Below are 63,370 nucleotides of genomic sequence, written 5' to 3' on the forward strand. Positions count from 1 at the left end.
TTTCATCACTTTACACGAATAAACACACTTATTCCTTACAACAGTCTCATGAAATGGAAAGCCAAGAGGCCAGCATCCCAGGAGCTCTAACGGAGAATTAGTCTCAAGAGTGAATTTACATAATATTTATAAGGCTCTCCCTCCATTCAAAAGACTAAGAGATTACACGATTCAATTAAACCTTCCCTGTTTAGATTAAAACTGTAGTCTAGACCTGCATTATACCATGTATTAGATGGGGCTTCTGAGAGATTTAAGGTAATGTCTAACTTCAAAAGCTTATGGGAAAAAAGGCACCTGAGCGAATCAGAAAACAGAACAGGAGAGTTTGTAATGCAGGAAAATCAAGGCAAACCACCACTGCACAGGACTTCTAAGGTGGGAGATCCCAGGTGTCAGAGGAGGCAGGACCTGAGCAAGGCCTTTCATAACGTGCGGATGAGATTTCTGGAGACACAGGGGGAAAGCCAGACATGTAAAAGGGGGCCACACACAGTGTGGAAAGAAGCCAAGTGTGAGAAGAGGGTATAACAGACACCAAGGACAGGCCTGGCTGCAGGTACTGGAGAGTAATGGAAAATAAGTAAATAGACCTAAGTGTGGAAGGCCCTGGAGTGAGAGAGTTTGATCTTTGTCCTAGGAACCGTGAACTCTTCGGACAAGATGGTTGTTTAGTCAGGCTGCTAAAGGCAGGGGACAAGGGCAGCCCTGCTGACTCTCGTAATCTGAGCCCCAACTCCTGAGCACCTAGCAGCAGCATTAGGAATAGGGCAAGAAATCAACTCGTAAACCATTTCAGATGAAACCTAGCAGGCCAGTTACCTGGGATAAAGTAGGCAGTAATTACAGGGCATTTAGTGACCATTCTGCACTTTGCATGTTTCACAGGGATCTAAAAGACCTTTGTCTTCAGGAAGTTTGCAATCTAATTGAGCGACCTCAAGTATTACAGCCCAATAAAAGGAGATCACTCTAGTTTAACTCTTGCCCAAAGTTATACAGCTGATCACTGTTAATCAGAGAGTGCCATGAGGTAGGAAAAGTGTGGATCAGCACAGAATTGGGGATGCCAGAAGAAGCTCAAGTTTTAAGGCATGAGAGTGGCCAAAAGTGTCAATTCTGCAAATGTCAAGTGGGAAAAAAGACTAAGAAACAGTCACGGAATTTGTCCTTGAGAGATGAGCTTTATAGGAATGGTGAGAGTTAGGACCAGAGGGTGTAAGTTTCATAAAGCCTACAAACAGAAGAAAATTAAAAACTAGGGAAGCAATTTTTTTTTTAATCATAGAAGAACTCAATGTAAGTTTTAGGTCATTCTTGATGAGGATAATATAAAAAAATACTAGGATTAGTTAGGCACATGGTTTATACTTTGAGGAAAACACGCTACAACAAAAAAGGTTTAACAGAAAAATCTGTTCGTATAAAATCAGAAACTAGATTTGCCTCAACACCATTATCAGCAAACTGGTGGGAAGATTTTTTTCCTGTTCTGAAGCCAGCTCCTTCTCTTCTGGTACTGGAGCTGACGTCACACTCACACAACACTCACGACTTCCTCTCGAAGTAAAGGGGCTTCTGTGGTCGGGAAACACGGTCCACTGACTGCACAGGGACCGGAGCCCCAGGGAACAGACAGGTGAGCAGATACAAGGTGTCAGGTCTACACTCTAAGGGGAGTCCTCCAGGGGAGGAGAGGGAGTATGTTTGGTTCCTAGACTCACCCCCTTGTACTGATCACTCACTGCAGCATCTAGTTTACAAAACGGAAGGAAGGCTACCTTGGCACTGGCTTACAGCTAGCTAGTAGAGAAGAAAACTCCACAGACGAATCTGTTTCTCCTTGCAGGAACAGGATGCGAGTGCGGTGTGCTCTTACACGCACATTAAGGAAAAAGCTCGACTGTTACTCTTTAGCGTGAAGTCGCTGGTGTCTGATGAGGGTTGAACTCTGGCTGAAGGCTTTCCCACAGTCATTACACTTGTACGGCTTCTCCCCGGTGTGAGTTCTCTGGTGAATGATAAGCGATGAGCTCCGACCGAAGCCCTTCCCACATTCTCCGCATTCGTGGGGCTTCTCCCCGGTGTGGGTCCTCTGATGCTCGGCGAGGGAAGAGCTGCGACTGAAGACTTTCCCACAGTCACCGCATTCGTAGGGCTTCTCGCCCGTGTGTGTCCTCTGGTGCTCGCTGAGAGAGGAGACCCAGCTGAAAGCCTTCCCGCACTCACGGCACTCATAGGGATTCTCTCCAGTGTGTATTCGTTGATGCTGAATTATGGTTGAGCGGTCGCTGAAGGCTTTCCCACACTCGGTACATTTGTAAGGTTTCTCCTGAGTGTGAGTTCGCTGGTGCTGGCTGAGGTTTGTGCTCCGGCTGAAGGCTTTCCCACACTCACCACACTCAAAGGGCTTCTCTCCCGTGTGGACCCTCTGGTGCAGACTCAGGTGCGTGCTCCGGCTAAAAGCTTTTCCACACTCGCTGCATTCGTACGGCTTCTCTCCAGTGTGAGTTCTCTGATGCTCGATAAGGTGTGTACTTCGGCTAAAAGTCTTTCCACATTCATTGCATTCAAAAGGCTTTTCTCCACCATGAATTCTCCTGTGGACAATAAGTTCTGATTGGTAACTGAAGGCTTCCCCACATTCATTGCATTTACAAGGTTTCTTTTGTGGGAAGAGTTTTTGGTGTTTAATGAAGTCCAAATTATCTTCAGAGTTTTTGCTAGATATGGGGGATCTAGCTCCCTTTGGAATGTTCTGCTGTGTATTAACTTTTGAGCTTAGACTAAATTCACTAGATTCAGGAACTCTCTCCCTAGTAAAAATTTCCTTAAGGGTCATTGACATGTTCCTGATTGCTGTTTTCTCAAAAGATGTCTTCCGGACAGGACATTCTGTCTGCCTCGATAACCGGCCCTCACATTTATAGGCCTCTTCATTCGTAGGACCTTGGGCAGTACTCCTTCTGAGACTTTGCATGGCTGACCCTGAAAACTCTGGTTCTTCAGAAATAGCCTGATTGGTGCTGCTGCTTTGGCTCCGTTCACAGCTCCCTATCTGAAAGAGATTTAAAGTGCAAATGTCACCTACATCTAGTATAGAGAGAAAGAAAAATAAACCAGTAGGGGGAAAAAAAAAGACAGCAAATTTGCTATTCACGCACACTAGCAACATTATATGGGAAGAAAACAAAAAGGGAAGTTGAAGGCAAGGGAACGGGAGCAGAAGAGATAACGGCATAGTTTTTATAACAGGCATGGGGAGCACAGAGACATCAAGAACTATGGGAAGGATGATGGGACTCAGCCAAAAAAATGGAATGAGCAGATATACCAGCCGATGAACAAAGAGTAGGGGAGTAGAAAGTAAAGTGAGCTATTAGTTATTAGAGCCAATGAGCAGTGGTAAGAGGCAGGAGGGAAAGGGATGAAAAGAGTAGACTCTTTTTTTTTTTTAAGATTTTTTATTTATTTATTTGACAGAGAGAGAGAGATCACAAGCAGGCAGAGAGGCAGGCAGAGAGAGAGGGGGGAAGCAGGCTCCCCACTGAGCAGGGAGCCCAATGTGGGGCTCGATCCCAGGACCCTGAGACCATGACCTGAGCCGAAGGCAGAGGCTTAACCCACTGAGCCACCCAGGTGACCCAAGACTAGACTCTTAAGTGTAAAAAAGACACCCTCCAAAAAAAGCAAACAGTAAGGGTGATTCTGTCAAGCTTGGATGCAATCATTTTCTTGGGATTGAGAGAGAACAGAATTTCAGAAACGTTGTCTACAACACTACAACCGGACATGCCCCCCGACCCTCCTTCCAGCTAATCTAGGTATTCTTCTAAACAAGTCTACTCTCGGAGTCACCGAGGCCCCCTCACTTACTTGACAAATAGCAAGCAGACTAACTTAAGTCACCCGGTGAATTCCAAGAGCTTAGACTGGAACTCGTGTCTCCTAAATATCGAATTGCTGGTCTTTTCATGCTATCACTCACCCAGACAGGTATTTTCGCTCACTTCCCTCTTCAGGGCCTGAAGATCCAGCGTCCTCGGCTGTCCTCCCTCTGACTGAATGACAATGTCCAAGTCACATGCTGGGATTCCAGCTGAAGGGAAAGGATTTAACACAAGGCTTGGGTGGTGGAGACACAGGGCTATTCAGAGCTCAATCTTAATGCCTTGATCTATAGAAAAGGTGGTGTGAACTTTCAGAAGCTGTGGGAGGATGGCCTGGCGAAAATGGCTTTCTAAAAGGGGACAAAATTGGGTTCCAGAAGGTTATACACATTCACATCAGAATCCCCCATGGGACTTATTAGTTGAGATACCTGGGCCTTGCTTCAGACCCAGAAGGTATGATACGGGCCCAGGCATTTGTATCTAATAACTTCATATAACCTGACAAGTAGAATTGTCCACAAAGAACCCTAGAAACATACTCTAGATTGCCTGAAAAACCTTCCTCGGAGCAGGAGGGTCTCAAATACACACTCAGCTTCCCCTAGCCTGGTGGATTCTCCCTTCTGCCAGCAGGGCCAACACTTCCCAAGGCTCCGAAGATTCCCAGGAAGTAGGCAGCCAGCTTCCTCAGACACCCCCACTACACAGCCAGCACCCCACACTCAGGCTGCCTGGCCCCAAGTGGTCCATTTAGCTCCCCATTGATGGGCTTGTTCTTACACTTGCCCCTGAGGAAGAGTAGCAGGCCATCTCCTGGAAAACTGACCAGCAGAGCATCCCTCTACAGCGGCCTTTCTGCTGGGAGAATGGGAGGATATGGGAATCTGTGCCTTTGCTCCCCCATCTCTGGACTCTAACTTTCCCCATGAAAGCTTTTTTCTTTAAGCCATTCTCTTATGGCTTCATCTGAGCCCCTGTGCTTGACATTCGGCTACAAACTATATACCATTTTCCCTAATGCTTCTGCTCACAGCCCAATTTGAGATCCACTGGGTTAGGACATGATCTGGTTTCAGAGGTATTTCCTTTCTTGTAGACCAGTAACCCTCCCACATGTGCAGGTGAGCCGTGGAGGACATCCACCAAGAAGTCATGCATGGAGAAGACCCTCAAAGGCAATGGGATAATGTTGTCTGTATCCAGCTTGGCCAAAAATATGCCTTCCGACTGGAAACAGGGAACACAGAAGACCTACCACTAGACTAAGAGTCTGATTTTTTAGAACCTCTCTACAATCTGGTTGTATACTTCATGGTGCCCTCATTCCTTAGCGGGAATTTGCCATATTGCTGGCTGGCTGGCCTGCATTCTTGCAGCACAGACCCTGCAACTACACCATCATGATTTTGTTGACAGCTCGCTGTTATTTCTTTTATGACAGTAATTCTCAAGGCAGCAGTACTACCTCCCAGGGAGAGTTCTGGGAATTGGTAAGGGGTTTTTCTGGACTGTAATGTTGATTGGATGGTGCTACTGGAATTTAGTGTGGATCAGGGATAATGGGCATTCCTGCAAAACAAAAAAATGTTCCTAATCCTGTGTGAATTTCTCTTTTTTTTTTTTTTTAAGATTTTATTTATTTATTTGACAGGCAGAGATTACAAGTAGGCAGAGAGGAAGGCAGAGAGAGAAAGAGGAGGAAGCAGGCTCCCCGCCGAGCAGAGAGCCCGATGTGGGGCTCGATCCCAGGACCCTGGGATCATGACCTGAGCCGAAGGCAGAGGCTTTAACCCACTGAGCCACCCAGGCGCCCCCCTGTGTGACTTTCAAAACGTTGTTAATAAATGTAGTTAACTGAAGGGGCACTCCGAATGTAACAATAGCCAAACTATGGAAAAAGCCTGGATGTCCATCAACAGATGAATGGATAAAGAAGATGTGGTGTATATACAATGGAATACTATGCAGCCATCAAGAGAAATGAAATCTTGCCATCTGCAACGACGTGGATAGAACTAGAGGGTATTACACTGAGCAAAGTAAGCCAACAGAGAAAGACAATTATCACATGATCTCCCTGACATGAGGAATTTGAGAGGCAGGGCGGGGAGTCGTAGGGGGTGGGAGGGAAAAAAATGAAACAAGATGGGACCGGGGAGGGAGAAAAACCATAAGAGACTCTTAATCTCACAAAACAAACTGAGGGTTGCTGGGGGGTTGTGGGCGAGGGAAAGGGTAGCTGGATCATGGACATTGGGGAGGGTATGCGCTATGGTGAATCCTGTGAATTGTGTAAGCCTGATGATTCACAGACCTGTACCCCTGGGGCAAATATATAATATGTTAACTTTTTAAAAAAGGTTGTTAAGGTTTTTAAAAAAAGGTTGTTAATGTGGCAATAGTGGCACCTGGGTGGCTTAGTCGGTTAAAGCGTCCAACTCTTGATTTCGGCTCAGGTCGTGATCTCAGAGTCCTGGGATCGAGCCCTGCATTGGGCTCCATGCTAGGCATGGAACCTGCTTGAGATTCTCTCTCTCCCTCCTCTCTCTCTGCCCCTCCCCCCACTCTAAAAAAAAGTTAATAGTTACCTAAGGCTAGAACCTAACACTACTTTACGTAGAGATACAAAATACTTTGCACAGCTTTGATATATACTGGAAAATTAGGGAAATAAACTTCTCTTTCTTTGGATGCTATTAGGACTTGCTCACCATTTCAGGAAAATCAAACCACTTATAGTACTAGATTCACAAACACAACATTCATCTATCAGGCCATATTTGTAACTGTTGTATTCACAGTGATTCTGTGAACAGGTGCAGATATCCATTTCATCCAAACTGTACACACTGAACTACACACTATTCTAATATAAATTACTTTCCTTCATATCAGAGTTAGGTAAGACATTGATATTTTGGAAATTATATCTACAAGCAATTAATACTATCTGTCAGTTTTACTACAGGATGGTAAGTTGGACTTTGGTTCCCAGTGGAATGTTACTACATTATTACACATTATATCCCATCCTGGGGAAGAGATATTGTTACAAGGATGTTTAAGTTTTGGTGGTTTAGGCTTTCCCCTTGACCAGGAAGATCCGAAATTTGATGATCTTTGTAAATTGTCTTCTTAGATCCATGAAAACTTAGGCTCCCTAAAAGTATGCAGAATATCCTGAACAGAGAAAGAACGAGGACAGAATTCAAAGACAGACGGACAGTTTGAGGTGGAGGGTCCTCCTTATGCTCATTAATATCCTGAGGATTGGTAAGCTAAGCCAATATGATATCAGTTGATCTACAGAATTCAATTTGTATATATACTGTATAGTACAAGTGTCCTAAAATGTAGTTATTTTGTCATTACAGAGAAGTTCATTACATGCATAACTGTATCATGCATCTTCTGTTTGTATATGTGACACATGATAGAGGCATAGAAACCCCACTGGGGAGAGCTTCTACATTAAAACAAAGCAACCTAACTTGGGAGATTCTTTAAGTCTTTTGCATCTGTCTTTTATAAGCGTTTTATGAGTATTGAGTCCTTTATGCCTCACAACAGTGAGAGGGGTACTACTGTTATCCCCTCGATACAAATGAAGAACCTGAGGTACAGAAAGGTGAAGTAATTTGGCCCCAAGCCAAGCATTAAATCCTGGACTCAAACTCACTAGGGAACAAAACCTGAGTTGCACTTTCCACTCCTGTGGCCCTAAATGGCCAAGAAGATAACCCCACTGATCCCAGGATACCAGCATGACCTTAACTGCAGAGTGCCATGGAGGTTTAGAGAGTTCCTGCCTCTGAAAGATGACTGCCCTGAGAGGCTGTGCTAAGTCCCGCTCATGCGACAGCCTGATCTATGTCAGCTGAATGTGGAATGTTCCAGACACCCCAGCGCAGCTGGTGTCCTCACCATGAATCAGTAGACCTCACATAGAGGCCCTGTGATGTAAGCATTTACCAGATAATCTAGATTTTTTAAAGATTTATTTATTGGGCACCTGGGTGGCTCAGTCGTTAAGCATCTGCCTTCAGCTCAGGTCATGATCCCAGTGTCCTGGGATCGAGCTCCGCATCAGGCTCCCTGCTGGATGGGAAGCCTGCTTCTCTCTCTTCTACTCCCCCTGCTTGTGTTCCCTCTCTTGCTGTGTCTCTGTCAAATAAATAAAATATTTTTTAAAAAGATTTATTATTTGTTTGACAGGGGAGGGGCAGGGGAAGAGGTAGAGATTCTCAAGCAGACTCTACTCTGAGTGAGGAGCCCCACATGGGGCTCTATCTCAAGACCTGAGATCATGACCTGAGCCGAAACCAAGAGTCAGATACTCCACTGACTGTACCACCCATGCACCCCAGTAATCTGGATTTTGATTATAGCGATATAATGATATAATGATAACTATATAAAACCCAGGGGAAAATAACCAATTTGGTTTTTATGTCTCCTCATCTGTCAAATGAAGATATTGGACTTGATTGGTACAAAGCTCTCTGATTCAGGGAGTTTAATTTTAAGTCCCAAACACTAAGGCACGTACCTGTCTGCCTACATTAAGGGCATTAGACTAATATGATCCTAGTCTTTTTCAAATCGTCAGAGACATGTGAGAGCCTAAGGTCCATGTTTCGGATGAAACCATTCAGGCCAGTAAGATATTCTTCAATCACCGAATGATGAAATAGAGAAAGGATTGTTGAGGAAGACATTATGAGCAATTGGTAGCCAACCAACGAATAGTCCCATCCTGGGCAAAATTTGGCAGACTTGCCTAAGGGAAGTTTTGTGAAAAGAAAAATAAATGTATCCCCTGTTTGGTGCGATGACCCATTCAGAAAAAGAGGAAGAATCCTTAACTCTCATGGGACATACTCTTCTAGTGAGACAGCTAGTTACCCTTCCCTCGTCTACCTTCTCTTGGCTTTCTTTTTAGTCAAAGGCAAAGCTGGCAAAGATCTTATTCTAGGCAGCCAGGATCACTGGTCTGGTAATGTCACATCTGAATGCACATCTGAATGCATCTGAATGTCACATTGAATGCACCCTTAAAGAAATGCCTAAAAACAAATGCCTAAAAGCAATCCTACCTCCTCCCAGATGCAGAGAAAAGGACAACAGACACTGATGTCTGACCTGAAGTCCCTAGTTCCTTAGTGATAAAAGGTACAAGGGATGGATCTGGGCCAAGTCTAAACCATCCCTAAACTCTCTAGGTGATCTGAGGCATAAAATCCAAGCTCTTGGTCAATTTTCCCACACGGGACAGGAGTTCAAATGGAGTTTGACAGCAGTCTCTTCATTCCTCCTGAAGAGCCAAAAGGAAGGTTGCCGAAGCCGCTCTGGCACCATAGGGCTGTGCAACCCTGGGCCAGTCACTCACCTCTCTGAGAGTTTGGTCCCACACGGTAAAATGGCACAGCTAGGACTTGCGTGTCTTTTCTCACAAAGCTTCTGTCAGTGCTACAAGTGAAAAAAACAGCAAAGCGTTTACAATAAAGAATATCACATACAACGTAAATAGATACAATTGCTGGGCATACCTCAAATGAATGCAATTTAACAGTGTGAGGGTGTACCTGTAAAGCAGATGATCAGAGAATCTGTGAGGCTGCCTTCAGCAGCTGCTGCTACAGAGCGGGGACAGAGGAGCTCTCTCATTCCTGGTCTTGGAGGACGCACAGGAAGGTGAACCTTCTGACAGATTTCAGAGAGGTTGGGAGCCATTCCCTTGCTCAGGCTCCGTTGGAGGACTCCTGCACCATGGTGTGGCAAATCCTTTCCTCTCTTCCTCCTTCCTACCTCATGCTTCAGCTACTTGGAGCACTTTACTGCTACAACCATACTGCATTCTACCCAATCATTGTTCTCCCAAGTCCAGTGGTCATAAGGGCTGCAGCCCCCCCAAACCAATCTGCTTTTAGGAACAACTTCCCAGCGACACGCACCTCCTGTGACCCTAACCATCTGAAATTCTTTGGACCATGTCACCGCCTCTTCCAGCTAGAATTCAGCAAGAATTCTCCCTTCTTTCTACCGCCTTCCGCATTAAGAATTTATCTCGGTCAGAAGGAAGCAGGTTCGGAAGGTTCTGGAACAGCTCTTCTCCGGTGCTTGCTTTCGGGCCCAGGTTAGCCTGCTGGAGCCTCTGCTGAAGGACAAAGGAATCAGCACGAGGGCCCGGCAGCCCCAGTTCCATCCCAGAGCAGAGACGACCAAGTCCGGAGACCTCCTGAAAGGTGGTCTTCAGGCAACAGTGTGGGCAGAAACTGGCTCAAAATAACACAGAAATCTGATCCGCAGAACTGGCGGGCGGCTCCACCAATAGATAAACACGTACTCTCCATGCAAGTCCCCAGTGCCCTCGTCGGAGGCAGAAACGAGCGGCTGCTACTCACGAGCTGTGTAACTCCCGGGAAGGCGCTTCATCTCCGCGTGCCTCAGTGTCCTCGCCGGCAACATGGGGACGGTAATGGCGCATGTCACGGGGTGCCTGCGAGGGTAAGAGGGGTCAGTCCGGGTACAGAGTCATGGAGCGGCGACGGGCACAGCCGGCTCCAGAAGCCCTCCCGCGCCCGGCTGCAGGTCGCGGCCACGCAACCCCGGGGACCACCGCCCGCCCCCCACGCAGCTCCGGGACCCGGCGGAGCCGCCCACAGGCGCAGCCGGTGACCCCGCCGCCCCGCCCGGGGTCGCGGCGCCACGCCGCATGACCTGTCCCGGAGCCCGCAGGCCCACCCGCCCAGGCCCGGCCCTGCGGGCAGCGCGCTCCACTCACCGGCCGCCTCGGCCGCGCACCCGGGCACACCTGGGGCCGGGCCCGCGCTGCGACGGAACGCGAGTGCACGGCGCTCGAGGCAGCCGGAAGGATTAGCTGGGAGCCCCGACGACCCCCGCGGCTCGCAGACGCGCGGTAGGAGCACCGAGCTGCGCGGAGGGGAGGGGGGGGAGGCAAAATGCGGGGGGGGGGGGGGGGGAGAGGCAAAATGCGGGGGGGGCGGCGCGGCTCTGCGCCTGCGCCCGAGAGCTGCGGCCCCGCGGCGCTCGCTGGGAGGAGCCCCTGCCGCGGTGAGTGCAGGGTAGTCGGTGATGGAGAGCCGCGGTCCACGGAGGACCGCGCCGGCCCGTGTGGTTGTAGATAGCGTCCCAGGAAAACTGGGTAAAACAGAGTCACGGGGTCGCCGCCCTGGTCTGAGGAGGGTCGCGGGAACACGGCGCTGCTGACCGGATCCCGGGGCAGGCTGTCCCCGACCTCACTGCGGACACCGGCCTCTTTGCCTCGATGCTTCACGCAGTCAACCGCGGGAGCTGGGGGCTCAGTCGGGAAGCACCTGTCTTTGGCGGGCTCGGGGTCCTGCGATCGCGCCCCGTATCGGGCTCCTGCTCCGCGGGAAGACTGCTTCTCGCTCTGCCCCTCCCCGCCGCCTGTGTGTTCTCTCTCTCTCTCTCTCAAATAAATTAATTAATAGCAAAAGAAAACATCCATCAAGAGCTGTAGGGATGTATAAAATCAGTATCGATTTGGGGGGGGGGGGCGCTTTTCTACACAATTTTAACAGGATTGTGTCATCGCACCAAAATCGGTAAGTTTGTTCTGGAGCTCGGAAGGGAGAGCCTACGGGATGAGGGGCATCGGCCCGGTTTGGCTCTTAGGAGATACCATGGAGAGTAGAGCAGAGGGCAACGCTGCAAAGAAGCGACGAGCTCGACGACTGGACAGCGTGTGCAAAGCGGCGGACTGGGCGTGTGACGGCTGCGCACGGACCTGGCGTAATCCAGGAGAAGCAGGAGCCAAACCATGAAGCTGCAAGGGACCGGGAGACTATCTAGCTTCATCCCTTTCATTATATATATATATATTTTTTTTTAATTTATTTTCAGCGTAACAGTATTCATTGTTTTTTGCACCACACCCAGTGCTCCATGCAATCCGTGCCCTCTCTAATACCCACCACCTGGTTCCCCCAACCTCCCACCGCCCCCACCCCGCCCCTTCAAACCCCTCAGATTGTTTTTCAGAGTCCATAGTCTCTCATGGTTCACCTCCCCTTCCAATTTCCCTCAACTCCCTTCTCCTAACTCCCCTTGTCCTCCATGCTATTTGTTATGCTCCACAAATAAGTGAAACCATATGATACTTGACTCTCTCTGCTTGACTTATTTCACTCAGCATAATCTCTTCCAGTCCCGTCCATGTTGCTACAAAAGTTGGGTATTCATCCTTTCTGATGGAGGCATCATACTCCATAGTGTATATGGACCACATCTTCCTTATCCATTCGTCCATTGAAGGGCATCTTGGTTCTTTCCACAGTTTGGCCACCGTGGCCATCGCTGCTATAAACATTGGGGTGCAGATGGCCCTTCTTTTCACTACATCTGTATCTTTGGGGTAAATACCCAGTAGTGCAATGGCAGGGTCATAGGGAAGCTCTATTTTTAATTTCTTGAGGAATCTCCACACTGTTCTCCAAAGTGGCTGCACCAACTTGCATTCCCCCAACAGTGTAAGAGGGTTCCCCTTTCTCCACATCCCCTCCAACACATGTTGTTTCCTGTCTTGCTAATTTTGGCCATTCTAAGTGGTGTAAGGTGGTATCTCAATATGGTTTTAATTTGAATCTCCCTGATGGCTAGTGATGATGAACATTTTTTCATGTGTCTGATAGCCATTTGTATGTCTTCATTGGAGAAGTGTTTGTTCATATCTTCTGCCCATTTTTTGATATGATTGTCTGTTTTGTGTGTGTTGAGTTTGAGGAGTTCTTTATAGATCCTGGATATCAACCTTTTGTCTGTACTGTCATTTTCAAATATCTTCTCCCATTCCGTGGGTTGCCTCTTTGTTTTCTTGACTGTTTCCTTTGCTGTGCAGAAGCTTTTGATTTTGATGAAGTCCCAAAAGTTCATTTTTGCTTTTGTTTCCTTTGCCTTTGGAGACATATCTTGAAAGAAGTTGCTGCAGCTGATATCAAAGAGGTTACTGCCTATATTCTCCTCTAGGATTCTGATGGATTCCTGTCTCACGTTGAGGTCTTTTATCCACATTGAGTTTATCTTTGTGTACGGTGTAAGAGAATGGTCGAGTTTCATTCTTCTACATATAGCTGTCCAGTTTTCCCAGCACCATTTGTTGAAGAGACTGTCTTTTTTCCACTGTATATTTTTTCCTGTTTTGTCAAAGATTATTTGACCATAGAGTTGAGGGCCCGTTGAAATTTCAAATCGTCCTAAAATATGCAGACCACAGAGTTCCCATTTTAACTACTTTAAAGTGCACGAGAAAGTTTTTATGTATTCATAATGTTGTGCAAACACCACCACTGTCTGATTTCAGAGCATTTCCTCACCCCAAAAGAAACCTTGAACACACTGAGCAGCCACTCACTCCTCATCACCCCCCTCCCCAGTCCCTAGGAACTTCCATTCCACTTCCTGTCTCTATGAATTTATGCAATCTAGACAACAAATATAAGTCAAATCCTACATTTATCTTTTAGCGTATTTTTTTTTTAATTAGCGTGATGTTTTCAAGGCTAATCCATGGTATAGCATGTATCAGGTTCACCCTGTCCCAGGTTCACCCATATTATAGCACCATCCATTCATCTCTTCTTCAACACTTGGGGTGTTTGCAAATAGTGTGAATGTTGTGACTTTTGACTGTTGTGAATAGTGCTGCTATAAACATAGATTATAAGCACCTGAATCCCTAACTTCAGCTCCTGTTTTAATTCCTGTTGGGATTTTGATTGGGGTTGTATTAAATAAATGTATCCCTCTGGGAAGAGTTTGTGTCTAAACAATATTCTGTCTTCACTTTATGAACATGATATATTTCTCAATTTATTTACATTTTCTTTACTTTTTGGAGCAATCTATTTACTTCTCAGTTTAAAGATCATATATGTGTTTTGTTAAATTAACCCTAAATACTTTATGGTTTTTATACCATTAGAAATGGAATTATTTGGGGGCACCTGGGTGGTTTAGTCCATTAAGCGTCTGTCTTTGGCTCAGGTCATGATCCCAGGGTCCTGGGAGCAAGTCTGTATGGGGCTCCCTGCTCCATGAGGATCTTGCTTCTCCCTCTCCCTCTCCCCCTGCTCATGCTCTCTCTCAAATAAATAAGTTTATTTTTTTAAAAAAGAAATTGACTTATTTGCCTTTTATTTTCTGGTTGTTTGTTACTAACATATAGAAAGATGATGATTTCTTTTTTAAGGATTTTATTTATTATTTTAGAAAGAGAGAGAGAGAGCACATGCTCAAGTAGGGGAGGGGCAGAGGGAGGGAGAAGGAATCTCGACTCTGCACTGAGCATGGAGCCTGATGCAAAGGCTCCATCTCACGACCCTGAGGTCATGACCTCAGCTGAACTCGAGTTGGACACTTAACTGACTGAGCTACCTGGGTGCCCCAGAAACTGATTTTTTTATACTGATGTTAAACTCTGTCACCCTGTTATGTTTACTTGTTTCAGTGATTGTTTTGTAGGTTTCTTGGGATTTTTCCATGTAAATAATAATGCTGACTGTGAATAGCATTAATCTTTAGGCCTTCTATTTTTTTTAATTACTTTCATTACATCTTCTGTTATTTATTTTCTGTTTATTCCTCATATGTGTTTATTACTTTTATTTCACCAGCTAGGACCTCCAGTACAATGCTGAAGAGACCTGATGACAGCAGATGTCTTTGTTCTGTTTCCAATCTTGTAAGTAGAAACTAATATTTCACCATTAAATATATTAGTTGTATCAGATTGTAGAATTTTGTTTCTATTCATAGTTTGCTAGAAGTTCTTCTTTTAAATGGGTATTGAATTTTGCCACATTTTTTGCATCTATTTAAAAGATCATGTAAGATCATTTATTTTGTTAATATGGTGAATTACATTGATTATTCAAATGTTTTGTATACCTTATATTTCAGGCATAAACCCCAGTTGATCCTGACATATTATTTTGTTTAAATATGGATGGATTCTTGATCTTAGAGTTGTGAGATCAAGCCCCATGTCAGGCTCTGCACTCAGCATGGAATCTGCTTGAGGGTCTCTCTTTCTCTGCCCTTCTCCCCCCACTCTTTCTCTTTAAAATAAAAATAAGTAAAACTTTAAAAAAATAAAAAACAGTTTTAAATATTGTGGATTCTATCTGATAATTCACTTTTTAAAAAAAGATTTTTATTTATTTATTTGACAGAGAGATCACAAGTAGGCAGAGAGGCAGACAGAAGGGGGGGGAAGCAGGCTCCCTGCTGAGCAGAGAGCCTGATGTGGGGCTCAATCCCAGGACCCTAAGATCATGACCTGAGCTGAAGGCAGAGGCTTAACCCACTGAGTCACCCAGGCGCCCCTGAAAATATACATTTAAGGATTGTTGCATCTATGTTCATGAAGGATATTGATCTATAATTTTATCATAATAACTTTGTCAATCTGGGAACCGTTCCCTTCCTTTACATCATCTGAAAGATTTAGGGGAAGTATAGTATTATTTCTTCATTATGTGTTTAATGGAATTTACCATATAGGCCTAGAAGGGTTTTTGTTGTTGTTGTTGTTGTTGTTTTGTTTTGTAGAATTCCGTTTAATAATGCATTAAATTTCTTTAACAAGCACAGAGCTATTCATTCATATTTTCTATTTCTCCTTGTGCTAGTTTTACTGCATTTTTCATAGAATTTGTCCATTTCTAAGTTGGGTTTAGTGGCAGGAATTTGCTCATACTATACCCTAATTATTTTTGATGTCTGTGGAATCTGTGATATCTCCTGTCCATTCCTCATATTAATAAGTTGTGTACTCCCTTTTTTTCTTGATCAGTTTTTCTAGGAAGTACCAATTTTACCAATATTTTTAAAGAAACTTTTTCTGTTGATTTTCTCAAACCTTGTTTTCTACTTCATTTTCTTCTAGTCTTTAACAGTCATTTACTTATGTGGCGTTTAATATGTTCTTTTTCTAGGTTCTCAAGCCAAACACTTAGATAACATTTTAAAGCTTCTTTTCTAGTATAAACATTTAAAGGAACAAACTTCCCTCTAACAGACTGTTCAGCTAGATCTCACACATTTTGCTACATTACACTTTTGAGATTGTTTAATTTGAAATATTTTCTGATTTCCCTAGTGATTTTTCCTGTGACTCACAAGTCACCTAGAAACGTGTGTTTTTAATTTCTAAATGTCTCGGGCTTTTCTGGATACTATACTGTTACTAATTACCAATTTAGTTCTGCTGGTCAGAGTATTTTCTGTGTAAGATTTCAATTCTTTAATATATATTGCAACTTAGGCATATAGTGGGTCTTCTTTGAAAGGTAAAATCAGGGGCATCTGGGTGGCACAGTCAGTTAAGTGTCTGACTCTTGCTTTCAGCTCAGGACGTGATCTCAAGATCCTGAGTTCAAGCCCTATGTTGGGCTCCATGGTTTGCGTGGAGTCTGTTTGAGATTTTTTCTCTATCTCTTCCCTCTCTCTCTGTTCCTCCTGATTATCCTCTCTCTCTAAAATAACTAAGTAAATCTTTTTTTAAAAAAAGGTAAAGTCAGCTAAGTAACTGGCTGATATATAATCAACCATCAGATAGACAAAGCTGTCAGAAAAAATATGAGTTAAGGAAAGGCAAGGAAGACATCCAGATGGCCAAGAGACACATTGAAAAATGTTGAACATCACTCGGCATCAGGGAAATACAAATCAAAACCACAATGAGATACCACCTCACAGCATTCAGAATGGCTAACATTAAGTCAGGAAATGACAGATGCTGGCGAGAATGCGGAGAAAGGGAACCCTCCTACACTCTTGGTAGGAATGCAAGCTGGTGCAGCCACTCTGGAAAACAGCATGGAGGTTCCTCACAAAGTTGAAACTAGAGCTACCCTATGACCCAGCAATCACACTCCTGGGTATGTACCCCAAAGATACTACATTTGTATCTTTGAATGAAGGGGCACATGCACCCCAATGTTTATTGCAGCAATGTCCACAATAGCCACACTATGGAAGGAGCTGAGATGTCCATCAACAGATGAACGGATAAAGAAGATGTGGTATGTATATACAATGGAATACTATGCAGCCATCAAAAATTGAAATCTTGCCATCTGCAACGCTGTGGATGGAACTATAGGGTATTATGCTAAGTGAAATAGGTCAGTCAGAGAAAGACAAATACCATATGATTTCACTGATATGTGGAATTTAAGGAACAAACAGAGGATCAAAGGGGAAGAGAGGAAAAAATAAAATAAGGCAAAATCAGAGAAGGACAAGCTATAAGAGACTCTTAATCATAGGAAACAAACAGAGGGTTGTTGGAGGGGAGGTGGGTGGAGGGATGGGGTGATGGGGGGATGGACATTAAGGAGGGCATGTGATGTGATGAGCACTGGGTTTTATATAAGATGGATGAATCACTGACCTTGACCTATGAAACCAATCGTACATTATATGTTAATTAACTGAATTTAAATAAATAATAAATAAGCTTAAGAAAATAAAGGAAAGGCAATCATCCATTCATTTATGTGTTTAGTATGTGCTCCTGTTTACTAGGTCCTATTCAGTGTACACAGTTGAACAGAAATGTGTGCTCCCGTGGACTATGCAACAGAAGGGAAAAGAGAAGAGTCAGCAAAATAAGTAGACAACATATTAAGAGCCAGTTCTGCCACCAGACTGGTGGGATTCTCAGTCCTTCTTGAAGCTACTGTTTGTTTGTTTTTCCTCCCAAACAGAGCCCTCAAGGTCACCCCTCTGACCCCGAGATGCCTTGCACTGTCCAGTTCTCACCTCCTGGATAAATTAGAAGTTTTATCTCACTTTACTCTCACTTTAAAGGCCTCTTACTTTTTTTTTTTTTAAAAAAGATTTTATTTACTTATTTGAGAGAAAGAGAACACATCAGGGGGAGGGACAGAAGGAGAAGCAGACTCGCCACTGAGCAAGGTGCCTGATTTGGGGATGTGGGACTTGATTTCAGGATCCTGGGATCATGACCTGCAGCGAAGGCAGATGCTTAACCAACTGAGCCACCCAGGCACCCCAGCCAGAGTTCCAATATTGCTAAACATGAGAAAAAATACTGGATAGAGACCCTATGAATGTAGCCAGTGTGGGAAAGCCTTTAGCCAGAGTTGACACCCTATCACACATCAGACAACCTATACCAGAGAAAAACCATATCAAAGTGGTGAATGTGGCAAAATCTTTACCTAGAGCACAAGTCTCACCAAAAATCAGAAGACTGCCCACTGCAGAAAGACCTTACGGATATAATCAGTCTGCAAAAGCTAGCGTACAATCCTTTTTTAAATAAAGATTTGTTTATTTATTTGAGAGAGAGAGAGAGAGATAGAGAAGGAAGGACAGAGAGAGAGAGAGAGGCGGGGGGAGAGAGGGACTCTCAAGCAGACTCCGTGCTGGGCACAGAGCCTGATGTGGCCTGATCCTTGGACCCTAACATCATGACCTGAGCTGAAACCATGAGTGACCACACGACCCTGGTGCCCCCAGAGTAGAATCCTTTTCAGCATCGGATAACTCACACTCCCTAGAAATTCTGTGAATGTGACGAATGTATTGACTTCAGGTAAACATCAGTCATCCCCTGAGATCAAAGACTTCACTGGAATACAAGGAAACTTTAAGACTTGACATGACACTTGACATGAAAAGCCAGCAAGCTAATGTTGTGCGCAAGACACTACCAAGTAAGTTTTGTAAGATACTTGAGGACAAGTATTGTGTGGTTCTGATATTTCAACTTTTTGTCAGTGTTTCTTACAGATACTCCATGCAATGCTTCTATCATTCATGAACACATTTTTGGTCAGTCTTTTTATGTCCTCATTTTCAGAAGCTTCCTGAAACCTTAAAAAACAGGAATTCCCCTATAAAACAAATAAGTCATGGGAGATGAAAAGTCCAACACAGGGAATATAGTAAAAAATACTGCGCTAATGTCATATGGTGACAGCTGGCAACCTCTCTTAAGGTAGTGATCACTGGGTGATATATAGAATTATTGAATTACTATGTTGTGTCCCTGAGGCTAATATAACCTTGAATGTCAGTTATACTTTAATAATGAAAATTTAAAAAAAAATAGTGCCCCAAATAGAAATAGAACCTCCCAAATAAGGATGGAGAAAATGTTTTCATTGGAAGACTACCCCAAATTCTATATCCACAAGTTCTATACAGAGAAGCTAAGAATCCAAGTATCTATCACATAAGCCCTCTTGGCGGTGACAGAGACGATTCCAGAGGACCTATAGAAGCAAAGGGACACCTTTTAAATAACTGAGCCCTTTAACAGAGCTGTTCATTCCCTCACTAGGTTTCTCTTCACTTCCTCATCCCCAACAGCACAAAATTTTTTCCAAGGGTGAAAGACACATGGGAAGAGAATGATTTTCAAGGTGTGTTTCATAAGAATACATTTCTACAGGATATAGACATGTACTTTTTGAAGTTTATTTTCTCTCCTCTGAACACACCAATGAAGAAGTAGAGGATCTGGAAAGACATGCAGATATTATACCTCTGAGCCTATTTCTTATTACTTGGCACTTGGTTTAAAAAGCACCATGCTGGAGCACCTGAGTGGCTCAGTCGGTTGGGCATCTGCCTTCGAAGTGGATGGTGATCTCGGGGTCCTGGGATCGAGCCCCACATCAGGCTCTCTGCTCACTGGGAAGTCTGTTTCTCCCTCTCCAGCTGACCCTCACCCCCACAACTTGTGTGCGTGCGTCCTCTCTATTAAATAAATACAATCTTTTTAAAAGAGCACTATGTTATCATGCTTCATGAGTGAACCTAATTATCCATATTAAATGAGGTCACATCACTTTAGTAGATTGGGCCTTAGGTCAGAAAATAAGATGATAGTAAATCCGATAGTAAATCCAGGAACTCGGATTTGTGGGAACTGTGGGAGAAACCCCACAGCAGAGGAGGAAGAAACCAGAAATGACCTAAACATGATGAAACTGTGAAACTTGATTCCTCTCCCCACAAATTCACTTCTATCTAGTTTGAGTTGGCTGTTAATCAGTGTAAGTTCAAGTACAACTTAAAATATACTCTAAATTGTATGGCAACAGTTACAATACAACCGAACATCGAGATCAGAAATAGTGGCAGTGTACGGAAGTTACTTGTCTAAATCTTTAGGCCAGTATTCAGTAAGATTACATGGAAAGCACAGGTTTAAACTTCCATTAACTTCCATTTAATCCGTCCACTGATGGGTTAATGACATGGGTTAATGACATGGTACAACTCTAACAACTGGCCCCTGGGGCAGGTTGAGTACCTAAAAGTCAATAAGGCTATTTTTTGTTTGCAAAATCAATCAAAGTTAGTTAACAAATGCCAAGAGACATAACTTCAAACAAAGTAGTATGTAAATTTTTATTATAGAATCAATGATTCAAATATGTTTTTAATAAAAAAAATTCTGATTTCATCTATTTAATGGGAAATCATTAAAATGTTGTACACAGGGATACTGCCTGCAAGGGAGCACAGGGGAACTTTCTGGGGGACAGACATATTCTGTATCATGACTGGGGCTGTGGTTACTCAAGTGTCTACATTTGTCATTCACCTGTATACTTAAAATACTTCCAAAAAATATTTGAAAAAAGTATTATGCAAATAGACCATTAATTTCTATTATTTCTCTTTAAGGTCATACATTTTTTTCTTTACAGTATGTATACATTCCTGAGAAGTTCGTAAACCTAGCTCTCTATTTAGATTTGCCAATCTACAGGATCCACATTCAAGCTCAGACTCATCTATTTCTCTCCGCACACTCGTCATACACCCATATATGTATATATTTCCCTGTCTTGCTGCATCATTGAAGATCATGGACTTTAATCTTTCCCAGCTTATTTTGACAATGATTTTCTAGTTTTTAATTTTTCCAGATAGAATTGCCTGTCTTTTTCCAATTTTGCTTTATTTGAATCTTTGTGGCAGTTTTTCATTGAGGAGCATTAATGTTCTACATATTTAATTCTGAGTTCTGTTTGACTTGCTCGTAACTGTTCCCAATTTCTTTGAGAGGCTCCCTGTGTCATTTGCCGGGCTGGGTTCTTAGCAGCATCACATCAATAGCACATTTCATCTCCGTAACAACCTATGGAAGGAACCACAGAGGAACCGTCTCGGAAATGCACCAAAGGAGAATGCTGAGTTCTGCCCATTTGTAACCAAAGGGTTGTGAGAGGCTTGCTTAGATATAAGGATAGAAGTCTCAGGAAGTGTGGAGAGACAATCAGACAAATCCACTGATGTTGCTTCTCAGGTTGTCTATTTAGGAAGGAACAAGAACCTAGGACATTGTCGGAAATGTAGACCATAAGCACTTAATTCAGCACCAGGCACTGCAATTTTCTGCTCAGTACTGACTTCTTCCAACTACCAATGTGCTTCTCAGAGCTAGGCCCCTTCCCTCACATTTGTCACTGTCAGAATGAACAACTAGCATCAAGGCCATACCTTACCAAGGGATGCAATCTGACAGTTTCTATCTGAAATATGACTGTATTTGGAACTCAGAGATATTGTCATTGGTAAATATACTGAAGCTATAAAAGATCAGGTAGATGAGCTAGAATCTACATCTATCTCTCTCTCTCTCACACACACACACATACATACACACAAACATACATACACAAATACCACAGTAGGTAGGGTAGGAAAATAACTGGACTGGGATTAGGCACGGACTCTAATCCTAGTTTTGCCATTTGCTAGTTGTGAAACTTGAAGCGCACCCTATCTTGGGCAAGTAGTAGGGCCCATAACACAACAATGGAGCCACCCAGGAGCCCCAGCAGGTCTGAATTAAAAAGTAGACTCAGGGTCCTGATCTGCCTTTGAAATCTCAAGGTTACTATAAATGGGATACGTTGTGTGTGAAAATGCTGTACATGAAGCTCTACAACTAGCTGGGAAGAGAGATTGTTTCCGTTGAAGATGGCTCTGATCCTCCCAAGAGTGGGACATTTACTTATCCTCACAATGATATCAGACAGTTTCTGACAGTCTCTGATTTTAGCCAAGATTTCTCGTTAATTTTTTTTTTGTAAGTGGGAGTAGCAAGGCAAAGATATCATTGATAAGAAAGCAGTAATTATTCAAAGAGAATGTTGGTTAAATTTTACAGCTGCAGTATGATTTTGGCAGAAAGATTTGCTGTTAACTTTGCAGCAGGCTCTATCTGTGTCATCTGAGTCTGGTCTATGTCCCAGCCGAGTTTTGCTTTTGCAAATGGAATAATACATGGAAGGTGCTTAGCAGAGGTGCCTAACACCCTCTACGTGTTTAACAGTCACTGTCTTTCGCTCTCCGGAAATAAAGGAGTCTGATTTTCCTGTGGCTCTCTGATCTTTCATTAGTGTTTGAACGTATGACGAGAAAAGATGGCAGGAACCCGCCTTTCTCCTTTGCTGGCTAGAGAAGTCAGTGCTGCAGTCTGCATCATTGAAGATCATGGACTTTAATCTTTCCCAGCTTATTTTGACAATGATTTTCTAGTTTTTAATTTTTCCAGATAGAATTGCCTGTCTTTTTCCAATTTTGCTTTATTGCAAGGCCCTTCGGCGGACGCAGATCGTTCAGGTATACCCCAGTTACTGCGGGCGGCGTCCTAGAGACCAAGACCACCAAGCCCCGAAGCCCCGCCCAGCCAGAGTCAGTGGACTGCCCTAGCCCGGCCCCCTCCCCTAGTCCGCGCTGCCGCAGACGTAGCTGGAAATGTCCCCGCGGAAGCCGGTCCCACCCGGCCAAGAGCCTCAGAACCCTAGATCCTCCGGGATTGGGATCGGGACCGGGTAGTTAGTGCCCCAGCGCGGGGCCGGTCGGTCAGGCCTCGCAGGTACCGAAGTTTCGCAGGGCTTTCCTTTGTCGGAAGGGGCGGAGGGGCACCTTCTCCCGGCGGCTGCTGTCATCCGCGAGCAGCGCGGGGGTCGGGGTGCGGACGCCCCTCCAGGCCGCGGGTCTGCGGGGCGTCTCGGAGGATGCTCGGCCTCGGAGCCAGGCGCTCGGCGTTCCCCGGAGCGTGACGGGGTCCGGCCTGGGTCCAGAGGCCTCACGGAGGCGGGTGTCCGCAGGGAAGGCCACTAGGGGAGCGGACAGCGGTGGCCCCGCTGCGGAGCCCGCGGGATGGCCCGGCGGCCGCAGCACCCCGCGGTGGCGGCGACGACTTTGCAGGGAGAGAGAAGTGAGACAGTGACCCGGTGGGACGTGGGGGTGTTCTGCACACAGATGGGAGCACTAATAAGCAGTGAAGGAGGGTAAGACAGTTACATCGGATCGGGTCCTCGCACGTGCTGCCGCATTGGCCGGGGAAGCCCGGTGGACACGGCCGGGCTGCGGTCCTGACTGAGGCCTGAGCGGAGCGTTCCCCCCTCGGCCGAGACTTCGACTCACCGGCCCCATAGGGGCCACATTCACAGGGTGAGTGACGGAGTCTGAAGTGAAACATTTGTTCGACGTGCAGTTTGCAGCGAGCTGCCTTTCCAGGTTCTCATGTTTCTGTGTCATCAAGGAGCCCGGGCTGTGTGTCTGCCCCACTCCTGGATGCCACCCTGCAGGGCCGGCCCCCCTGGAGCAGGAGGGGACGCGAGCCAAGATTTGTAGCTCTTGGTGTTCGGAGCAGAAGGGCCAGTTCCGACCTGGAGGCCAGATCATGTAACTCCCAAGGTTATTCAACACAGACAGGCACTCTTGAGCCTTACTGTGTACCTGCAAGTCCAGGAGGTCAGTTCTATGGGACAAACCACAAAAACATTTCTCTGTACAGAACAGGGGCCGAGGTGCAGCCGGGCTGTGAGGACGCGCAGCTTTGCCTTCCCTCGAGAGCGCACCGGGAGGGACGTTTTAGGAGCAGGAGGGAGGAAGGCCCCCTGGCCTGTGGGTCTGTAGGGAGCCGGGAGGAGAGCCCCTCCTGTGTCACTCCCCGTGACCCCTTCTCCCACGCCAGCCTTTTATCCACTGTGGCTTAATGAAAACCGCCTGGTTTGTTTAGTTTCAAAGTTTTCAGACAGTAAAACTGGTAGGAGAGGGGCGTACAGTTCTAACGTGAAGAGAATAGGGCAACCACCGGCAGAACCAGGAGGCAGAGCTGTTTCGTTGACTCCAGAAACCGGCCTCCTACTCTCCTTTTATTATATTCACACCTTTCTCCCACTCTTAACCTCGGACAGCCTCGGACTGGTTCCATCTCTCTAGTTTGTCTTTTCCGGGATGTCATATACATGGAAACTTACACGTTTAACATTTTGGGACAGGCAACTGTCAGTCAGCACCATGCCTTGGAGATTCCTTTGTTTTGTGTGAGTTTCTTATTGCTCAGTAACATTCCACTAAACAGATATGCCACTGTTGGTGTTGTTTTAATCTGTTCACCATTAAAGAACATTTGGATTGTTTTTCTAGTTTTGGGGTCATTATGAATTGTTCTGCTCCAAATGGTCATGTACAGGTTTTCCCATGAACGTTAAGTTTTCATTCAGCCTGGTTTTGAAAAGCAAACTGGTTTGAACTTAAGTGCTGGTTTGAGATTTATTGTGTGTAATGACCTTAGACCAGTTAGTTACTTAACTTTTTTTTTTTTTTAAAGATTTTATTTAGGGACGCCTGGGTGGCTCAGTTGGTTAAGCAGCTGCCTTCGGCTCAGGTCAGGATCCCAGCGTCCTGGGATCGAGTCCCACATCGGGCTCCTTGCTTGGCGGGGAGCCTGCTTCTCCCTCTGCCTCTGCCTGCCATTCTGTCTGCCTGTGCTCGCTCGCTCTCCTCTCTCTCTCTGACAAATAAATAAAATCTTTAAAAAAAAAAAGATTTTATTTATATATTGGGTGGGGCAGAGGGAGAGAGAGACACACAGGGAGCCTGATATGGGACTCGATCCCAGGATCCTAGGATCGTGACCTGAGCTGAAGGCAGACCTTAACCAACTGAGCCACTCAGGTGCCCATTTTATTTTCATTTTTGAGAGGTATTTCCTCTCTCTATAAAATTCTGAGGTGACACATTTTTTTTCTATCTATAAGTGCTTTAAAGAGGTTGCTCCACAGTCTTCTAGATTGCTTGGTTTCTGATGTGTTGTCTGTGTTCTTCTATTCCTAATGTGTCTTTTTCCTCTCTGGCTGATTTTAAGATTTTCTCTTTGTCACTAGTTCTGACTGATTTGATTATTATATGCATTGGTTCAGTTTTCTCCATGTTTCTGTGCTTAGAATTTTTTGGGCCTCTTGGGTCTGTAGGTCTAGAGTTTTCATCAAATTTGTACAGTTTTTAGCTACTATTTCTTCAAGTATTTTTTCCTGCTCCACTCCCCCAATCTGTATATTTCAACTGCACAAATATTAGTCTGTTTAAATTTGCACCCAGCTCACTGATACTCTCTCTGTTCAATCTTTTGAAAAGATTATCTTTTCTCTCTGTTTATTTTTAGATATATATATATATATATATATATATATATATATATTGCTGTTTTCAAGTTTACCAATCTTTACTTTGCAATGTCTAATTTGCCATTAATCCACCAGTGCCTTTTTCATCTTGATCATTTTAGTCTTTATCTCTGAGTTCATTTTGAGCCTTTTTAAAAATTTTTGCCCACTATTCTCTACTTATTTTGGACACGTGGAATGTAACTCTATCAATTATAATTCTCACATGTGTTTTTTCAGATTGGTTCTTATTGACTGATTGTTTTTCACTGTGGGCTGTGATTTTTCTTCTTTTTTTTCCCCAGTAATCTTTGTCTGGATGCCAGACAGCATTAATTTTATCTTTTTAGGTGCTAGGTATTTTTGTGTTCCTAAAATATTTATGAGCTTTTATGTGGGATGCAGTTAAGTTACTTGGAAACACTTTGATCCTTCAGTTCTTGCTTTTGAGATTTGTTAAGTGGGACCAAAGCAGTTCTCAGCTGGGAGCTATTTATCCCTTCATATAACATGACTGTTCTGTGATTTCCACCCAGTGTTTCATGTATCATGCAGTTTTCTAGTATGGCTCTCAGAATGGGCCATGTTTGAGCTCTGAGCACTGTTACCACTAATATACTGGTAAATAGTTCTTTTCCTGGCCTTGAGTAGTTTCTTCACATGCATGTGGTGATCTGTGTCTTGCTAACAAGGGGGCCCCTCTGCAGATCTCCAAAGTCCTCTCTACATGTGTCTCCTTTCTCAATACTCTGTTCTGCAAACTCCAGCCACATGATCCCCATCCGGTCAGTTCTTATGTACGGATTCCCTAACTCTGTGCCACCACCTGGAAACTCTCAAGGCAGTCTGTTGGATGTTGGATGTCTTAGTTATCCATTGCTATGTAACGAACCACCCCGAGAACTTAGCAGGTGTAAAACAACATGAATTTATTACCCCAGGGCCAGGATCTGAACACAGCTTAACTGGATCTTCTATCTCAAGGTCTTTTGCAAAAGGCTGTGCAGTCAAGATATCAGCCAGTCTGGGATCAAATCTGAAGGCTCAAGCAGGGGAGGATTCACTTCCTCACTTCCTTCTGTGGTTGTTGCTGGATTTGGTTTGTTGAGTTCCGCAGGACTTAGTTCTTGGTGGCTGTTGGATGGAGGCCATCCTTGGCCCCTTGCCACACAGACCTTCAGTATTACAGCTTGCTTCCTCAGAGCCGGCAAGAGGGAGAATCTGCTACCGAGACGAAAATAAAATTCTTTTGTGACCTAATCATTCCCTCATTGTTGCCATATTTTATTGGTTGGAACAGGTTACTTAAGAGAATGAAATCCCCGAGGATGGGCTTGAGACCTCCTACCACACCAGGCCAGTGGAGGGCTCTCCCTCTCTGTTTCCTGTGCCTCCAGGTCACTGTTACCACTGGATGTCTGGTGTCTTAAAAACCATTGTTTCATGTATTTTGTCCGCTGTCAAATATATATTGTCACTTCGGATTTTGTCATTGTTCATGTATTTTTTGATTGTTCCGGGCGGGAGGATACACCTGATTCTCGTTATTTCACTGTGGCTGGACGTACAAGTCCCAGCTCAGACATGGATTCCTATCTTTCTAAATTTACTGAAAATTGTTTTGGCCTAACATCTGGTCTGTCCTGGGGACTGTGCATTCAGCAGTTGGATGTCGTATACTAAGTATCATACAGGTCAAGGTGTTTGAGAGTGTCATTCGGATCTCCTGTTTTACTGTTTTTTTTTTTTTTTAAGATTTTATTTATTTATTTCACAGAGAGAGATCACAAGTAGGCAGAGAGGCAGGCTGGGGTGGGGGGTTGTGGGGGGAAGCAGGCTCCCTGATGAGCAGAGAGTAAGATGTGGGCCTTGATCCAGGACCCTGAGATCATGACCTGAGCCAAAGGCAGAGGCTTTAACCCACTGAGCCACCTAGGCGCCCATTTACTGTCTTTTTTTAAACTGCCCTTGGTCAGTTGCTGAGAGATGGCTGTTGAAAATTAAGAAACGTCCTTCTTCAGCTCTGATAATATTGTCTTGAAATCTAGTGTGCATGGTGAATGCATCTCTATCCATTTACTCTTGACCCGTGTCTTCATATATGAAATACGTCTCTTGTGAAAGCATATAATTTGTCTTATCTATTCTAATGATCTCTGCCTTTTAATCAGGGGGCTTAGATGAGGATTGGACAGACTTTACGGGCCATTTAGTTTGTAAAGAGTTGTAAAAAGAGTAAAGAGAGGGAAAGCAGCAGTAGACAGTATGTAAATGAATGGGTACAGCTGTGATCCAGTAAGACCTTATTTTCTGAAACAGGCATTGGGCCAGTTTGGCCCTGGGCATTACATTAGTAATTACTAGTATGTTTGGATTTGTCTCACCGATTTATTTATTTATTTATTTGCTTTGTGTTTGTCCCCTTGTTTTCACCTGATTTTCTTTTCCTTCTGCTTCACAGACTACTTAAATACTTTTAAATATTTGTTTTAAATTTTCCTATTAGCTTTTAGCTGTGCTCCTTTCCATTATTATTTTTAGTAGTTCCTGTAGGGATTACAGTATCTTCACAGGCTTCTTAGCATTAATGTTTTCCTTCACATTAAAGCATGAAACCTTAGGGGCACCTGGAGGGCTCAGTCAGCCGAGCGTCCAACTCTTGGTTTGGGCTCAGGTCATGATCTCAGAATCGTGAGTGTAAGCGCTGCATGGGGCTCTGGGCTCTGCTCGAGATTCTCCCGCTCTCTCTGTCCCTCCCACTCGTGCTCTCTCTCTAAAATACATAAATAAATCTTAATAAATAAATAAATAAAAATTTGAAACCTTACAACCATATAGTTTCTATTACCACACCCTATTCTTTTTTTCTAGTTATTTCCTGTATTACTTATACATGTGTTGTTAATTGTACAAGGCAATTAGGTTATGATTTTTCCTTTAAATAGTCACACGTATGATAAATTAAATTAAAAAGATAAAAACAAACTCCTAAAAATACATTTTAATCTACCCAGATATTTACCATTTCTAAGACTCTAAAGTTCTTTTGGAGGACCAGAATTTCCATCCGGTATCATTTCCCTTCATCTTGGAGAATTTAATCACATAAAAAAACCCAGAGAGGGGTGCCTGGGTGGCTCAGTGGGTTAAAGCCTCTGCCTTCAGCTCAGGTCATGATCCCAGAGTCCTGGGATCAAGCCCCACATGGGGCTCTCTGCTCAGCAGTGAGCCTGCTTCCCCCGCTCTCTCTCTGCCCGCCTCTCTGCCTCTCTGTCTGTCAAATAAATAAAATCTTTAAAAAAACAAAAAACAAGCATCTTTGGGATATCTCTGTTTCAAGTAAATGACTGAATGACTGAACTAATGAACTTTAATTCTTTCTACATATATTGACTGAACACTGTGCTAAACACTGACAATACAGTGCTGAGCAGCAGTACTGGCCAACTCAGTCCTGTTTGTGACGAGTGTTGGAGCCCAGGAAAAGATTTTTTTCTGTGATACAAACTGGTAATTGCAGTCTCTTCGGACAGTAGAGACACATAGGATGTAGGTCCAACTTCCTTTAACAAACACACTCCTGGCTTTCTCCCAGCTCTCCCACGACCCACACACGACAGTTCTGACACAAAATGTGGGGGATTTTTTCCCCACACCAAGCACTTCTCTGTGATGCCAACTGAGCATTTTAAAATTCACTTCAGGGGCACCTGGGTGGCTCAGTTGGTTAAGCAGCTGCCTTCGGCTCAGGTCATGATCCCAGCGTCCTGGGATCGAGTCCCACATCGGGCTCCTTGCTCATCAGGGAGCCTGCTTCTCCCTCTGCCTCTGTCTGCCATTCTGTCTGCCTGTGCTTGCTCTCTCTCCCTCTCTCTCTCTGGGACAAATAAATAAATAAAATCTAAAAAAAAAAAAAAATTCACTTCAGTTTTGACACTAATCAGAGTAAGCAAAGACTCCACAGGGTAAGTGCTCAGTCTCCACAAGACGGCCCGCAGCCCAGATGCCAATCACAAATACTTGATCCCCCACAACCTCTGTCTGATTTGGCAACAAATCGGAGGGTCCTATGACCTCCCTCCTTGGATTCCATCATTTGCTAGAACAGCTCTCAGGACCCAGAGAAATACATATGTTGGCCGGTTTAGTGTATTATCAAGGATGTGATAAAGATTACAGATGAACAGACGGATGAAGACATACATAGGACAAGATTCACAAGTGTCTGTTCTTAAACTTTTTTTCTTTTCAGTCTTTATGCTCTTTGCTTTTCAGTTTTCAAAAGTTCTATTGATGTATCCTCTTGAAGAGGAGACTGTGTCCCGTCTACTAATGAGTTCATCAGAGACATTCTTCATTCCTGTTACAGTTTTTTTAAAGATCTCTAGTGGGTGCCCGGGTGGCCCATTTGGTTGCGTGTCCGACTCTTGATTTTGGCTCTTGATTTTCAGTCTTGAGATCAAGCCCCACATCCAACTCCCCGCTGAATGCCAAGTCTGCTTGAGAGTCTCCCTCTGCTCCTCCCCTTGCTCATGCTCTGTCTCTCAAATAAATAAATAAATCTTAAAAATAGACCTCTAGCTTTTTTTGTTGTTGTTGTTCTCCGTACGTTGGCCACGTATTCTTGCACGTGGTCTACTTCATCCACGAGCGCGCTTGCCACAGTGATCGTAGGAGCTGTAAATCCCCAGTGTCCGAAATCCAGCATCCCTGCCCTATCTGTGCACTATAATTTGTGTCTTTCTCTCACTACTGTACTGTACATATACTTATAAAGGACATTACTCTTCTTCCTTCCAGAAGAATCTGATAGCCTTTCCTTAACTCCCTTTTATCTTCTCAGAAAAAATCGATTGATTTCACTGTCCTTTATGAAGCCATCTTTGTGTGACAGTGCGAAGCTCTGATTCAGCTACTCCACGGTAACTGACTACTTTTTTTTTTCTGACTACTCCACGGATTCCTTTCATGGTTTCTGTTTGTGCCTCTTAATAATAGGTAAGTGAAGAACTGTCTCCTCAGGGGTTGTTTTGGTTTACAGGTTGAATATCCCTCTTAGCTTTTATGCCTGTAATTATTTGAAAAGTAGATACTATCACTTACTGTTCCAAATATTAGAGTGGTGGCTTTATCTCACCTTGTTTCTTTAAGTAATTTCCAGGGTTTAGTTGAAAAAAAAAAAAAAACTGGGGTGCCTGGGTGGCTCAGTGGGTCAAGCCTCTGCCTTCGGCTCAGGTCATGATCTCACGGTCCTGGGATCAAGCCCCACATCGGGCTCTCTGCTTGGCGGGAAGCCTGCTTCTCCAGCTCTCTCTGCCTGCCTCTCTGCCTACTTGTGATCTCTCTCTGTCAAATAAACAAATAAACTCTTAAAAAAAAAAAAAAAAAAAAACACTGGCCGGACTAATCTTCAAAAACTCCTGTTAGGGCGCCTGGGTGGCTCAGTCAGTTGGGCATTGGACTCTTGGTTTCAGCTCAGGTTGTGATCTCTTGGGTCATGGGACTGAGCCCTATGTTGGGCTCTGTACTCAGTGGGGAGCCTGCGTGAAGATTCTCTCCCTCTGCCCCTCCCTCTACTCTCTCTCTTTTTCTCTCTAAAATAAATGAATAAATCTTTAAAAAAAATAATTAAAAAAAAAAACCCTGCTGTAATTGTGGCATTCTCATAAGAAAACCACCAGCATCTGTTCACTCACCAGACATTCATCAGGCATATAATGTGTGTGAGATACTGTGCCAGGAATTGAGGGCTCAGAGGTTAAAGACTTTAGTCTCTAATCTCTGGAAGCTCAGAGGCTTCTGATGTGATGTGATGTGATGGGTCAATGCAGACACAGCATGGGAGCAGTGGTGAAGAGGGAGCTCTGAGGCTGGGTTTAATCCTGGCTCTGTCACATACTGGCTCTGCAGCCTTGCACGAATGTCTTAATCTCTTGAAGCCAGCACTGACCAGTAGAAATAAAATCCAACCCGCATGTGTAATTTTAAATTTTCTGGTAGTCAGGCTTAAGAAAACTAATGAAAAAGAGGTACAATTAATTTTAAGAATATCTTTGATTGAATCTCAGATGCCTAAAACATTTTAATGATTAATCAATATAAAACTTATTAGTGAGATATTTGCCCTTTCTTTCTTGACTCTTCAAAATCTGGTGTGTAGTTTACACTCGCAGCACACCTCAGTTTGGTGCAGGCATATTTCTAGTGCACAGCAGCTGCATGGGGCTGGAGGTTACCGCGTGGGACTGTACAATTTTATGTCCCTCTTCCTCACTCATAAAATGAAGATAATAACAGCTTCTACCTGCTGGAGTTCCAGTAGGGATTAGTGATTAAATATGTGTAAATTACTTAGAACTGTGATGGTTCTAAGCATGACAAGCATTTATTTAATATTAGCTGTTATTAAATAATAACAATTATTTTATTATTATAGAGGTGATGAGAATATAGATAAGGAGCTTAGAGTGGGTGATGTTCGAACTGAATCCTGAAGAGTGAGCAGGAATTAGCTCAGCTATCAGCAGGTAGTAGACGGGGAGTTCTAGATAAAAGGTCAGCATGTGCCGGGAGACGTGAGAAGTGTGATAAATGACTAGGAAGTAAACCCAGTGTGGTGGGATGTAAGGCATGTGTGAGTGACAAACGGTGAGGCTGGGTAGGCAATGGATCAAAACGTTAAGGACCTGTATCTGAAAAGTATGAGAAGAATTTAAGTATTTGGGGGAGAAAATAGCGCTATAAGTAGTATTGAGGATTGGAAAGAGGCCAAATGGGGGGCTTCCCCTCACGTCGCACAGATAGTCAGTCGAAGGCTGGGATTAAAACTCGGGATTTTCTGTGTCTTTAATCATTATCATCTGCTCCGTCTTTTTCCCAGGCCAGTAGAGCTGAAGCCTGGACTCTGGAATTCCAGCTCGTAACTTGAGGCACGTGACTTCAACACCCTGAACCTCTCCCAAAATGAAGATTCTGTTTCCACCTCCTGGGCTTGTTAGGAGGATTAACCATACCAATATGGTGAGTCGGCTTGGCATAAACTCACTAAGTATTAACCCCACACCCACACAAGTCATTCACGTTTCCTTCCTCCAAGACATTGAACACCAACTCTGGAGACGCACATATGCACACAGGACGTAATGGGTAAACAGTGTAAGGCACTGCTTTTAAAGACTAGAATTAGAAGTTAAAACAGTACAGTAAATACTGTGGGAGACCAGGAAAATGAGAGTTAGGAATGTCATGGGACTAGTGTAATTTTAGTGGGACTCTGAGATATGGTCAAGAATTAGAAGGGCAGGGGCGCCTGGGTGGCTCAGTGGGTTAAAGCCTCTGCCTTCGGCTCAGGTCATGATTCCAGCGTCTTGGAATCGAGCCCTGCATCGGGCTCTGTGCGCAGCGTGGCGTCTGCTCGAGATCCTCTCTCCCTCTGCCCCTCCTCCTGCAGTGCTCGCTCTAAATAAGTAAATAAAATCTTTCAAAAAATCTACTCACCCAGTTCTTCTTTTCAGTTGACTCAGAAGATGGGCAGTCAGGCTTCCACATAACCACCCCCTCCTCCCTAAGTACAAAGTCCGAGTATATCATTTTGGGGAGACTAATCAGCCCCAAATAAAATGCTGTAGGTGCCAACATTTCAGGGTCATCTATTAAAACAGTCAGGTCCCTGCCCAGCAATCCTGCAGTGAAACCCATTGTGTATCATGTCCTTCCACCCAAACACTTAACTTTTAATCAGCATGTTAGTGATTCACTCTTAAGATGAACCCATAGGGATGCCTGTGTGGCTCAGCTGGTTGGGCGGCCGCCTTCGGCTCAGGTCATGATCCCAGAATCCTGGGATCGAGTCCCACATCTTGCTTGGCAGGGAGCCTGCTTCTCCCTCTGCCTCTGCCTTGCCATTCTGTCTGCCTGTGGTAGCTCTCTCTCTCTTTCTCTCTCTTTGTCTGACAAATAATAATAAAAATCTTAAAAAAAAAAAAGTGTGAACCCATAGTTAAAGACAACTTCCAGGTATGCTGATACATAAAAAGAAGGGTAATCTGTCCTTTGCCCTCTATGCTTAATGTTTCTTATCTTTTCTGTCCATGACAGAAAAGTAAAGTAAAAAAGAAACATCATTGGAAAGCCATGAGAATTATTTTTCATTTCAAAAAAGTAAGATTTTCCCTTTTCAACCTTTCTTTTTTTAGACCTAGTTTCTGCACTTCTTATATTAACTGTAAAGCAACAACGTCAGCAGCAGTTATTCAACAAAGAGGAAGCTGGTAAACACATTGCTTTGTGTAAGTCAAGAAACCAAATTTAAAAGAAAAGTTTGGGTCTCTTAAGATTTTATTTTGATATAACCTCTATGCCCAGTGTGGGGCTTGAATCACAACCCTGAGATCAAGAGTTGCACATTCCACTGACTGAGCCAGCCAGATAACGCCAAAAGAAAAGGTTTTTTAAGGCTTTAGGATAATAGTTTAAATGTTGATGAAGTAAGTTTTCTCACAGAAGACTTCATAAAAGCCATTTCTCTTTGATAACAGTTTTCCTTTCTAAATACCTGCTCATCTTCATGTTTTTCTCTTTTCTAATCTCTACAGTTAAGCCTTTTTCCAAATCACCTTCTCACCTGACAGTGTTTGTTCCATTCTCTTTGATTACTTTGTTTTAAATCAGACAGACCCTTTCACACCACTGGCATTTCCAGCTAACCCCTCCTTAGATTACTAGGTTACATTTATATCCCCAGTGTTGTATGTTCTCAGTATTTACAATTTCATTACCCCATTTCTCATAGAACAGTTTCTTTTCTTTCAGCATTGAACACATAGCACATTTGTATTTTTATGTCTTCTAGATGGCACGTCTGGACCTAAAGCCAAGAAATCAAAAGTAGAGCAGCAGGACATTTTCAAAGATGGCCCATCCCAAGGAGTAAACACAGAAGAACTTAAAAAGAGAAAGTCTCTACTGGGAGATACCTGGAAGTCTAGACAACAGTGTAAGAATCAGCACTTAAACCAGGAGAAGTATCTGGGACAAGATAAAAGTCACCTGTATGGAACCTGCCAAAGAAGGAGATACAGCATCTAAGAATTTGGAAACGTTTTCACTATACAGTCAGTAGTTTCAGAGCAGAGTGATCCTATAGAAGAGTGTTTTCATGAACCTGGTACACATGGAAAAATCTTCAAACAAAACTCAGACTTCATTATACAAACGAAGTGTGATGGAAAGAAACCTTGCAGATGTGGGAGATGTGGGAAAACCTTCAGAGACCGCACTGCTCTTGTTCAACACGAAAGAACTCACACTGGAGAGTGACCCTATAAATGTAATGTGTGTGGAAAGGGATTTAACCAGAGGTCCCACCTAACAAACAATCAGAAGACTCATACAGGAGAAAGGCCCTACAAGTGCAACGAATGTGGGAAGGCCTTCAGTTACTGCTCTGTCCTTGTTCAACATCAGAGGATTCACAGTGGGAACAGACTGTATGAATGTCCTGAATGTGACAACACATTCAGTCGTAGCACATACCTAACTCAGCACCAAAGAATTCACGCTGGTGAGAAGCCTTATAAGTGTCTGGAATGTGAAAAGGCTTTTAGCCAGAGCACCCGTCTTACTCTGAATCAGAGAATTCATACAGGAGAAAAGCCCTATGAATGTAATGACTATGGGAAAGCTTTCAGTTACTGCTCAAACCTCATTCAGCATCAGAGAATGCATACCGGAGAGAAACCATACAAATGTGGTGAATGCGAGAAAGCCTTTAGTGATCGTTCAGCCCTTATTCAGCATCAGAGAACTCACACTGGAGAGAAGCCCTATGAGTGTAATGAATGTGGAAAAGCCTTTGGAAACTACTCAGCTTGTATTCGACATCAGAAAACTCACACTGGAGAGAAGCCCTATGAGTGTAAGGAATGTGGAAAAACCTTTAGCAGAAGTATATGCCTTACTCAACATCAGAGAAGTCATACAGGTGATGAACCATATAAATGTAAGGAATGTGGGAAAATTTTCACCCAGAGTTCATTCCTTACATGACACATGAGGGTTCATATGGGAGAAAAACCCTACAAATGTAATGAATGTGAGAAAGTGTTCAGGGATCGCTCAGGGCATATTCAGCACCAGAGAACTCACATTGGAGAGAAGCTGTATGACTGCAGTGATTGTGGGAAAGCTTTCGGTTTCTGTTTTTCTCTTATTCAAAATAAAAGAATTCATACAGGAGGAAGCCCTATAAATGCAAGGACTGCGGAAAAGCCTTTAGTGATAGGTCAGCACTTATTCAGCATCAGAGTACGCACACCAGAGAGAAGCCCTATGAATGTAACATGTGGAAAAGGCTTCAGTCAGAGTAGAAACCTTACAAATCACCAGAAAACTCATTCCAGTGAAAAATCCTACACATGCAGTGAATGTGGAAAAGCCTTTAGTTACTGCTCAGGCCTTTTTCGACATCAAATCATTCATACTGGAGAGAAACCTTATGAGTGCAGTAAATGTGGGAGAGCCTTCAGTCAGAGGACAGACCTTAAAAAACATCAGAAAACGCATACCGAAGAGAAACTCCACAAACGTAATGAATGTGGAAAACCCTTCAGCCAAAGCACGTATCTTACAAAACACCAGAAAGTTCAGAGTGGAGAAAAAGCAAATATACGTACTGAGTGTAGGAAAACCTTTAGACAAAACTCCTCTATTCAACATGAAAAATCTTGCACTGTAGAGAAATCCTCTGAATGCCTTGAGGGTCTGGTGACTGTGGAGACCCTCCCCAGGGAAACAGGAGGAGGATCATGAAAACTGTTCACTAGAGTGGCCACTTGATTTAGTGGGAAGAGCACATGTCTGGGGTTTAGAGGTCCTGGGTTCGAATCGCAGCTCTGTGACCAACCAGGTCTATTACTTGCTTTAGAGTAAGTCACTTTACCTCTTCTTGCCTTAATTCGCTCACCTGAAATATTGGGAGGCCTGATTCATTGATCTTTAAGATCCACCTTTATTTTATTTATTACCAGTGCAGGTTTTTATAGATGTGACTTTCAAATTGTGACTTATTTATTCTGCAACAGGTCTGATTTACAGTGTGAAGATGTAGTAGTCATTAGGAGTTCAGTAAAGATATAGACTACGTGCTATTTATTATCTTTGTACTGGTCCTTCAAGATTAAAGATACCATGAGTACTCAAGGAGATTAAGAGATAAAATAGGGTAAATTATGCTAATTATTGCAGTAGGAAGGTTGGGGTCTTGATTAAGAATATGGTGTCTGATAAATCCTCAAAAAGAACAAATCAAACTGTTGGTAAAGGCTAGGTTACCTAGAAGGCACCCAAATTTAATGTTGCAGTGTAGATCGTCTCTATTAAGTAGAACTGGTCTCTGTCATGTCTCGGGTGAAAAGGAACTAGAAAACAATTGTAAAGTCTTGAGCAGGTTACCAAGAAAAGATGAAACTGGAAAATGGGTTTGTTTCCATACCTTAAATGTGTAAAGACCATGTGAATGAGAGTAAATCTTGAGATCCCATACATCTAGAAAAGTCTCTTGGTCTCTTGTCTTTGTCCTGTGATTAGAGATAAAGACCTGAAAATATGAAGATTTACCTCAGAAACCTGTGATTTTAAGTCGACCAGTTACTCTTTTCCGAATTTCCTGTGATGCCTCTGCATTGTTTTATAATCACTTACCCCTTTTCAAGCCAGTAGAAATGAAAAAACATCTCTTTCCCAGGAGGGGGGTACCTGGAAATTTTGTGCATTATTTTACTCCCATCCCATTAACCATAAATGGGTCGTATGACCTCATGTGCTGGAGTTGGAAGCCTTTTTGAAAAGCATTTGATAACTAAACAAATTGAAAGGTTTTGGAAAAGGAGTATACTTTAGTGAATTATGCAATGGATTTAAAACCAGGAGTCCAGGGCACCTGGGTGGCTCAGTGGGTTAAAGCCTCTGCCTTCAGCTCAGGTCATGATCTCAGGGGTTCTCTGCTCAGAAGGGAACTTGCTTCCCTTCCTCTCTCTCTGCCTGTCTCTCTGCCTACTTGTGATCTCTGTCTGTCAAATAAATAAATAAAATCTTTTAAAAAAATGTTTAAAAAAAAAAAAAAAACCAGGAGCCCAAGTGTAAGAGCCTGTTATTGAGCTGCTACCTTATGACTTTGCTCGTGTTGCTTTCTCAGCCTGTTCGCATGGACAGTAGACACCACTCGCCCTTTGAGATACATTTCAGCCAGCCGGTTCCCACGTTCTCGCCTGCTTCCCAATACTTTGACCATATGCTGACTTCAGTCGGAATACCCTCCTTCTTTCCCTTCCTAATTCCTGCCTCTCAGACTCCATGTTATGGTTTGGCACACACATAGCCTTAGGTGGTGGTGACGATTTGCCTTCATCAGCTGTTTTCAGCACTCATCTCTTTTTTCTTTGAATCTCTGTAGCATTTATTCGCACGGAATTTCGTACTTAGTGTTTCCTCGATGTTCAATAATCGCCTTAAAGGTAAGCTCCACTCCTTGGAGTTTTCTCACTTCGTGGAAGCTAAGCAGAAGGAGAAATAGAGTACATGCTCAGTAAACCTTCACTGACCGAGGAAGCGTGCTGTAGTAACAAGACCACGACGAACACAGGTGCTTTATCTTTGCAAGGTGACTCTTCCAACTCTCTATTTTGTTCCAGCCATGGGTATATAACCGCACTTCCTTTTTAGAGTGTATGTATTTAAAATGAATTAAAAGTATATAGTGATTATAGTGATACTGTACAGCAGTCGTATTTTTCTTCTTCATATAGCTATTTTCAAACAGGATATGGTTCCCCACAATAATTTCTAATATCTATACGGAACACCACTATCCTGGGAGTTTTTTAACTTGACATCCTTGATCTTCTCCAGCAACTCAACGCTGGATTTCAGTTTTGGATGCTGGACTTTCACACATAGTTATTCTGGCATTTTCTTCCTTAGCTTGCTTTGGAGATAACTGCTAACGTATTGAGTCACTCATTCACTTCGGACTCTGCTGAATATCAGTTTCCTGTCTCTGTTTACGATAGAAGCTCCGTTAGTTTTTATAAATGTAAGATCACTGCTTCCATTTTCTCTTTACCCGAGAGTTTTAATATACTGAGGTTAATTGTTATACATGGTTGATTTTCTTTATGGACCCCTTTGCAGCCAGGTTCGACTCTGTATTCAAAGAGGTTGCTTCCGTGAGGATTATGGGTATCTCTTACAACAGGCCCAGATCAGTGGTTATCCAGACTGTGGACATGAGCAACCCAGGGTTACCTGGGCATGGGAACGCCAAGATGTCAGGAACATAGGCTCTCAATCATGTCACTGCACAATCCTCCAAGCATGTTTCTGTCTGACATCCAGGCATCTTATCCCTTTTCAAGCCAGCAGAAGGGAAAAGACACCTCTTTCCCAGTAGGGTTGTAACTTGGAAGTTTTGGGTATTATTTTATTCTTATCCCGCTGACCATAAATGGGTCATATGATCTCATGTACTGGAGACAGAGAAGGAATAGTCGTACACAGTTTGAAAGGGGAGAACGATAATAAACGGCCAGCAGATGTTAGCGTGATTGTGTCCACCATCAGTTACATTGGTTTCGTAAGCTCCTGGGCCATGAATCTGGTCTGGAAGGTGGGCTGGCAGGTTAGATGCCCCAGTAGGGTAGCTCAATAATGGGAAGTAGAAAGCTGAGAGTGTAGGCCAGGTACACTCTCCAAAGGTGCGGGCCATGGTCAGCAAGTGTGAGCTTGCCCCCCAACCAAAATTGGGGAATTGAGCTTATTTCTTAATTCATTACCTTCAAGTAGGCCTTTCCTTCAAGTGATGTGCCCCAATATGAGCACAAAGCCAAGCAGGGACATCCCCAAAGCAAACAGATTACAAAGGAAATCTAAGTCTGGTTTCAAGCCAGGTGAAGGTTCGTTGCTGTCATGTGCTCATGTGTTCTCCACTCAAAGCTGTCCACGAAACTGGAACGTTCGTTTCAGTCCAGCTTACCTGGAAGCCAACACAATGATCCCCGTGGAAGAAGAACTGAGAGGTAGCCTAACTCCCTCCGCCACAAGGGATAAATAGGCCATCTCAGATGGGAAGGAGAGGCAGAGACGCAGTCTCACCAAAACCCCAGCTCTGGGGAGCAGACACACACAGAAGGAAGCTCACAGGCCTGGAGTTTCTCCGAGGAGAGAGGGGATCGTGTCCCACCTTGGGACCCGCACTAGAGCATGGAGGCCCCCAAAACATCTGGCTTTGGAAGCTAAAGGGGCTCTGTCCAGGGCCCGCAGGCTGACTCACTCCTCCTGGAGTTGGCAGGATTCTCAGTGAAGGAGATTCATTTGCTAATCTTAAAGTGTCTGCTGGAGGGACGGGAACCCGTCAACTTCCTTCAGAGGTGGAGTTGGAGGCGAGGGCCATCTTTGCACGCTCCCTCTGCCTGGCCAGTGTGGACAGACGCACAGCCAGACCCTGTCGCACCAAGGCCAGGTCCCCAGCGCTCTCCATCCCTGAGGCCCCGCCAGCCCCTCGCTCAAAGCTTCCTGGCAGCTTCACTACTGCAGGGGGCCCAGCACATTCCACACAGGTCAAGTTAACTAAGTAGCCAGAGAAACACTGTGTGATTTCACTTCTCTGTGGCATCCAAAAAAAAGCAAATGAACAAACAAAACAAAACCCAGACACAGAGAACAGATTGGCAGTTGAGAGAGGGGAGGGGGTTGGAGGACGGGCGAAGGGTGTCAGTTGTATGATGAGGCAAGATAACTAGACTTAGGATCGTGGTAACTTTGTATGGTGCAAATATCAAATTATTACACAGTGCACCTGAAACTAATGTTTTCTAAACTACTGTTTTCTAAAATTTAAGCAATTTTACCTCAAAACAAACAAACCAAAAAACAAACCACGCTTCATTTAAAAACCTTATCTGCTCAGACAGTGCAGTGTTTGTGCAAAGACAGACAAATGGCTCAATGGGACAAGAAGCAGCACATTCTGTGCGTAATAACGGGAAGTAGATAGAGAAGAGTATGGAAAGGCAGGACTTTCCAATAAATTGTGCCGGCATAATTACATATCTTCATGGAAAAAAAATACACCATACATAAAAACTAATTCCTGGGGGCGCCTGGGTGGCTCAGTGGGTTAAAGCCCCTGCCTTCGGCTCAGGTCATGATCCCAGGGTCCTGGGAGGGGGCCCCACAATGGGCTCTCTGCTCAACAGGGAGTCTGCTTCCCTCTCCACCACACCCCCCACACTGCCTGCCTCTCTGCCTACTTGTAATCTCTGCTGTCAAATAAACAAATAAATCTTAAAAAAAAACAAACCAACAACTAATTCCTGGTACGTTAATGCTGAAATGTAAAAGGCAAAAGTGTAAAGCATATAGAAGAGAATATAAATAAATATACTGCAGACTTTCAGACAGGAACAGGAATAGGACACAACAGCAGGGAAAATGGACAAATTTAATGAGATTACACTTACAGATTATTTTAAGAAGGACTTGAAGAACTTGTGAAATGAAGGACTTGTTCCTCAAAAAGCAATATGAAGGGGTACCTGGGTGGCTCAGTGGGTTAAGTCTCTGCCTTCGGCTCAGGTCATGATCTCAGGGTCCTGGGATTGAGTCCTGCATTGGGCTCTCTGCTCAGCAGGGGGCCTGCTTCTCCCTCTCTGTCTGCCTCTCTGCCTACTTGTGATCTCTCTCTCTGTCAAATAAATAAATAAAATCTTTAAAAAAAAAGCACTATGAAAGGATGAATCTAAGTCACAAAATGGCAGAAGATATTTGCCACATACATAACTGACAGGACTAGCACGAGAATACGGAATACGGAAAGAGCTTCTATGACTGTGATGTCTGTGAGAGAGGACGGGAGCCTGGCCGAGAACGGTTAGCCTGCGATGTCACCAGCGTCTCTTCTGTTCACTCTGCTCTTCAGAAGCCGGTCACTGTGACCCTCAGGCAAGGAGAGGGTATTCGGACCACCTTCTGATGACAGGAGTGCCACAAAGTTTGTGGACCTATTTTATTATTTTTTAAAGATTTATTTATTTATTTGAGAGAGAGGGAGCAAGGATGAGCATGTGCTCCTGCAAGTGAGCTGGGGGAAGGGCAGGGGGAGAGAATCTTCTGGCAGACTCCCTGTGGAGCAGGCATCCCATGAAATCATGACCTGAGTCAAAACCAACATCCAGGCACCCCTGTGGACCTACTAGAAAACAACGACCTTGTCAGCAAGCAACCTTGTCAGAAATCAGGAAAACGCAAACTAATCCTGTAATTAGATGCTATGGAACTTCCACCACAATTGCTGAAATTAAAAAGACAACAAGTACTAATTATTGGCAAGGATGTGAAGTAGTGACTTTGATCACTATTCTTGAGAGTCTAAAGTGACACAGAGACTGTGGAAAATAGTTGGGCTTTAGTAAGCTGAAGATGTGCATACCCTATTGTCCTACATCTCTCCCCAAGAGAAGTAAGTGTGAGTGTACGGCAGGAAACTCGTAGGAGAATTTTTAAGTAGTGTTGTCCGTAGAGCCAACAACTGGGAACAACCGGAGTGAACATTTGCACTCACTCAGATAAACAGTGTCCAATGCTATTCAGCAGCTGACAACAGGTCTGAGCGGCAGAAAATAATACAGACGAACCTTACAAAGAGAATTTTGTGAAAGGTAGACACAAAGGAAGCATTTAAGATGATGATACTTATGTAAGTTTCAAAACCAGACAAAATTAGGTTATATTGTTGAGGGATATATGTGAACATGGTGAAATGTATTAAGGATGTAAAAAGTCAGGACCGAGTTTTTTCTTGGGGCATTGGGAGCACTTGGAGGACAGAGGTTTACAGGGAAGGGACACACACAACCTCTCGTTGTCACCACGCACCGATCACTGTCCCACATGACAGTCATATTCCTGGTTAAGCGCAGATGTTGGTTTTATTTATCCCTCTGTTATATTTCACACTAAAAATATAAAACAGCATGAAGAGAGACAAGGAAACTTCCTCTGAATGAACACATGAAGATTTCCAACCTGTATTGTGAAGTACCAAAGGCAAGGCCCGGAACAAGTGAACAAAGTTACGCGAATGTGGGTAAACTCCAGAAGGAGAGGTTGGAAGTGAAGAACAGCAGAACCTGTGGGGGATGGGGGACAAAGTGGGAACCAGGTAGGTAGGTAGGTGACAAGGGAAACGTCACTATATAATCATTTTGAACTCTGGGAGTCCATTACTATTCCCAAATACTAAACAACCAAATGAGTAAAATCTCTCAACGCAGCATTCGGAAGCCTCACAGGACGAGTCATCTTTAGAACAGTTTGCCATGCCTTGGGGCCTTGTGCCTTATACCCTTATCCTTGGACACCAGGAGCTCAGAAGTCAGGGTTTATGCTGTCGCAGCCTGAAGGTTTGGGAAGGGGATGAACTAATGATGGCGCATGCGGCTCTGCAGATGGGACTAGGGGTGTCAGGTGCTCAACCCTGCACGAGCGTTAACCCCTGCATGGGCACTGGCTAGCACGTCGGACCCTGTGATTAGACAGAAGACCCACCATCAGCCGCCCAGGTTTATACACCCAACCAGGAGCCCTATAAACAGAATCTGGAATGCTTTACCCATGAAAAGCCCATTTCTGTCCCCGTTCGGGGTTAAGCTCCTGAAATTTGCTTACACACCCTCCTGCAGAAGCCTCACTGGCCAAGTGTTTCCTATGTAAGTGACCGGCCATTCACTCAACCTTCACTCAACAAACTGTTAGTGAGTAGCTACAAGTGTGCATCTAGACACCAGGACGATAGCTGGGAACAAAATGGGCAAAAATCTCTGTCTTTGTGGAGTTTGCGTTCTTATCAGAAATTCAGACCAATGAATGAAAAATATATAAGTCTTCATAAAAAATAAAGCCGGAAGATAATAGGGATGATTCCTTAAAAAGTGTTTTTAAATGTGTTGAACAGGTAAGATTTCCCTGAGAAGGTGATATTTGAGCAAAACTCTAAAACAGGAGGAAATGAGTAAGGCATATATTGGGGGGGGGGTGGGGGGCGGGGAGAGTTTCCAGGCAGGAGCATACATGCAGCGCAGGTGAGTAGGAGTAGGAGTGGGAGGCTATGCAGCTGGGAAGGGGGAGGAGGGAGCGAGGGATGGCGGCCCAGGTCGCTGGAAGCACTTCAGCTTCCATCCTGGAATTGGAGCAGAGCCCTTGGAGAGTTTTCCACTCATTCTGTGTTTAGAACAGACAGGAAAGGGGCAAGGGGAAATAGGAACCTGGAGAGCAGGGGAGTCCATTGCCAAAATCTAGGCAAGAGGTGATGGTAGATTTCTCGTGTGATGGCAACGGAAGGAGGAAGCAAAGGTGGGGAAATGGATACATCTTGAGGGCTGAGCTGGGAGCTGGGCTCTAGGATCGGAGCCAAAGAGCATCTTCAGCTGGAACGGCTGCTTCTTGAGATGGGGAAGATGGGGAAGGAGCCAGGCTGGGGGGAAGGCCAGGAGTTCAGGTTTTGACAAGGTTAGGTATAAATTCCCGCGAAGAAGGCAGGCGCATAAGTGAATGTGGAGCTTGAGGGAGCAGCCCACGACGGAAAGAGACATTTGCTTGTACGTGATGCTGAAGGACTGAGCCCTGAGCATGCCAGCGGTCAGGGAGGGAACATACAAGAGAGTGATAATACGACACGCAGTAAGTACTATTCATCAAACTGAGACAATCTCAGGAATCCTGGGATATTCCAGGAGCTTCAAAAGCTGGTCTTGAGGAGTCAGCAAAAGCTTCTAGAAGGAGGTCATGGGTAACATAGGAACTGAGATCCAAAGAACAAGTAGGGACTGGCAAATGGAAAAGGGGGCAGGAATTCGAGGGCAGCCGGCCCTGCCAAGTGGGAAAGCAGGAGAGGACATGCGACAACAGGAATCTCACTGTCCCTGTGAGTTCCAGCCTCTCTGTCACGCTGTCCATCAGAGGATTGGGGAAGTTGCACTGGAGAGGTTTAAAATCCGGATTTGGTAGGCAGTATTTTATAGCCTCCAGTCAGGTGTGTGCAGAGTGCAGCTCTCACGGGGCACGGGGCCGTGTAATTCCTGGACCATTCCAGGGCCATACTGGCTTTGGGAAGTGGGTTCAGGATCTGCATCCTGGGTGGATTGGGAAGGCATGAACTTGGAGGAGCTGCTGGAACCACCTGCTTTTCAAGGGGACCGGGTTTCAAGAGGCTGAGGAAAGGGAGGAGGAATGAACGAGGAAGGACAAAGGAAAAAGAGGCTGGGAAAGGAATGAAACCACCTTCACACTAGAAACACTAATTGTGATACTGGAATCGCATGTTAGCGGGGATACACCTGCCTTGGGGTCTGGAGATCAACAAGTCAAAGCCGTCCTTGACTGTGAGGTTTATAAGCAACTTCTGCTGAACTCTATCCAAACAGTTTAACTAAATCTACTTCTAGATCTTTCCTACTTAATTAAACAGGGTGACAGAAAATTCGCCTTCTGAGAATCAGTCTGCCAGGGAAGTACAGCTCTAAATCCCACATTCTCACCTTTCTCGGAAAAATCTCACCCTTCTCCTGGTAAATTAAGACATTTCTGTAAACAAAGACTCATCTGACTGTGGCACATTGGCCTGAATTTGTGGAAACGCTGTCCTTGTGGATTCCCAGTGTGGGAGCAATTTGAAATACTGAGTCAGAGACGCCTCCTTCAGCTGAGGTGGCCTCTTATGGCATTTCATTGTGGGGGCCGTAACTGAGGGAAAACAAATTCTACATTCACATCCATTACATCTTCCAGGAAAGGGGGTCTTCAAATTATCTATTACTTTGCACTGCAGGTAGATGCAAATACAACCCAATCCATAAGAAGTATTCTTTAAAGATTTGATTTATTTATTTAACAGACAGAGATCACAAGTAGGCAGAGAGAGAGAGAGGAGGAAGCAGGCTCTCTGCAGAGAGCCCGACACGGGGCTCGATCCCAAGACCCCAGGATCATGACCTGAGCCAAAAGCAGAGGCTTTAACCCACTGAGCCACCCCGGTGCCCCCATAAGAAGTATTCTTAACATAGATTTGGGGTCACAGGAAATAATGTCAGCTTTCAATGTTTATACTTGTATTGGATACCTAAAAGTATGGTAGGAATATCAAGAAAGACTAAATACAAAATGACAATATTGAGATAAAAAAATCTATGGGAGACACAGAATGGAAATAACAAATTCAAGGAGATAAAGGATCAATGCAAAATCTTCCATAGAAGATTAAAGAAGGGGTCTCTCTCTCTATCTGTCTCCCTCCCTCTCTCTCTCTCTCTCTCTCAATGGATATTGCTAAGTATTAAATTACTGAGCTTTTTAGATTCCTTTGATACAAGTCACAATACCCTTTAGAAGAATTTGAACATGTGAAGGAAAACGTTACATGTCCAGGGAAAATTGTAAGAGGAAATATCAAGTTGTCAAAATTCCCTTAGGGGTTCAGAACATCAGTGAAATGTGCAACATCGGGCCACTCATGGTCACCAGACATCTCCCTTCCTTTTTAACGTCTTGCTTTTATCTTGCACCAAGAAAAAAATTGGTAGATGTTACCAAATTTGGCAGATTCTTACCATTGTTCTCCATTGGTTGCTTTCCAAGTTTCTTGTCTTGTTTTTTTATTATTCATTTATATTTTTGTTGTTTCTTTGTTCCTCTGTGTTTCATTTTTGGTTATTTCTTGGTGCCCAGTAAATGAGAGCTGACAGATTTCACTACGCATTCCATAAATATTTACTGGGAGCCATCTGCTGGTTTCTTCTGTTTATTTTTCCTTTCTACAAGTACCCAAACAAGGATTGTTTTCTTGATGCCATTTACATTCCTTCTCTACCTATCTACAGAAAACATAAACAAGGGCTGGATGCATTGACTACAGAGGTTAAACACCTGCTCAGTTGCCTTTCCCGAATGCAAAGATGAATCTGCCACAGTATTAAGCTTGATCCTATTTATGCACCTGGAGGAGGAACCCTTTCTGGAGCCTGGGTAGCTCAGTTGGCAGAGCATCAGACTTTTAATCTGAGGGTCCAGGGTTCAAGTCCCTGTCCAGGCACTGTGGTCCTTGCCTTCCCTGGGTCTGAGAATTGTCAAGTTTTGTCTTTTAAAAAAAGAAATTTGGGTTCCACTTTGACGACTTTTACCTGATGGAGTGAGAAAACACCAAAAAGTCAGTCACCTGCAACCTTAACCAAAGTAGCTGAGATCTGCTATTCTCTTCCAAGCAGAAAAGGACTTCAGTGCTTCTTAATAGAGATTTCCCCAGGAGCACAGTACAAAGGCTTACAGCCCAAGGAGTGTAAGAAAGCTATCCCTCCAGACTAGGGTGTTTTTGAAAAGGATCTGGAAACGATACTTATTGAGTGAAGTGTTCGCTGTGTCAAAACCTGGGACCTTTAGATCTTCAGTCCTTCACACTCACAACTGAGCTTCTTGGCAGATGGGGAGAGCTGTCTGCCAAGTCCTGGTGATGTCACATTCAAATATGAGACAAAAGGTGCCGCGTTACTTGACAGACACTGCAGTAAGGTCTTGGGTGAAATACTCAGCATCCCCAGAAACACGGATACTTTGCTGTTCATTTCCGCAGTTTGGGCCAATTGTGAGTTGGTGGTGCAGACTGCTCAGTGGCTTGTACTTTTCTCTAGAAACGTACATTTCCCCTCCCTCTCTGCCTAAGGATTGTACTTCCCATTTCCTTTGAAGACGGTATGATGGTTTACATAGAAAATCCCAAGGACCCAAAAACAAACAAAATCCTCTTAGAACAATTATGTGTGTTCAGCAAAGTCACAGAATACAAGATCAAAATGCAAAAATCAATTGTATTTCTGGACACCAGCAATAAACATGTGGGCACCAGAACTAAAATACAGTTCCACATATATTGCTTAAAAAGATAACTTAGAAGCAAATCTATTGGAACATGGACGTGCTGAGAAACACAAAACCACAAAAAGCTGATGAAAGAAATTGAGGACCTAAATAAATAGAGAGATATTCTGTGTCCATTGATTGAAGACTCAGATAGGTCAAGTCTTATCAAAGTTAGATACAGGTTTAACAAAATTCCTATCAAAATCCAGGTGAGTTATTTTTGTAGATATGAACCTGACTATTCTAAAATCTATATGGAAAGGTAAATGAGTTAGAATAAGACAAATTTTGAGAAAAAGAGAAAGTAGAAGAAATCACTCTTATTATTTCAAGATGTTTGACAGACACAGTAATAAAGACTGTACATTACTGGCAGAAGGATAGACATACAAGTCAGTGAGACAGTACAGAGAACCCCAAAATCGCCACATACATTATAGCCGAGTTATTTCTGACAAAAGTACAAAAGCAATTTAGTAGAGGGAGGAAATCTTAGTCTTTTCAAAAAAATGGTGGAGAAATTTGATATCCCTAGACAAAAAAGAAAAAAAGGCATTAATCTCAACCTAAACCTCACACTCTATTAAAAAATTAACTGGAAACGATAGATTGAAAGTAAAAGATAAATGTATACAACTTCTAGGAAAAAAAATAAGAAAATTTGGAGGACCTCAGCTCAGAGAATTATAGACATGACACCAAAAACACACCCATAAAAGACAAATTTGACCAACTGAATTTCATTAAAATCAACAACTTTTGCTCTGCAGAGGACCCTCTTAAGAGGGTAAAAAGGTAAGTTACAGATGGGAGAAAATGTTTGTAAACCACACATCTGGCAAAATATTCTATTCACAGTAGAATATACAAAGAACTCTCAAAACTCAACATTAAAGCAACAGTTGGAAAATGGGCAAAAGACACGAAGAGACATTTCACCAAAGAGGATATACCAACAGCACATGAAAAGATGTGCAATAACACTACTCAGGTAGGAAATGCGAATTAAGACCATAATGAGGTATCACTGCACATCTGTTAGAAGAGGTAAAAGAACAAATTTAAAAAAAAAAGATTTTATTTATTATTTGACGGAGAGATAGAGAGCACAAATAGACAGAGCAGCAGGCAAAGGGAAAAGCAGAATCCCCACTGAGCAGGGAGCCCCAATATGGGACTCGATCCTAGGACCCTAGGAGAATGACCCAAGCTGAAGGCAGATGCTTAACCGACTGAGCCACCAGGCACCCAAATGAACAAGCCTTGTTTGACACTGCCTATGGCTGGATACGACGCAGCGACTCTGCATCTGTCACCCATGGCTGATGGGAATGGGAGATGGTGCAGCCACTTGAGAAAGCAGTTTGGCAGTTTCTTAAAGAAACTACACATAACACTCACTCTACGATCCAGCAATTCCATTGCTTGGCATCCATCCCAGAACAATGAAAACTTAGGTCCACAGAACCATGCACTATTCTTCAGAGACACCTTATTTGTAACAGCCCAAACTCGAAACAACCAGCAGATCCCTCAGCGGGTGACTGCTTACACCAACTGTGGTATCTATTCCGTGAAATACAGCTCAGCAGTAAAAATCATGAGTGAACCAGTGATATACGCAACCATTTAGATGGATCTCAAGGGCACTGTGCTAGATGAAAAAAGCCAATCTTAAAAGGTCACATACTTTTTGAGATCCATGTATATATATCAGTCTCAAAATGACATTCCAGGGAGGAAAAACAGATGGGTGATGACCAGAAGTGAAGGATGGTAGGGAGCAGTGGGTGGGTGTCAGTATGGAGAGAGCATGAGAGAGATTATTTGTGGTAACACAGTGGTTTCGTATCTTGGTTGCAGTGGTGGTTACACAAATCTACGCATACAACAAAGTGACAGAATGATAGAATCACACACACACACACACACACACACACACAGAGCAACCGAAGGTGAGAAGTACTCATCCTAGGGAAAGTGTGAGGGAAATTAATACACAAGCATCTTTGAGGTATTCACAGAAAACGGAGGGTGGGTGGCATCTATCCAAAGCCTTTGGGTTTATTGATCCTGCCATTTGCACAAAAGCTTGAAGAAGGCATGGGGGGGGGGGTGTAAATCCTATAGATATATGAGGTAAGAATTCTTTAAGTAGAGGGAACCATCAGAACAACATATTGGATGCAAAAATCCTTCAGGAGATGAAGGGGAAAAGAAAGCACCTCACAAACGTACAGAGGTGGAAAAAGCTGAACCAGAGAGGACTTCTTTAGACTGCCCAATATTCCTTCACCCACTGCGGGAATAAACACGCAGAGAGGCACACAGGGTATAGACTCTCAGAGAGTTAACACGGTTACTGTGTCATACCAAAAAGAAAAGCTGGTGGAAACCAACCTTTTCCTTAACTCTTTGACTGCTGGTCCCGCCCTCAGAAAAAGGTCACTGTCTTCCACTCCATTATCCCACCCCAGAGTGACAAGGCATTTCTAATACCATTATAAAGGCGACAGTGTTTTTCAGTCCATCCTGTGTCTCAGAAGTGAATGAGTGTAAAGTCAATATTTTGGAAAAAGGTCAAGGCTGGTATTTTAATAAATGAAATAGAATACAATAGGAACAGGAAATATCAGAATGGACCCATGTAGTAAAATGTTGTGTGGTGGAGTTCGGTTTCTCTCTCTAGATGGATGCAATTAAATATACTCTCTATAGAGACACATACTTGTTTTCATACGGTAGTAAGCTGTGACTTAAAATATATTTCTGACTCCGGGTTGCAGTCAGAAATATGTGTAATAACTGCTTTTTGAGAGAATACAGCATCTTTTGAAGATGGCGGCATCTCCACGGGATGAGGAAGATCTTGGAGGGTAAAAAGCCCGAGAGGAGGAATCACGTTTCGTCTTGCATCCCGAGTATTCCTGGGGGCTTAAGGGGAACAGGTTGCCCGCGGTCTGGTTCCTGCCTCTGGGCTCCCTCCTTTTTCACGTGCATCTGGGGAAACAAATCTGAATTTCACACCACCCTCGTCCCCGTCTTGGCCTGAGGAAATCTGCGCCAATGGAAGCTCCGTCCCACCCCGACCGCGGTAAGAAGGCCCAAACGAAAGGCCCTTTGAAGGGAGGGCCTCCCGGGAAGCGAGGGAAACCTGAAATGGGCCGAAGTGACTAGCGATGTTTCTCCGTCTGCCTCCGCGAGGGGACGCTGGAGTCTGGGAGCTGCCCCGCTCCGGAGGCCGCGGCCGGAGCAGCAGGAGCGGGGCGCGCGAGGGGTGCGCACCCCGGCTCAGCCCGGGGAACGGCGGTGCGCAACCTCCCCCGCCGACCCGCACCCCCTGGGTTGTGCTGTGCGCGTCCCGGCTCTGCCCCGGGAAGGGCCGCATGCGCCCCAGATCTGTCTGTAGAAAGGCCGCGTGCCCCCAGCTCTGTCCCGGGAAGGGCAGTGCGCAACGTCCCCCACCGGCCTGCGCCCGCTGGGCTGTGCTGTGCGCGCCCCGGGGAAGGGCCGGGTGCGCCCGTTCTGCACCGGGAAGGGCTTTGCGCGCGGCGGGGAATCGGAGCGGGATCGTCGCCTGGGCCCGCCGCTGCGCTCACCACTCTTCCCCAGAGTAAAACGCCGCAGAGGCCGCTCCCTCAGTGTAACCGCGGACGGGGAAACGGAGCGAAGGGAGACACCAGCGTGCAAGCCACCGCCTAGCCGTGCGGCTGAGCGAGCTCCCCGACGCGCGGCATCCTCGAGTTGACCTTGGTAAAGAGAAGAGGTCCACAGTGGTGCAGACGGGCCCTAGCACCGAGCGTCCTCACAGACGCAGCGACAAACGGGGGCTGGTGTTCGGGGACGTCCTAACGAGTTCTGCTCTCTCATAAAAGCCACAGGAAATGGAAGCCCCTATCTTTATTAGTCTCTTATTTTTTCTCTCTGTCACAACGGCTGCAAACGAGGTCCAACTGACATTGCGGCCACCATGTAATCACTTGAGCTGTAAGTTGGGTTCATTCCCTTTATTCCGGGCGCATCGTCCTTGTGGAAGTCTGCGGCCTTGCAAGCAAATACAAAACTTTTTAAAAAAAATCCAAACAATTGTCCTTGAGACTTCTGGAGAGGAAGCAAGCGCTGCGGTCAACACGATTCCTCTCTCACTGATGGTGGTTCAGGGTCGTCTCCGGCTGCTCGGATTCCGCCCAAAAAGGCTCTACCGGGTTTTTCTTGGCTCGCTCTTCCTCGGCTCTCCGAGCGAAGAGCCGCTCCAGAAAGCTAATAAAATTAAGAGAGAAAAAAAAAAAAATTCCCGAGCTTGGACACTCTTTTGGCAGGTTGGAAAAGCGCAGCCCGGGAGGGGACGGCCCTTGGCCACCTGGTCGTGAGAAGGGAAGGAGTTAGGGGAAAAGGATCATTTTCCCAGCGTGGAAAACGTGATCCTCATCATTAATAGAAAAAACAAAAGCCAAAAGACGCAAGCAGAGTGGCGCAGCGGAAGCGTGCTGGGCCCATAACCCAGAGGTCGATGGATCGAAACCATCCTCTGCTAGGAAGCTTTTATGCCTGCTTCCCCCGTGCTAAGTTTTATTCATTAGGCTATGACAAAAGCATAAACGAGCTCCTAGATCTTTCATATCCTCCTCTACTTTGGATTCCTCTTCCCCAGCTTTCTTTGAAATTATGATGTCTCCCGGAAGACAATTCTCAAAGGTTTCTACCAATCTGAAGTTCCCGGAACTGTAAAATTCTTTCCATCCAGGGTGTCCAATAAAGAAGTCGTTGGAGTATTCCTTCAGCTGAGGTGGTCTTACAGAGAAGGAGGTGACAAACTCTGTATTTACTTCTGTTACATCTTCCAGTAAGGGGGTTTTCAAATTTATTATCTACTTGTGATTTTTTTTAAAGATTTTGTTTATTTATTTTGACAGAGACAGAGATCACAAATAGAGAGGCTGGCAGAGAGCGGGGAGGGGAGCAGGTGACCCCAGACCGATATGATTTAAATGTTATATTCTGAGACCTCTGGGGCCTCTTGAGAAATGGTGAGTGTGTTTTGCGCATGGAATAGACGTAGATCCTTGGTGGCCAGAGGCCAGGCTCTGGAGGAAGCCTCCAAGATGACCGCCAATGATCTTTATCTCTTGATATTCATGCCCTTGCATAGCTTTATAGGTCATTGTATCAGGGATGGTCTTTTGTGACCAAACTTATGTGATGGATCTGGCTCAATGGGAAGCCAGTCGTTAAGCCTGGAGCAGCCCTATGGGGGGGTGGGTATGAGGAAGGGAGACTTCCTGCCAACACCTCCTGGAGCCCGAGGCCCAGGATCCTCCAGCCACCGTCAAACACTGAGATGACTAGAGCTCTAGCTGTCTTCTTGTTTGCAACCTCGTGAGAAACCATGAGCTGGAACTACCCAGATAAGACATTCCTCAATTTCAGACCTCTAGACACCATGAAATAATGTTGTTTTTTCTAAACCACTGAATTTGGAGTTGTTAGAGAAATGAGTAATACAAAGCTCAAACTATGTTTGGGACTCAGGGCTCCCTGAACTACTCAGGAAATGCATCCAGGATGCCCATGGACTCAGAGGTGCACTGTGGGGGCTCTGGCTTCTCAGGACCGGGATGTTTTCCATTTCTTTTACCCCACAGCTTTCCTAAGGGACAAGAGCATTTTCCCTGCAGTTCAACCCTCCGAGTGAGAGTTGAGTTTCCTCTCTAGGTCATCATTAATGATAATATAGGGTTGTTCTCCATTTTGAGGGGCTCCCAATGACATCACTTTGCCTCAAGGTAGCAACTGCCAAAACGGAAGTGCAATTTTGCCTCCCCGAGTAAGCACTCTAAGAGCTACCAGGCTGAGCTGCTCTATGTTCTTTTCCTTCTAGGCTCTTTTTCTATGTGTCCCTTAGGCCTCTTTAATGTTACTTATTGTCATTTTCTAACATGAATTCTTTTTTTTTTCTTTTTTAATTTTATTTAAGTCATCTCTATACCCAACATGGGGCTCAAACTCATGACCCCAAGATGAAGAGTCACAGGTACTTCCAGCTAAATCAACCAGGTGTCCTTCTATCATGAGCTCTTACAGAACTGATTAAGAGCATACATATTGATTTATAACATTCTTAAGCTTTTAAAGAGTGGATTTATAACTTTTTAAATCACACACATCATAAGAATGTAGGTCAATAAATTTCCACACAGAAAACCCACAAGTAAGCTCCATCTAGTTCAAGAAGTAAAATACTGCCAACACCTCAGAGACAACCATTGTCTACCTGTAAGTCACTTTTCTCTGAAAAGGAACCATCATCCTAACTTCTTTTCATTTTGTTGGGTAGGCCCCATGCATGGAGCCCAGTGCAGGACTTGAATTCATAGGCCCTGAACTTGATTTTACCATGTAGTAACATTTAAAAAATTTTTACTACATTAGAATTTTTTATTGATGTAGTTTCTGTTGTTAGAATTTCTATGTACATTATATTGTATGTTCTCATCTACAATGTGCTCTTTTATTCTTGATGAGACTTTCTTAGATTGACTCTAAAGGGATTAATTGTTTCCAAATTTTTATCTAGGGGTAATCAGGACTACTGTCTACAGTCATAAGGATTCTAAAACCATGCTCTCCTGCAATTAAAATATCTTTTATCGGTATTTTTTAGATGCAAGAGAAATCCCCATCGTAAACAAGTGGAAATGATCATATTTGAAATGACACAGGTAGATCTGGAAATTCTATTGTCATATGAATACTAATGATGTTCTCCAGCATCAGGTTTTTCTCATATACAGAGCCCATATGAATGGAAAGACCTGAGTTAGTACCATAGAAGAAAACAAAACAGCTCACTAGCAAGAGGACAGTACGGGTGGCTTTTTGTCTCTGGAAAAGACTGTGGAGAGAGGCTGGGACTGTAGATAAGCATGGCTGTCTTGTGACGCCTGAACAGGACAATCGCCATGCAGAAACTGGTCTAAATCATGAAGAACAAAAAGAAGAAATCGTGCATAAACATGACACTTTGAGATAACACTGCATAATGGTATGTGAGCTATCTTATTTTACAGAACATCAGAGAATACACAGGTCCAAGATCAGTGGAAGTGCCAGTAGCAGGAGAACTTATAGTCACCCACATGTTGATTAGCCCATTGCTTATCCAGGAAATAAATGAACAAGGGCAGAACGTGTGTGAAGATTCTGGGCTTGAACTGTGCCCACCTGGAATGAGCGGGACTGATAATAATGACCTGAGATGGACTTAGTAGCGAAGAAGTGCAAATACAAGCCCTCCGTGTCACTGCTCTACAACCAATGTCCTCCAAAATATTTCTAATTCCAAAGGATGTCATCATATACGGGGCCCCTACCATCAGCCAAAGTTAGGTGAGTGAGAATCACATCTAATGACTTTTTCTGATGAAGCTGAATGAATAAAATGTGCATATATATAATGAATGGCAGGAAGTTGCCCATGAATCCAATGCCAGTTTGAAAGAGAACTAAAATTCCCCAAATTGCTTCAGTTGAAAACAAAACATTCATGGCTTTTTCTGGAACTTGACACTGAAGCAGCATAGCTTAAAGAGTCCCATTAAGTGTATTTCAAATATGAAACTTAGCCACTGAGGCCTCAGAACGAAGGTTCAAATGCTCAACTGTCCGAGGAATTCATAGCGCATCTGTGACACTTGCAGAGGCTGGACACCGCATACTGTTCGAATGTCTGCAGAAGAGTCTAGGGTTATGAGCAGTTGAGCTCCATGCGCCTACTTTTACCATTGTTCTAGGCCGTTTTCCAGGAAAATTTTGCATGTAATAAAAAGCAAATTTTCTTCCAATTCTAATATTGTTTTTTAATTGTAAACTCCTAGTTTTAATTATTTTGTCCTTTTTATGGACAGCAATCCTTGTAACTAACAACAGCAGTACATGGAGAGAATCCCACTTTTCAGAAGGATAATTGCCACACACTATTCTTTGACGAATCATAAAACATATTTAGAGCACACATTTAATAAGTACTGAATAGTTTCTGCTGTTAAAATGCTAATTTTGCTTGTTATGAAAAACATCCTTTGCTTAGGGAACATATTTAGTATGTTTACAGATATAGTGAGGGTTAATCAGATGCCTTAAGGAGGTGCTAAAAAATATGCTCAAAATAAGATGAAACCAGAGAGGGAGATAATCCATAAGGGACTTTTTTTTTTAAAAGATTTTATTTATTTATTTGTTCGAGAGAGAGAGAGAGAGCATGAGCACAGGCAGACAGAGTGGTAGGCAGAGGCAGAGGGAGAAGCAGGCTCCCCGCCGAGCAAGGAGCCCGATGTGGGACTCAATCCCAGGACGCTGGGATCATGACCTGAGCCGAAGGCAGCTGCCCAACCAACTGAGCCACCCAGGCGTCCCTCCATAAGGGACTCTTAACTATAGGAAACAAACTGAGCGCTGCTGGAGGCCAAAGAGGCCGGGGAAGGGGTAACTGGGGGATGGGCATTAGGGAGGGCATGTGATGTACTGAGCATGCAGTGTTACATAAGACTGATGACTCACTGACCTCTACCTTTGAAAGTAATAATACACTACATGTTAATTAACCGAATTTAAGTAAAATAAAATTAAAAAACAAAACAAATTTGCTTTCCAGTCAGGCCACAGGGACGACAAAGTCTCTATCATTTAATTAACAAACAGCCCTTCTCCAGACACTGAATTACCACCTAGCAATTCCATAACTATCCTTTTTTTTTTTAAAGATTATTTATTTATTTATTTATTTGACAGAGAGAGAGAGAGAAAGAGAGGGAACACAGCAGGGGGAGTGGGAGAGGGAGAAGCAGGCCTCCTGCTGAGCAGGGAGCCCTACTGGGATTGGGGGGGCCCCCTCGATTCCCGGGATCCTGACCTAAGCTGAAGGCAGAAGCTTAATGACTGAACCACCCAGGCGCCCTGTAACTATCCCTTTTTAAGGACAATGTATATGTAGAAATCTTAACTTAAAAAATTATGTCCTTTTTGGGTTTTTTTTTTCATTCTCTTCTTTTAAAATCTATTCCTGCCTTTTCCATAAAATTCCTTCAACAGTAAGAGTTTTCCTAAATATCTATCGACCAGCACTTGTCTGAGACTTTGTCCGACACTTCATTCACTCTTCCTCATAGCCATGTGAAGTACACAGCTCCCACGGGTTCTGCCCTCGCTCCATGCTCTTTCCTAGCAATCCCATTTACTCCAATGATTTCAACTTCAACCGAAATATCCTCTATGCCCAGGGCTACCTGGCAGTCTCAGAGTGTAACTCCTGATCTTGGGGCTCTGGGTTCAGGCACCACCTTGGGTGTAGAGATTACTCAAAACTAAAATCTTAAGAAAAAGTATCCTGAACATCTAAAGCAAGAGAAATTACATGTGGAGAGCCTTGAGTTTGGACAATCCCATCATGTTTAGGAACTTGTAGTGGCTCATTATTATCTGGTAATGGCTTCAACCCAACACCTTCCTCCTGAATTCTAGGACTACTGACCACAGACACACACTCGCAAACCTTTCCCAAACTCTGCTCATGAGTTCATACTCCAGATTTGTTTTTCCACTCTCACGAATTAGCTTTGAGTTTAGAGCCGAAAGTAGTATTATTTTAAGATTTTAGGGGCATCTGGGTGGCTCAGTGGGTTAAAGCCTCTGCCTTCAGCTCAGGTCATGATCCCAGGGTCCTGGGATTGAGTCCCGCATCCGGCTCACCAGGGAGCCTGCTTCACTTCCTCTCTCTCTCTCTCTCTCTCTCTGCCTCTCTGCCTACTTGTGATCTCTGTCTATCAAATAAATAAATAAAATCTTTAAACTGAAAATTAAAAAAAAAAGATTTTTTATAACTCCTACTTCCCAGTCAAAGAAATGTCATATTGATTCTATTCCCCACATATAAGCACTGTATCCCTCCCTGGCTCATTCTTCCACATTTTTTTTTAAAGATTTTATTTATTTATTTGAGACACAGAGAGAGCACGAGTGGAGGAGAGAAGTAAAGTCCCCACTGAGCAGGAAACCCGACATAGGCTCTACATGAGGCTCCATCCTGGGACCCTGAGGTCACGATCTGAGCCAAAGGCAGACCCTGAACCGGTTGAGCCCCCCAGGCACCCCATCCCCATTTATTTTTTAACTCATGCCTTGAAAATCTCTTTTGTGGTACACTTATAATTAGTTCAATTTTCTTGCTCAACTTTGCCATTCAACTCTTTTACTATGTGGAAAATAATTGTGTTTGATTGTGTCACACCCTTGCTTAAAACTAATCCAGAATAAGGCCAAAAAGGGGTGGGCGGAGAGAAACAAATAACAAGGGGGATGAATAGAAAAACCCCAAGATGGTAGCGTTATAGCCACCTAAATTACAAATTACATAAATCAAATGTGAGTAGGCTAAGCATAACAATTAAAAGGTATAGGTTGTCAGACAAGACCAAAAAAAAGGAAAAAAGCAAGAGTCTGTTATAATCCGCCTGCATAAAATGTGCTTTACAGATAAAGACACAGGAGAGGCATCACGGAAATGTCAGAGCTGGGGGCTCCAAGAATCACTCCCTCCCTGGGAGCAACCATGGCCAACCACTGGCAACAATGAACAGAACCAACATTTTTGGAAATCTGAAATCTAACAGAAAACTTGCAGGGACCAGGGGAGCGCTTAATGAGAAAAAGAGTCCTTGATTTTCTAAGAAAGTATTATGGCCCTTCTGCCTACCCACCTACCATCCCACCTTCCCCAGCTTCCCCATTGGACCGCTCTCTGTACTCCTGGGGTGGCTTGTTGAAATGAAGGGGGAGGCAATACAGACTACATGTTAAAATACAGTTTGTGGTTTTGCGTTTTGACCTGTTTGGTGGTTCTCTGAGAGAATGGCACAGAGACCTTTGTTTGCAACAGTCCCCTCAAGATGGAGCACCATTCAGGGTGGCATTTGTTGAAAGTATTTAAAAATACACATTAGCAGACAAACCATAAGTGACTCTTAATCTCACAAAACAAACTGAGGGTTGATGGGGGGAGGGGGGTTGGGAGAGGCGGGGTGGGGTTATGGACATTGGGGAGGGTATGTGCTATGGTGAGTGCTGTGAAGTGTGTAAACCTGGCAATTCGCAGACCTGTACCCCTGGGGATAAAAATATATGTTTATAAAAAATAAAATGAAAAAAAAATACACATTAGCTAAAGCTGCTCAGGAAAGGTGAATATATATATATATATATATATATATATAGAGAGAGAGAGAGAGAGAGAGAAGATTGACAGAATTATTAGAAGTATGATTAAAATAAAACTGGAAATCTTGTTTAACACACAAGGATTAAAAAGTAATATAAAATATTTAATAAAGGATAAGCATACATAAAGAGGGAAAAGAAGAAATTAAGGAGGATGAGAGGAAAGAGGAGTAAGAATAAAGAAAGAGAAAATAAAAATGAAACATATAAATCCGTGAAGGAAAAGTGTAAAATAAGAAATAAACGCTATGGTAATGGGAAAAATGAAACTCAAAGAAGATACAGTATGAGGAAAAAGGAGAATGCTAGAATTTGAAGAATTATGTGGAAAAAAATTTTTAAAGGCTATCAGAGAGAAGAAGAATAAAAGTTCCACACATTTACTTGCGAAATCAGAGAAAAGCAGAAGCACTTATGGATGTTAGAGATCTAGTTACAGGAGAAAGGAGGATGGCTCTGTACACAAGTGGTTGTAAAAAGCATAAAGAGAATGTGTAAAATATCTGGGAAGTATGCAAAACACTTAAATGAGAAATAAACGGGGGCAGAATAAAGATGAACAGAACGGAAAGCAGAGGGAAACAAGAGAAGTTATAACAGAAGGCAGGTGACCCAGCAAAGGAGATTGAGAATCAGATCTTTTAAGGAAGTCACTTAATGTATCAAGTACAGAGAAGAGCAGAACAATAAAAAAAATATTAGAGGGATGTAATGAATGGAATTAAGTAAAGCTTGAGCAAAATGATAAATGCCAAAATAGATTTAAAATGTGAAAGGATGGGGCACCTGGCTGGCTCGGCTGGGGGAGCCTGTAACTCTTGATCTCAGGATTATGAGTTCAAGCCCCACGTTGGGTGTCCAGATGACTTAAAATAAGTAGAAAATAACAAAACGCAGAATATTATTTTTTAAATAAATGAATAAAATAAAAAATAAAATACAATGTGAGAGGAATCAAGAAAACAAATAACGTGAAAGTGTTAACTGAAACTTGAGTAGATTTAAACACAGGAAGTGCATTATAGGGATAAGAGAAGATTACTGAGGTATTTAATAAATACTTGTTTAGCACTTATTCTGCATAGAGCAGTGTCCTAATACTTTACAGATACGTTAGTTCTCACAAAGTCCATGAGATACGTACAATAATTCTTTCTAATTTATAGACAGGGACCAAAGGGACTGAGAAACCAGCGAGGAACTGAACCAGTTCCGCTGCTGGAACTGAACTGACCCCAGGCAGCTGCTCACATCCATCCACGCTGCCGGCCGCTGTAAGCAAGTAGCAGAAAAGAAAAAGAGAAATAAAGAAAGGGAGAAAAAAATAAAGCGAAAACAAAAAGAAAAAGAATCAGTGTTTGGTACACCCAAGTTAGTAAGCGCTAACACTGAAATAGCAGGAGAAAAATGTGAGGGTAGAGTACATTAATTTGGGAAAGGGACGGATTGATGAGGGTTGTGTGGACTAATAAACTCGCAGGGCCCAGCACAAGATGCAAACACAGGGCCTCTCAGGGAAAAGCATTAGGAATTTCAAGATGAGGACAGCAAAGCAATAAGCCAAACACAGGGCTGGACCCATGAAGCTGACGCTAAATGGGAATAAGAAAAGCTTCCAGCGGCCTTAAGCCTCCCTCAAATTCTCAGAGCAGAAGGCTTTGGAGAAAACTCACCAAAGGAGGCTTCCGCTGCCCTCGCTGCGGACAGACAGACGCTCTCTCAAGCTGTGCAGGGCAGCCCAGACTGCTCGGTGCACTCACAGACAAGGCTGGGCCTCGCTTGGACTTGTCATCCTTGGGGAACGTGTCTCTGCGGAGTGGATTTGCCCTGATGTGTCCAGAGGAGCCACAGACTGCTTTCCAGACACCACGTCTTCCTGGCAAATAGAATCATTAATTAAAATTGGAAGGTTCACACCTGGGCACACATGCTTTTTTCCAACACAAATGAGGCACGCCCTACCGTATTCCCCAGGGCTGCAGGACTCTGATCTGACTCAGCCACGAATTTCACTCAGCAGCTTTCCTCTTACGTGGGCCTCCCTGCAGCTTCCCAGGGAATTTTTCTCCCTAGAAAACTGCTGTGACAGCAGAACATTTCGAGTGGGTTTATATTTCTGAAGTTGTATTAAAAAGCAAGCTGAAACGCTGTTTCTTTCCACGAGCTAACCCCCAAATGGTAATAGCATCCCTATTACCTGTATTAGTTGATATGTATAAGGTGACCTACTTAGGATTGAAAATTTTTTATTGTATTTTAATTGCCTTCAGCAACATAAGATTTAATATGATGCAGTATATTTCACTGTGAGAATGGGAACGCCTACAACTACTCTCACCTGCGACAACGCGCTGTATGGAAGAGGTCAAATGGACACACGGATTTGCACAACACGGCTTATAAAATCAAACACTGCGGTAGCTTTAAAGCCTCAGATATCGTCCTCTTCATTTTCATCTTTTCTTTGTACCCAGAGGCATTGCTATTTTAGGTCTCTCATTCTTTTGCTATTCTTTACAGACGTGCCACAGAGCTCTGCATCATGGGACAGGTCTTTCCTGGGTTTCTGAACTTGACATTGATGGTGTTAACACTCCCGCAGTCTGCTTTGGGAAGCGGGAGCTGGGACTGCAAACCATCCTCCACTCCTCTTTCTTCTTCGGTTGTGCCCTGGGGACCTGGGGGAGGCTGGAAGCCCGGAAGCAGGGAGAAGGGAGAGCCTCCATCCTGCAGGTGCTTGGTTTGGGTCAGCGGGAGGCATCCCCCCCCCACCACCGCACCACACACTCTGACACTAGTAGGTTCCAGCAGCAACGGCTTCTTTGATGTCTGGGGTTGTTTCCCACACTCCCCAAACCAGCCTCATTATAAACCCTCAGGCTCACAGTGCAGCAGGCTGGCAACCTCTTCTGAGGCCCTGGGTCCCTGCCTCCAATCTTTTATCTTCTCCGGTTGCTGGATACCTCGTATAGGCCTCCTGCAGCTGTGTTCTCTCGGCTTTGTGCAGGCCACGCTGCCCTGCAGTTGCTCAGAGCCTTTTTGGTCATTCTAACACTGTGGCTTCCTAGAAGTACTATCCCAAGAGAGAAGCGGAAGCCACCACTTTCTTCTGGCCTGAGTCCAGAAACTGGCTTTATTTTTACTTTCTTTCCAAAACACATAAAAGTTGTTTTGCTTTGTTTTGTTTTTTCAAATGTATATAGCATCTTTCTATGCACAGAAACTGGCCCCTCTTTTAGAGGACTCTTTTGGTCAAGGTCAGAGCCTGAGGGCCCTGTGTCCCACCCCTGCCCCACTGTGGCTTTCTGCCTGGCCTCCCTCGGCCTTATCCTACTCCAAATCTGCTTTACTCTCCAGCAACCCTGCCCTCCAAGGCCTTCCTCCTACCCCAGCCCCCTCCTGGCTACCTTCAGCCTCCCTCCCCTCAGGTCTGCCTTCTGGGCTCTACCATCCTCTGTTCAGGAAGCAGCCTTGACTGACCATCTGTCCTCTTCCTAGGCAGCACCCCTCCCTGGTCTCTCTCTACACAGCCCACCCAGTACCTCCTCGACATCAATCTTGTGCCTCTGGAAAATTCTCCAGCCACTCCGCGGGTTACATCCATGTTCCTTACCCCCACTGCCTTGCCACCCAATAGTAGTGGACATGGTAACAGCACCCCTAATTATTGGTTCTTTAAAACATATTTGCTGGGAGCTTCCTCAAGAGTTCACAGTTCATCCCAAGGCGCTGGGCCTAGGTCCTGGGGAAGGCTAAGTTATGCAAGAGGGCAGATGGGTAAATTAAGCTACGCTAAACTGCTTGTCAGTTTTGTGGACTAAAACTGTTTAAAAAAATTGCCATAATTTCTTGCATACCTGATAATGTGCTGAATGTGTGCATTACCTGCTTAAATAACAAAATAATTACATTCCTGGGATTTACATTTTATGGCACTATTTTACAAATTGCAAAGCAATTTGAAGAGGAGTGAGGCATGGAAGTCCAAGCTCCAAGACAATGAAAATTTATCTTAATTTTTTAAATTAGCAGACTTTATCTTTTAAGAACCGTTTTAGATTTACAGAAAAACTGAACAGAAAGTACAGAAAGTTTCCATATACTTTCTCCTCCCCCCACTTCCCACTCCTAGTTTCCCCTCTTAGTAACATCTTGCATTGGTGTGGGACATTTGTTAAAACTGATGAATCAACATTGATACATTATTAGTAACTAAAGTCCACAGTTTACATGAGTGCTCACTCTCCTGCTGTACACTCTATGGGTTTTGCCATTCATAACACCATGTATCCCCCATTATAGTTTCATAGAGAATAAAACCCCTGTGCTCTCACTCCCCAAAACTCTGATCCTTTTACTCTCTATAGGTTTGTGTGTTCCAGAATGTCATGTAGTTGGAATCACACAGTAGGTAGCCTTCTTCAGACTGGTTTTGTTCAGGAAGCAATCAATACAGATTTGAGGCTCCTCCTTGTCTTTTCATGACTTGCTAGCTCATCTCCGCTCAGTGCTGAATAATATTCCATTGTATGACTGTGCCATGGTCTATCACGTTCCTCCACTGAAGTGTTTTCTGGTTGCTTCCAATTCCTGGCAATTATAGATAAAGCTTCTACAAACATTCATGTGCAGGTTTTTGTGTGAACAAAACTTATCAGCTCATTTAGGTAAATACCTAGAAGTTTGATTGCCAGCGGGCATGGTGAGACTATGTTTTATTTTGTAAGAAACTTCCAAACTGTCTTCCAAAGT

At 43.9% G+C, this 63,370-nt stretch overlaps 2 protein-coding genes, 1 long non-coding RNA gene and 2 other non-coding genes across 8 annotated transcripts; 3 read left to right on the plus strand and 2 right to left on the minus strand.

The window, feature by feature from the left end:
* Window positions 1-1,259: 1,259 nt before the first annotated feature.
* ZNF391 (zinc finger protein 391) lies at window positions 1,260-10,348 on the minus strand. Of its 4 annotated transcripts, none has more exons than XM_047732678.1 (4): window positions 10,240-10,348; window positions 9,283-9,362; window positions 3,989-4,099; window positions 1,260-3,058 (listed from the first exon to the last, which is right to left on the minus strand). In XM_047732678.1, the coding sequence occupies exon 4, from the start codon at window positions 2,978-2,980 to the stop codon at window positions 1,907-1,909; it is 1,074 nt and encodes a 357-aa protein (XP_047588634.1). In that variant the 5' UTR covers window positions 2,981-3,058; window positions 3,989-4,099; window positions 9,283-9,362; window positions 10,240-10,348; the 3' UTR covers window positions 1,260-1,906. The 4 variants fall into 4 exon arrangements, with proteins under 4 accessions (XP_047588634.1, XP_047588632.1, XP_047588633.1 ...); XM_047732676.1 differs by lacking the exon at window positions 10,240-10,348 and adding an exon at window positions 9,479-10,189; XM_047732677.1 differs by lacking the exon at window positions 10,240-10,348 and adding an exon at window positions 9,479-10,189 and having other exon boundaries at window positions 3,989-4,177.
* Window positions 10,349-34,708: 24,360 nt separating this feature from the next.
* LOC125102592 (zinc finger protein 883-like) lies at window positions 34,709-37,333 on the plus strand (the record flags this gene model as incomplete). Its single annotated transcript, XM_047733928.1, has 1 exon — window positions 34,709-37,333. A coding segment is annotated over one exon (729 nt), but the record flags the coding sequence as incomplete, so codon positions are not given.
* A 9,123-nt stretch (window positions 37,334-46,456) lies between these two features.
* Window positions 46,457-46,529, plus strand: TRNAK-UUU (transfer RNA lysine (anticodon UUU)). The gene has a single exon. It is a non-coding gene; the product is annotated as a tRNA-Lys (tRNA).
* A 4,894-nt stretch (window positions 46,530-51,423) lies between these two features.
* On the minus strand, window positions 51,424-60,489 carry LOC125102089 (uncharacterized). Its single transcript, XR_007128025.1, has 2 exons — window positions 60,292-60,489; window positions 51,424-51,610 (listed from the first exon to the last, which is right to left on the minus strand). It is a non-coding gene; the product is annotated as an uncharacterized LOC125102089 (long non-coding RNA).
* On the plus strand, window positions 51,813-51,884 carry TRNAM-CAU (transfer RNA methionine (anticodon CAU)). The gene has a single exon. It is a non-coding gene; the product is annotated as a tRNA-Met (tRNA).
* Window positions 60,490-63,370: the final 2,881 nt, after the last annotated feature.

Source organism: Lutra lutra, chromosome 6 (genome assembly GCF_902655055.1).
Source record: "Lutra lutra chromosome 6, mLutLut1.2, whole genome shotgun sequence".
Taxonomy (NCBI): Eukaryota; Metazoa; Chordata; class Mammalia; order Carnivora; family Mustelidae; genus Lutra; species Lutra lutra.

Coding starts and splice junctions, on each gene's coding strand:
- ZNF391 (XM_047732678.1), bottom strand. CDS start 2,980: ATGCAAAGTCTCAGAAGGAGTACTGCCCAAGGTCCTACGAATGAAGAG.